Genomic DNA, 72,089 nt, shown 5'->3' with positions numbered 1-72,089 from the left:
GAGCCAATAGAAAATGGATCCGTCCTCCATTGACTTTCAATGGTGTTCAAGACGGATCCTTTTTGGCAATTTTAAAGATAATACAAACTGATCCGTTCTGAACGGATGCATGCAGTTATATTATCGGTGCGGATCCGCAACAAACGCGAGTGTGAAAGTAGCCTCAAGCCTTAACTTATTTTAATTTTTTTTCCCTAAAACCATAATGTTTTTATTTTTCCGTTCCCATAGCCATCTGAAGGCTTGATTTTTGTGAAACTTGTACTTTGCAATGGCACTATTTAATAAAAACACAATTCTGCCATTCCACGGCATTCCCTACGTGGTAAAATTTACCTGTTATGTTCATTCTCCAGGTCAGTAAGATTACAGCGATACCATGTATGAATAATTTTTATTGTGTTTAAATACGGGGAAAAAAATAACTACAAAAATGTTTCTTTTCAGCGCCATATTCTGACCCCCACAACTTTTTGATAGTTATATCTACAGAGATGTGGGAGGGCTTATTTTTTGCGGGTCGACCTGTAGTTTTTGTTATTACCATTTTGGGGTGTGTATGACTTTTTGATCACTTTTATACAATTTTTGAGGGTAGATAAAGTGATGAAAAGACGCCAAATCTGTCTTTTTTTCCCATTACGCCATTCACCGTATGGGATACGTTGTTTTAGGCTACTTTCACACTCGCGTTTTGTCTTTCCGTTTGTGAGTTCCGTCATGGGCTCTCACAAGCAGTCCAAAACGGATCAGTTTTGCCCTAATGCATTCGGAATGGAAAGGGATCCGTCAGAATGCCTCAGTTTGCCTCTGTTCAATCACCATTCTGCCCTGGAGGTGGACATTAAATCGCTGCCTCTTAAACCTTGCCGCCTTACAGAAAAAAAACTGCTTAAAATTTAAAATCTTCAAAAAAAGTGAAATTTTGCCTCCATTTACCTTTAATGCTTGTGAAATATATAAAGGGTTAACCACGTTTATAAAATAACTTTTGAATAACTTGAGGGGTGTAGTTTCAAAAATGGGGTAATTTATGGGTGTTTTTTACTATGTAAGCCCCACAAAGTCACTTCAAAACTCAATTGGTCCTGAAAGAAGAGGATTTTGGAAATTTCTTTCCAAATTCTCAAAATTTACTTTTAAAATTCTAAGCCTTCTACCGTCCTAAAAAAATAAAATGCCATTCACAAAATGCTACAAACATAAAGCAGACATATGGGGAATGTTAAGTAATAACTACTTTATGAGGTATCACTATCCGTCTTACAGCAGAGAAATACAAATTTAAAAATTAGTGAATTTTTTTGATAAATTTGGCATTTTTTGTTTATAAAAAGGTTAAAAAATTTGACTCAGATTTAACTTTCCTGAAAGGGTTAAAAAATGTGGACTTCCCCTTTAAGGAAACTTCTAAAGAAACTGTCAGTTATGTAACCCCTGCACACCTCCCTCAGAATGGACCAGTCCATCAGTAATCAGCCCATCATGAATCAGATACAGGTCATGTGACTGCTAAACAACCCATGTTGAATAGTTTTATTGACAAAAGAATGCTTGTAAGAAAAACAGGAACCCCCTGGTGAAGGAGAGGTGTGAGAAGAAAAACGCCAATGATGCATTTCCTCATTTGCATACCAGTTGTGTCAGCAGTTGCACGTTAGGTTTCCATCTCCTCGGTAAAAGAGCCGAATGCTTGGTCTTCGGTAAAATGGACGTGAGTTAGTGCTGGCCAGAGGAGGACGTGGGATGGACGGAAGACTAGAGCGGCCTGTGCAGTCATTAGTATAACGTCTCCCGTCCTCAGTGCCTGTCCTGCATGCCGTACAGTGTGTCGCCCTAAGCTGGCTGAGTAGTGTCCGGTGTGCGGGTGCAGCTGGGATGGTGAAGAGGTTAGCTTTGCGCAGTGGCAGTATCATAGCCAATGAGGTTTAACTGAGGCGTGATTATTGCTTTTTGAAAACTTTTTACCAATACCCCGCCATGATGACTTGAAATATAGTCAGCAATGGCAATTTTTGACAGTCTCTGAGGAGACTGAGATGTGTGGTTAAAATAGATGGATTATACCAAGTGAGTGTTTTTAAGAGGAGTGTCTGATATTGAGCAGTTCTGTTATTGTGTATTGTCTTTTGAAGGCTACTTTTAAACTAGTTGTTTGTGAGATCCGTTCAGGGCTCTCACAAGTGGTCCAAAACAGATCAGTTTTGCCCTGTTGCATTCTGATTGGATAAGGATCCGCTCAGAATGCTTCAGTTTGGCTCCATTCCGCTTTGGAGGCGGACACCGAAACGCTGCTTGCAGTGTTTTGCGTTCCGTCTGACGAAACTGAGCCAATAGAAAATGGATCCGTCCTCCATTGACTTTCAATGGTGTTCAAGACGGATTCTTTTTGGCAATTTTAAAGATAATACAAACTGATCCGTTCTGAACGGATGCATGCAGTTATATTATCGGTGCGGATCCGCAACAAACGCGAGTGTGAAAGTAGCCTAAAGCCTTAACTTATTTTAATTTTTTTTCCCTAAAACCATAATGTTTTTATTTTTCCGTTCCCATAGCCATCTGAAGGCTTGATTTTTGTGAAACTTGTACTTTGCAATGGCACTATTTAATAAAAACACAATTCTGCCATTCCACGGCATTCCCTACGTGGTAAAATTTACCTGTTATGTTCATTCTCCAGGTCAGTAAGATTACAGCGATACCATGTATGAATAATTTTTATTGTGTTTAAATACGGGGAAAAAAATAACTACAAAAATGTTTCTTTTCAGCGCCATATTCTGACCCCCACAACTTTTTGATAGTTATATCTACAGAGATGTGGGAGGGCTTATTTTTTGCGGGTCGACCTGTAGTTTTTGTTATTACCATTTTGGGGTGTGTATGACTTTTTGATCACTTTTATACAATTTTTGAGGGTAGATAAAGTGATGAAAAGACGCCAAATCTGTCTTTTTTTCCCATTACGCCATTTACCGTATGGGATACGTTGTTTTAGGCTACTTTCACACTCGCGTTTTGTCTTTCCGTTTGTGAGTTCCGTCATGGGCTCTCACAAGCAGTCCAAAACGGATCAGTTTTGCCCTAATGCATTCGGAATGGAAAGGGATCCGTCAGAATGCCTCAGTTTGCCTCTGTTCAATCACCATTCTGCCCTGGAGGTGGACACTAAATCGCTGCCTCTTAAACCTTGCCGCCTTACAGAAAAAAAACTGCTTAAAATTTAAAATCTTCAAAAAAAGTGAAATTTTGCCTCCATTTACCTTTAACCACTTAAGGACCACAGGTTTATACCCCCCTAAAGACCAGGCCCTTTTTTACAAATCGGCACTACACTACTTTCACCGTTTATTGCTCGGTCATGCAACTTACCACCCAAATGAATTTTACCTCCTTTTCTTCTCACTAATAGAGCTTTCATTTGGTGGTATTTCATTGCTGCTGACATTTTTACTTTTTTTGTTATTAATCGAAATTTAACGATTTTTTTTGCAAAAAAATGACATTTTTCACTTTCACTTGTAAAATTTTGCAAAAAAAACGACATCCATATATAAATTTTGCTCTAAATTTATTGTTCTACATGTCTTTGATAAAAAAAAATGTTTGGGTAAAAAAAAAATGGTTTGGGTAAAAGTTATAGCGTTTACAAACTATGGTACAAAAATGTGAATTTCCGCTTTTTGAAGCAGCTCTGACTTTCTGAGCACCTGTCATGTTTCCTGAGGTTCTACAATGGCCAGACAGTACAAACACCCCACAAATGACCCCATTTCGGAAAGTACACACCCTAAGGTATTCGCTGATGGGCATAGTGAGTTCATAGAACTTTTTATTTTTTGTCACAAGTTAGCGGAAAATGATGATTTTTTTTTTTTTTTTTTTCTTACAAAGTCTCATATTCCACTAACTTGTGACAAAAAATAAAAACTTCTATGAACTCACTATGCCCATCACGAAATACCTTGGGGTCTCTTCTTTCCAAAATGGGGTCACTTGTGGGGTAGTTATACTGCCCTGGCATTCTAGGGGCCCAAATGTGTGGTAACGAGTTTGAAATCAAATTCTGTAAAAAATGACCTGTGAAATCCGAAAGGTGCTCTTTGGAATATGGGCCCCTTTGCCCACCTAGGCTGCAAAAAAGTGTCACACATCTGGTATCTCTGTATTCAGGAGAAGTTGAGGAATGTGTTTTGGGGTGTCTTTTTACATATACCCATGCTGGGTGAGATAAATATCTTGGTCAAATGCCAACTTTGTATAAAAAAATGGGAAAAGTTGTCTTTTGCCAAGATATTTCTCTCACCCAGCATGGGTATATGTAAAATGACACCCCAAAACACATTCCCCACCTTCTCCTGAGTACGGCAATACCAGATGTGTGACACTTTTTTGCAGCCTAGGTGGGCAAAGGGGCCCATATTCCAAAGAGCACCTTTCGGATTTCACAGGTCATTTTTTACAGAATTTGATTTCAAACTCCTTACCACACATTCGGGCCCCTAGAATGCCAGGGCAGTATAACTACCCCACAAGTGACCCCATTTTGGAAAGAAGACACCCCAAGGTATTCCGTGAGGGGCATGGCAAGTTCCTAGAATTTTTTATTTTTTGTCACAAGTTAGTGGAAAATGATGATTTTTTTTTTTTTTTCATACAAAGTCTCATATTCCACTAACTTGTGACAAAAAATAAAAACTTTCATGAACTCACTATGCCCATCAGCGAATACCTTGGGGTCTCTTCTTTCCAAAATGGGGTCACTTGTGGGGTAGTTAGACTGCCCTGGCATTCTAGGGGCCCGAATGTGTGGTAAGGAGTTTGAAATCAAATTCTGTAAAAAATGACCTGTGAAATCCGAAAGGTGCTCTTTGGATTATGGGCCCCTTTGCCCACCTAGGCTGCAAAAAAGTGTCACACATCTGGTATCTCTGTATTCAGGAGAAGTTGAGGAATGTGTTTTGGGGTGTCTTTTCACATATACCCATGCTGGGTGAGATAAATATCTTGGTCAAATGCCAACTTTGTATAAAAAAATGGGAAAAGTTGTCTTTTGCCAAGATATTTCTCTCACTCAGCAGGGGTATATGTAAAATGACACCCCAAAACACATTCCCCACCTTCTCCTGAGTACGGAGATACCAGATGTGTGACACTTTTTTGCAGCCTAGGTGGGCAAAGGGGCCCATATTCCAAAGAGCACCTTTCGGATTTCACAGGTCATTTTTTACAGAATTTGATTTCAAACTCCTTACCACACATTTGGGCCCCTAGAATGCCAGGGCAGTATAACTACCCCACAAGTGACCCCATTTTGGAAAGAAGAGACCCCAAGGTATTCGCTGATGGGCATAGTGAGTTCATGGAAGTTTTTATTTTTTGTCACAAGTTAGTGGAATATGAGACTTTGTATGAAAAAAAAAAAAATATAATAAATCAGCATTTTCCACTAACTTGTGACAAAAAATAAAAAATTCTAGGAACTCGCCATGCCCCTCACGGAATACCTTGGGGTGTCTTCTTTCCAAAATGGGGTCACTTGTGGGGTAGTTATACTGCCCTGGCATTTTTCAGGGGCCCTAATGTGTGGTAAGTAGGTAAATGACCTGTCAAATCCTAAAGGTGCTCTTTGGAATATGGGCCCCTTTGCCCACCTAGGCTGCAAAAAAGTGTCACACATGTGGTATCGCCGTATTCAGGAGAAGTTGGGGAATGTGTTTTGGGGTGTCATTTTACATATACCCTTGCTGGGTGAGAGAAATATCTTGGCAAAAGACAACTTTTCCCATTTTTTTATACAAAGTTGGCATTTGACCAAGATATTTCTCTCACCCAGCATGGGTATATGTAAAATGACACCCCAAAACACATTCCCCAACTTCTCCTGAGTACGGCGATACCAGATGTGTGACACTTTTTTGCAGCCTAGATGCGCAAAGGTGCCCAAATTCCTTTTAGGAGGGCATTTTTAGACATTTGGATACCAGACTTCTTCTCACGCTTTGGGGCCCCTAGAATGCCAGGGCAGTATAAATACCCCACATGTGACCCCATTTTGGAAAGAAGACACCCCAAGGTATTCAATGAGGGGCATGGCGAGTTAATAGAAATTTTTTTTTTTTGGCACAAGTTAGCGGAAATTGATATTTTTAATTTTTTTCTCACAAAGTCTCCCGTTCCGCTAACTTGGGACAAAAATTTCAATCTTTCATGGACTCAATATGCCCCTCACGGAATACCTGGGGGTGTCTTCTTTCCGAAATGGGGTCACATGTGGGGTATTTATACTGCCCTGGCATTCTAGGGGCCCTAAAGCGTGAGAAGAAGTCTGGAATATAAATGTCTAAAAAATTTTACGCATTTGGTTTCCGTGAGGGGTATGGTGAGTTCATGTGAGACTTAATTTTTTGACACAAGTTAGTGGAATATGAGACTTTGTAAGAAAAAAAAAAAATAATAATTCCGCTAACTTGGGCCAAAAAAATGTCTGAATGGAGCCTTACAGAGGGGTGATCAATGACAGGGGGGTGATCAATGACAGGGGGGGTGATCAATGACAGGGGGGGGTGATCAATGACAGGGGGTTGATCAATGACAGGGGGGTGATCAGGGAGTCTATATGGGGTGATCACCACAGTCATTGATCACGCCCGTGTAAGGCTTCATTCAGACGTCCGTATGCGTTTTGCGGATCCGATCCATCTATCAGTGCATCCGTAAAAATCATGCGGACATCTGAATGGAGCTTTACAGGGGGTTGATCAATGACAGGGGGGTGATCAGGGAGTCTATATGGGGTGATCACCACAGTCATTGATCATGCCCCTGTAAGGCTCCATTCAGACGTCCGTATGCGTTTTGCGGATCCGATCCATCTATCAGTGGATCCGTAAAAATCATGCGGACGTCTGAATGGAGCTTTACAGGGGGGTAATCAATGACAGGGGGGTAATCAATGACAGGGGGGTGATCAGGGAGTCTATATGGGGTGATCACCACAGTCATTGATCACGCCCCTGTAAGGCTTCATTCAGACGTCCGGATGCGTTTTGCGGATCTGATCCATCTATCAGTGGATCCGTAAAAATCATGCGGACGTCTGAATGGAGCTTTACAGGGGGGTGATCAATGACAGGGGGGTAATCAATGACAGGGGGGTGATCAGGGAGTCTATATGGGGTGATCAGGGGCTAATAAGGGGTTAATAAGTGACGGGGGGGGTGTAGTGTAGTGGTGCTTGGTGCTACTTTACTGAGCTACCTGTGTCCTCTGGTGGTCGATCCAAACAAAGGGGACCACCAGAGGACCAGGTAGCAGGTATATTAGACGCTGTTATCAAAACAGCGTCTAATATACCTGTTAGGGGTTAAAAAAAACACATCTCCAGCCTGCCAGCGAACGATCGCCGCTGGCAGGCTGGAGATCAACTCTCTTACCTTCCGTTCCTGTGAGCACACAGGCGCGCGCGTTCACAGGAAATCTCGGCTCACGCGAGATGACGCCTATTGGCGTTAGTGTGACCTGGGAGAGCCGCCGCAATGACGCCTTTCGGCGTTAGCGTGGCGGCAAGCGGTTAATGCTTGTGAAATATATAAAGGGTTAACCACGTTTATAAAATAACTTTTGAATAACTTGAGGGGTGTAGTTTCAAAAATGGGGTAATTTATGGGTGTTTTTTTTACTATGTAAGCCCCACAAAGTTACTTCAAAACTCAATTGGTCCTGAAAGAAGAGGATTTTGGAAATTTCTTTCCAAATTCTGAAAATTTACTTTTAAAATTCTAAGCCTTCTACCGTCCTAAAAAAATAAAATGCCATTCACAAAATGCTACAAACATAAAGCAGACATATGGGGAATGTTAAGTAATAACTACTTTATGAGGTATCACTATCCGTCTTACAGCAGAGAAATTCATATTTAGAAATTAGTGAATTTTTTTCCAACTTTTTTGATAAATTTGGCATTTTTTGTTTATAAAAAGGTTAAAAAATTTGACTCAGATTTAACTTTCCTGAAAGGGTTAAAAAAATGTGGACTTCCCCTTTAAGGAAACTTCTAAAGAAACTGTCAGTTATGTAACCCCTGCACACCTCCCTCAGAATGGACCAGTCCATCAGTAACCAGCCCATCATGAATCAGATACAGGTCATGTGACTGCTAAACAACCCATGTTGAATAGTTTTATTGACAAAAGAATGCTTGTAAGAAAAACAGGAACCCCCTGGTGAAGGAGAGGTGTGAGAAGAAAAACGCCAATGATGCATTTCCTCATTTGCATACCAGTTGTGTCAGCAGTTGCACGTTAGGTTTCCATCTCCTCGGTAAAAGAGCCGAATGCTTGGTCTTCGGTAAAATGGACGTGAGTTAGTGCTGGCCAGAGGAGGACGTGGGATGGACGGAAGACTAGAGCGGCCTGTGCAGTCATTAGTATAACGTCTCCCGTCCTCAGTGCCTGTCCTGCATGCCGTACAGTGTGTCGCCCTAAGCTGGCTGAGTAGTGTCCGGTGTGCGGGTGCAGCTGGGATGGTGAAGAGGTTAGCTTTGCGCAGTGGCAGTATCATAGCCAATGAGGTTTAACTGAGGCGTGATTATTGCTTTTTGAAAACTTTTTACCAATACCCCGCTATGATGATTTGAAATATAGTCAGCAATGGCAATTTTTGACAGTCTCTGAGGAGACTGAGATGTGTGGTTAAAATAGATGGATTATACCAAGTGAGTGTTTTTAAGAGGAGTGTCTGATATTGAGCAGTTCTGTTATTGTGTATTGTCTTTTGAAGGCTACTTTTAAACTAGTTGTTTGTGAGATCCGTTCAGGGCTCTCACAAGTGGTCCAAAACAGATCAGTTTTGCCCTGTTGCATTCTGATTGGATAAGGATCCGCTCAGAATGCTTCAGTTTGGCTCCGTTCCGCTTTGGAGGCGGACACCAAAACGCTGCTTGCAGTGTTTTGCGTTCCTTCTGACGAAACTGAGCCAATAGAAAATGGATCCGTCCTCCATTGACTTTCAATGGTGTTCAAGACGGATCCTTTTTGGCAATTTTAAAGATAATACAAACTGATCCGTTCTGAACGGATGCATGCAGTTATATTATCGGTGCGGATCCGCAACAAACGCGAGTGTGAAAGTAGCCTCAAGCCTTAACTTATTTTAATTTTTTTTCCCTAAAACCATAATGTTTTTATTTTTCCGTTCCCATAGCCATCTGAAGGCTTGATTTTTGTGAAACTTGTACTTTGCAATGGCACTATTTAATAAAAACACAATTCTGCCATTCCACGGCATTCCCTACGTGGTAAAATTTACCTGTTATGTTCATTCTCCAGGTCAGTAAGATTACAGCGATACCATGTATGAATAATTTTTATTGTGTTTAAATATTGGGAAAAAAATAACTACAAAAATGTTTCTTTTCAGCGCCATATTCTGACCCCCACAACTTTTTGATAGTTATATCTACAGAGATGTGGGAGGGCTTATTTTTTGCGGGTCGACCTGTAGTTTTTGTTATTACCATTTTGGGGTGTGTATGACTTTTTGATCACTTTTATACAATTTTTGAGGGTAGATAAAGTGATGAAAAGACGCCAAAACGGTCTTTTTTTCCCATTACGCCATTCACTGTATGGGATACGTTGTTTTAGGCTACTTTCACACTCGCGTTTTGGCTTTCCGTTTGTGAGATCCGTCATGGGCTCTCACAAGCAGTCCAAAACGGATCAGTTTTGCCTTAATGCATTCTGAATGGAAAGGGATCCGTCAGAATGCCTCAGTTTGCCTCTGTTCAATCACCATTCTGCCCTGGAGGTGGACACTAAAACGCTGCCTGTAACGGTTTTCTGTCCATCTTGGGATGCGGAGCAAGATGGATTGTCCTGACACACAATGTAAGTCAATGGGGACGGATCCGTTTTCTATGGCACAATAGAAAATGGATTCGTCCTCTATTGATTTTCAATGGTGTTCAAGATGGATCCGTCTTGGCTATGTTAAAGATAATACAAATGGATCCGTTCTGAACGGATGCAGACAGTTGTATTGTCTGAACGGATCTGCACCAAACGCGACTGTGAAAGTAGCCTGTCATAATTTTTTTTATTTTGTAATGTGTAGGCTCATTGCTCAAAAAAGAAAAAAAGTAGCAGCACTTATGAATCTATAGCAAAAAGTCTCTATGGTGGTGTTGCCCGCAGTGTTGGATACAAGTCTGTAGCATCCCCAAATCATCCTGAATAAATTAAAAATAAAACTGCAGCACTCGCCAGTCTTCAATTTAGGCCTCATGCACACAAACGTATTTTGTTTCCGTGTCCATTCCGTTTTATTTGCGGATAGGATGCGGACCCAGTCATTTCAATGGCATCCATATGTCCATTCTGTAGCCCTGCAAAAAGAATAGAACATGTCCTATTCTTGTCCTAATGGATCCGCAAAAAAAAAAAACAGATGCCATCCGTTTTTTTTTAGGATCCGCAATTTGCGGCCCACTGAACACATAGGGTAACCTTATGCTGGTTTATTGACTACAAAACTTGAGAAAGACCGAGTGGTTGAAACGTTGCAATTTTTGGTGAAAAAACCAGCATGAATTGAAGACCGACGAGTGCTGCCATTTTATTTTTGATTTATTCTGGATAATGTGTAGGCTCAGTCATACTAAACATTTTTGTAATATACTTTAGTTACTGAAATGGTACACAGTCAGTGTTGAGCAAGTCTCCACAGTTATGTAAACAGAAGACAGAGGAGCGTTGCTGAGGCTGAAAATGGGCCACTTTAGAGCTATTTTTCTAATAGAAATGTACGATTTCAGTAATTCAAGTATATTACAAAAATGTTTAGTATAACTGAACCGCCTACACATTACGAAAATTAAAAAAATTATGACAGTTACACTTTAATGTATTTTTATTTTAATTTTGAGGAAAGGGGGGTGATTTGAATTTATATATTTATTTTATATATTTTTTAAGATGTTTAAACTTTTTTTAAGGTCCCCAAGTGGACCCCAACATGCAATCGTCAGATTTCAATTTGGGTAGAGTATTGGAATTTTCTCCATTATCCTATTCATAGATTAGTATTAGAGATGAGCGAATTTCAGTCTATGGGCTGCAAAACTGATCTGTCCCTTTTCCGTTATGCAGGAGAGGACTGCCCTGCATAACGGAAACGGAACGGATCCGTTTTGCAGCCCATAGACTTCTATTATGATGGAATGAATAACGGAATGCCTCTGTTGACACAACTGGTATGCAACTGAAAGTGTCTCCAGGGTGGGATCGGATGGAAGGCCGGAAGCGATACTGGCTCATAGGGGCAGGTGATTTCCGGCAGACTTCATCTGGGATGAGATGAAATATGAACGGCTGGGATGGTTGAGTTGTTCAGAGGTCACATGACTCGTATCATATTTCATGATGGTCTGCTTACTGGTGGACATTTTTACTTTCTAAATATCATTTTATATTTTTTAGGACATTAGAAGGCTTAGATTTTTAGAAGCAAATGTGCCTCAATATTTATTACCTTGATTCTGCAGTTTACATAAACACCCCATATGTGGTCGTAAACTGCTGTATGGGCACACCACAGGGCTCAGAGGAAAAGTAGCACCATATGGTTTTTGTAGGGCAAATTTTGCTGGAATAGTTTTTGGGCACCATGTTTCATTAGGTACCCCCACAGTAGAATCCCCCAAAAGTGACCCCATTTTGGAAACTATACCCCTCAAAGAATTGATTGAGGGGTGTACTGACCTCTTTAATCCAACAGGATTTTAATAGAATTTAGAAAAACATGGTTGTGAAAATGAAAATATAAATTTCTTCCAATAAAATGTTGCATAAGCTCTCCATTTTTTATTTTCACATGGGGTAACAGGAGAAAAAGCACCACAAATTTTTCATTTTCACATGGGGTAACAGGAGAAAAAGCACCACAAATTTTGTTAAGCATTATCTCCAGAATGCGTCAACTTCCTATATGTAGTCGTAAATTGCTGTTTGGGCACACAGCAGGGATCAGAAGAAGAAGGAGCGCCATATACAGGGCAGATTTCGGTGGAATGGTTTACAGGCGCCATGTTGCTATTGATCAGCCTCTGCACGCCAATATAGCCATTTTCTGACAACCATACATTTTATTTTTCTCTCAACAGAGCTTTATCATTTGTTCTATTATGGGGTACATACAACTTTTTGATCGCTTTTTATTTAGCTTTTTGGGAAGCAGGATATAGATAGGGCTGCAACTCTGCCATTGCTTTTTAGGATTTGTTATTGGGGCGAACACCGTGCGGGAAAAGTGAAACACTATATTTATTTTGCTGTCTACAATTACAGAGATTTTATATATATATATATATATATATATATATTTTTTTTACATTTTACCACTTTCGCACAAAGCATAATTTTTAAAAAAATTATGTTTTTGTGTCACCATTTTCTGAGGGCCATTTTTTTCTGCTGATTGACTTGTGTGGGAGCTCATTTTTTGCGGGATGAGGTTATGTTTTAATTGGTACAATTTCAGGGTAAATTGTACTTTTTGACCTCTCACTATTACACTTTTTGTAAGGCATGGTCACAAAAAATGACCGTTTCGACATCTTTTTTTATTTACTTATGTTTTTTACGACATTAATTTGATAGTTTTATAGAGCCGGTTGTGACGATACATAATATGTCTGTTTTTTCTTTTTTTTTTTTTTATTAACTTTTTTTGTAGTTATGTGTACAGAGCTGTATTACGGCTCATTTTTTGCAGGGTGATCTGTACTTTTCAGTACTAGATTTTTTTCTGTTACGCAATTTTCCGTATGGGATAGATATTGTTATATTTTAATAGTAAGGCTTTTTTTTTGCATGCGGCGAATTTTTTAAAAAATATTTTTAAAACCTTTTTTATTTTTTCCATTACATTGTGTGCTATCGTAGCCAGCTTGAGGCTCCAGACTATTACTGTAAGGCCTCTTGCACACAAACATTTTTTTTCCATTTACGTTCTGTTTTTTGCTTTCCGTATATGGACTGTATACGGAATCATTCATTTCAATAGGTCCGGAAAAAAAAAATTTATGTACTCCGTACGCCTTCCGTTTCCGTATTTCCATTTTTCCGTTCCGTTCAAAGATAGAACATGTCTTATTATTGTCCGCATAACGGACAAGGATAGTACTTTTCTATCAGGGGCCAGCTGTTCCGTTCCACAAAAAATGGAATGCACACGGACGTCATCCGTATTTTTTGCGGATCCTTTTTTTGCGGACCACAAAATACTGAAAAAGCCATACGGTCGTGTGCAAGAGGCCTAAGTAACAGCTTCCCTGGTCTCAGCCGGAGAATGCTGCTATGGGCGTGGGAGCAAGCTGCTCACACATCCGCACCGCTCAAATGACATTGTCACATTTGACCATGGCATCTGAGGGGTTAAATGTATGTGATCAGCCTTAAGGCCTCATGCACTCGACCGTATGTATTTGTGTGGCTGTCATGGCCCATAAACAGGTAGGAACTAGTGTTAGGGACCACTCCATAGAGGCGACCTTGACATGGTGAGTGGCTTATTACGCTTTGGCCAAAATGTACACCAATGCCTCATCCAGCATGGAGGCAGGGCAGAATGCTGGTTGCAGAGTGCTATCACATTTGTATTTTGCGTTTGTATATGTATTTCGCCATTGTGATGTGCACCTACATACAGGGTTGTGCTCACTCAATCACCCACATTTTTTCTTTGGCGTATGTATTTGCGGTCTGCAAAAAACGGATCCGCAAAAAATACAGATGACATCCGTGTGCATTCCGTATTTTGCACAATGGAACAGCTGCCCCCTGTACTATCCTTGTCCGTAATGCGGACAATAATAGGACATGTTCTATTTTTTGGCGGAACTATACGGACATACGGAAATACGGACATACGGAAATGGAATGCACACGGAGTAACATCCGTTTTTTTTGCGGACCCATTGAAATGAATGGTTCTGTATACGGTCCACAAAAAACGGAACAAACACGGAAAGAAAATACGTTTGTGTGCATGAGGCCTAAGACTGATTAGATATATCCACCCTGGGTCTCTATTTGAAACAGCAGAAACCCAGTGGTTATGGCGCCAGTTGCATGTGCCAGCGGGTACCATCTTTAACGTGGCGACTTCTGCCATACATGTACAACGGAGGTTGCCAAGGGGTTAATAACTAACCAATTTTTGGGCCATAAAAGGGGATGTGAACAAGGGTCAGAAAGAATCATGGAAAAAAAGTTGTGCTGTGAGGTTCTGGTGCAGCTGAGGTGTATATTCGGAAGTTCTGCAGCAGCTGAGTTGTGTATTATGAGGTTCTGCAGCAGCTGAGCTGTGCATTATGAGGTTCTGAAGCAGCTGAGGTGTGTATTATGAGGTTCTGCAGCAGCTGAGCTGTGCATTATGAGGTTCTGCAGCAGCTGAGGTGTGTATTATGAGGTTCTGCAACAGTTGAGGTCAGTATTATGAGGTTCTGCAGCAGCTGAGCTGTTCATTATGAGGTTCTGCAGCAGCTGAGGTGTGTATTATGAGGTTCTGCAGCAGCTGAGGTGTGTATTATGAGGTTCTGCAACAGTTGAAATGTGTATTAAGGGGCTATGCAGCAACTTAGGTGTGTATTATAACATTCTGGTGCAGCTGAGGTGTGTATTATGAGGTTCTGCAGCAGCTGAGGTGTGTATTAGGAGGTTCTGCAGCGGTTGAGGTGTGTATTAGAAGGTTCTGGTGCAGCTGAGGTGTATATTCTAAAGTTCTGCAACAGCTGAGGTGTGTATTATGAGGTTCTGCAGCAGCTGAGGTGTGTATTATGAGGTTCTGCAGCAGCTGAGGTGTGTATAATTTTCTTTTATTATTCTAATAGGTTGCTCAACTTTTTGTTTAAAAAAAAAACAACTCTTGGACAATCCCTTTAAATCCCTTTTATCCGCTATTCCACTGCTCTCGCCACTTAAAAAAAAAAAATGAAGAAGAATGGGTGGGGCTTAGTGGGAGGGGCTTTTACCAGCCCACCAGATTTGCTATGGCAGACTTATCTGGTGTAGTTTTGCATTTCTGGTGCATGGACCGCCAAAAGAAGCGCCATATTTCTTAAGAGGCCTGAGCCATTTTACTCCGGTGCACCTCTTATAATGCCAGTATTAACAAATTCCCACCATATTTACCCTTGGGATTCAGGAGAGTAGACCTAACGCTGTCACCGGAGCCCCCTATTGGTGTGGCGTACAGGTGTTATCATGTGAAACGGTGGAACTGCATAGTTTTTTGTAAAGGTAAGTAGAAAACTGCTGGCCACAGGAAGTCTCATATTTTGGGTCAGCACAAAGGTTGAGCTGAAACTCTCATGCCACATGGGAAGGTGGAGAAAATACAGGACACATACAGAAAATATAAAATATATACCGTGATTTCTGCCTATAAGACGCACCTATGTTTACAAAAAAAACAATATAAAGTTACTTTGTATCAATTACCTCAATTAACCCCATCATTCAATGCTTATACTTTTTCTAATACCATTGGTTAAGCTACAACAACCAATCAACCACCTCTTCACCGTAACACTTTCCATCTTAAAGGGATTCTGTCACCAGGTTTGACCCCTGTCAGGTAAACATATGCTGATGTTCAGGGCGTCTTCACGATTCCTAATGTGGGCTTATAAATGTCATCTGTGGGCTTATTTAGCTAAAAAACAGCTTTTACTAACCTGTCAGTGAAACAAATAAGGTGCCCAAGGGGATGTTAATGGGTGCAAGATGCCCGCTGCACCCACCGCCGTTCGTGCCCAGCGCCGCCTTTCCGGACTTCTGCGCCGCCTCCTAATCCTCTGTGCAGCCTCTCGCTCTCCCTCCCTCCCCCCTCCTTCTGCTGTAAGATCTCGCGCATACAGGGGTTGAGCGAAGTGCCGGCGCATGCGCACATCGCTGTAAGAAGCCAAATGGAGAAGTCTGCACGGGCGCATCAGGCAGAGGCCTGTGCGCAAGCGCGAGATCTTACAGCAGGAAGAGGGGGGAGGGAGGGAGAGCGAGAGGCGGCACAGAGGATTAGGAGGCGGCGCAGAAGTCCGGAAAGGCGGCGCTGGGCACGAACGGCGGCGGGCATCTTGCACCCATTAACATCCCCTTGGGCACCTTATTTGTTTGACTGACAGGTTAGTAATAGCTGTTTTTTAGCTAAATAAGCCCACAGATGACATTTATAAGCCCACATTAGGAATCGTGAAGACGCCCTGAACATCAGCATATGTTTAGCTGACAGGGGTCAAACCTGGTGACAGAATCCCTTTAAGTCCTAACCTGATTTTAAAACTTATATTTAATAACACCTATTCAATTTACCACAGTTCTTACATTTCTAACTTCTCTTTTACATCTGTTATCCCTTCCCACAACATAAAACTAACAGACAACGCACCAACTACACCAAATGCAAGAAATACAGGCTAACATCATAGTCATTAAACAGAGAGGATAACCCTTACGATGATAACATTGCCTAGAAGAAACCATAACAAACCAAGTTCGTATCTAGAAAACCTAAGAGACAGCAGGTCTCAAAATTGTCTTGGTTGGTTGACTGGCCCTGGGGGACCTGTTTGCCCTGCTATTTATTATTAGGGTGACAAAAATTGTAACCTCATTTTTGGATACCAGGTAACTCTTCTCTCACATCCTAGGAGGGCTGCAGAGAAACATGATGTTGAAACTTACGGTAATATCTGTTCTTATTGATTCCTGATGGACAGAGAACCACATGGCATCCCTAGGGTGTATTATCTGGGACCAATGCACCCAGTGCTAGGTGACCAAGGGGTGCCTGAATTCTCTGGGGGTGGGAGCTCACTGAGTGACAGCACATTTGCACACACCTCTACTCTTTGCCCGGCCGTCAGGCCTGGTGTAAGGAGGAGGAACTTTTAGAAGTCCGGCCGGATGTCCGGGCTGAGTCTCAGCACATATTCACTATTTATTTAGTTTTTTGTTTACTGTGTGTTTGCTTTCCACGTTTGTTTGTCACGAGGATTTCTTGGGTTGCGGCGCCCTTCCGGTTGTCCCCCTAGAGGTCTAGGGGGCTGTGTGGCCATCCTGGTTTCACCCTCCCCTTCAGGGAGAGCCCAGACCTAGTAGTCAAGCTCCGTGCCGACACCTTGGGTGGCAGCCTAGGTGAAGGCCGGAGCACAGACTTGGTGTTCCCTGAGCATACTCCCGGCTTCGGCTGGGGGTTGCCATTTTGTCTCGGTCCCTTGCAGGAGCCTTCTGGCCCGGAGGGACTGGGAAAGGTTTGTAGGGGGCCTTTCTCTTACGAAGAGGGCCTGCAATTGACCATAACCTTGTGCACGTTTTTGTGTGGCAGGTACTAGTGCACAGTATGGTAAAAGGTGGAGCTATAAAAAGAAGGGAAAGGCAGTCGGTCAGAAAGTCATGACTTAAATCATTCTGCAGAGAGCCTGGATAGCTCAGTCGGTAGAGCATCAGACTTTTAATCTGAGGGTCCAGGGTTCAAGTCCCTGTTTGGGCGTTAGCTTTTAGACGAGCGAAAAACACATAAAAAAGCCCAACACATTATTGTCCAGGGTTCAAGTCACTGGCTGGGAGTTAGCTTTTAGATGAGCGAAAAACACATAAAAAAGCCCAACACATTATTGTCACTACAGTAAAAAAAAAAGACATTAAAAATATATAAACTGTCTGTTTTATATGGCCATTTTGCATCAATATGTGCTGGACATCTATCCGTTTTTCATCTGTTTTGCATCAGTTTTAATTGGCCATTAAAAATGGATACATTTCATTATTTTTGGGTCTTTTTGTTTAAAACCCAACCACTGTAGTGCCCCATAGTGTAAATAATGTCCTCTATAGTGCCGCCACCCAGTGTAAATAATATCCTCCATAGTGCCTTCCAGTGTAAATAATGTTCCCCACAATTTCCCCATTGTAAAAAATATCCTCCATAATGTCCCCCAGTGTAAATCATGTCCTCTGTAGTGCCCCCCCCAGTGTAAATAATGTCCTCTATAATGCCCTCCAGTGTAAATGTCCTCTATAGTGCCCCCAGTCTAAATAATGTCCTCTATAATGCCCCCGTGTAAATAATGTCCTCTATAGTGCCCTCCAGTGTAAATAATGTCCTCTATAGTGCCACCCAGCCTAAATAATGTCCTCTATAGTGCCACCCCAGTCTAAATAATGTCCTCTATAGCCCCCCCAGTATAAATAATGTCAACTATAGTGCCCTCCCAGTGTAAATAATGTCCTCTATAGAGCCCCCCCAGTGTAAATAATGTCCTTTATAATGCCCTCCAGTGTAAATAATGTCCTCTATAGTGCCCTCCAGTGTAAATAATGTCCTCTATAGTGCCACTCCAGTCTAAATAATGTCCTCTATAGTGCCACCCCAGTCTAAATAATGTCCTCTATAGCCCCCCAGTGTAAATAATGTCAACTATAGTGCCCTCCCAGTGTAAATAATGTCCTCTATAGAGCCCCCCCAGTGTAAATAATGTCCTCTATAGTGCCCTCCAGTGTAAATAATGTCCTCTATAGTGCCCCCAGTCTAAATAATGTCCTCTTTAATGCCCTCCAGTCTAAATAATGTCCTCTATAGCCCCCCAGTGTAAATAATGTCCTTTATAATGCCCTCCAGTGTAAATAATGTTCTCTATAGTGCCCCCAGTGTAAATAATGTCCTCTATAGTGCCCCCCAGTGTAAATAATGTCCTCTATAGTGCCCCCCAGTGTAAATAATGTCCTCTATAGCCCCCAGTGTAAATAATGTCCTCTATAGTGCCCCCAGTGTAAATAATGTCCTCTATAGCCCCCAGTATAAATAATGTCCTCTATAGTACCCCCAGTGTAAATAATGTCCTCTATAGTGCCCACCAGTTTAAATAATGTCCTCTATAGTGCCCCCCAGTGTAAATAATGTCCTCTATAGTGCCCCCAGTGTAAATAATGTCCTCTATAGTGCCCCCAGTGTAAATAATGTCCTCTATAGCCCCCCAGTGTAAATAATGTCCTCTATAGTGCCCCCAGTGTAAATAATGTCCACTATACCAGTGTTCCCCAACTCCAGTCCTCAGGACCCACCTGCCGGTCATGATTTGAGTATATCCCATGAATGAATACCTCTTGTAAGTCCTGATGCAAGGGCACTAAATATATCACCTGCTGAATACTAAGGAAACCCTGAAAACATGGCCGGCAGGTGGGCTCTGAGGACTGGAGTTGGGGAACACTGCTATATAGTGCCCCCCAGTGTAAATAATGTCCCCTATAGTGTCCCCCAGTGTAAATAATGTCCTCTATAGTGCCCCTAGTGTAAATCATGTCCCCTATAGTGTCCCCCAGTGTAAATAATGTCCCCTATAGTGTCCCCCAGTGTAAATAATGTCCCCTATAGTCCCCTATAGTGTCCCCCAGTGTAAATAATGTCCTCTATAGTGCCCCCAGTGTAAATAATGTCCTCTATAGTGCCCCCAGTGCAAATAATTTCCACTATAGTGCCCCCAGTGTAAATAATGTCCTCTATAGTGCCCCCAGTGTAAATAATGTCCTCTATAGTGCCCCCAGTGTAAATAATATCCTCTATAGTGCCCCCAGTGTAAATAATGTCCACTATAGTGCTTCCCAGTGTAAATAATGTCCTCTATACCAGTGTTCCCCAACTCCAGTCCTCAGGACCCACCTGCCGGTCATGATTTGAGTATATCCCATGAATGAATACCTCTTGTAAGTCCTGATGCAAGGGCACTAATTATATCACCTGCTGAATACTAAGGAAACCCTGAAAACATGGCCGGCAGGTGGGCCCTGAGGACTGGAGTTGGGGAACACTGCTCTATAGTGCCCCCCAGTGTAAATAATGTCCTCTATAGTGCCCCCCCAGTGTAAAGAATGTCCTCTATAGTGTCCCAAGTGTAAATAATGTCCTCTATAGTGCCCACCAGTGTAAATAATGTCCTCTATAGTGCCCACCAGTGTAAATAATGTCCTCTATAGTTCCCCCAGTGTAAATAATGTCCTCTATAGCCCCCCAGTATAAATAATTTCCTCTATAGAGGCCCCCAGTGTAAATAGTGTCCTCTATAGTGCTGCCCCAGTATAAATAATGTCCTCTATAGTGCCCCCCAGTGTAAATAGTGTCCTCTATAGTGCCGCCCCAGTTAATAATAATGTCTTCTATAGTGCCCCCCAGTGTAAATAGTGTCCTCTATAGTGCCGCCCCAGTTAAAATAATGTCTTCTATAGTGCCCCTCAGTTTAAATAATGTACTTTATAGTGCCCCCCAGTGTAAATATTGTCCTTTATAGTGCCTTCCAGTGGAAATAATATTCCTCATACTGTACCCCATTGTAAATAATGTTCTCCATAGTGTCCCCCATTTATAATGTATTCCCATACATAATGTACTGGGATCTACAGATAAATCTCTCTCTATATACCAGATCAGGCCTGGTATTCTCATTGGAATTTGGGCCCCTTTGCGCACCTAGGCTGCAAAAAAGTGTCACACATGTGGTATTGCCGTACTCAGGAGAAGTAGGGCAATGTGTTTTGGGGTGTCTTTTTACATATACCCATGCTGGGTGAGAGAAATATCTCTGTAAAATGACAACTTTGTATAAAAAAATGGGAAAAGTTGTCTTTTACAGAGATATTTATCTCACCCAGCATGGGTATATGTAAAAAGACACCCCAAAACACATTGCCCTACTTCTCCTGAGTACGGCGATACCACATGTGTGACACTTTTTGTGCAGCCTAGGCAAAGGGGCCCAAATTCCAAAGAGTATCTTTACGATTTCACAGGGCATTTTTTACGCATTTGGATTCCAAACTACTTCTCACGCTTTAGGTCCCCTAAAATGCCAGGGCAGTATAAATACCCCACAAGTGACCCCATTTTGGAAAGAAGACATCCCAAGGTATTCCGTGAGGGGTATGGTGAGTTCATGTAAAATTTTATTTTTTGTCACAAGTTAGTGGAATATGAGACTTTGTAAGAAAAAAAAAATAAGAAGAAAAAAAAAATCATTTTCCGCTAACTTGTGACAAAAAATAAAAACTTCCATAAACTCACTATGCCCATCAGCGAATACCATAGGGTGTCTACTTTCCGAAATGGGGTCATTTGTGGGGTGTTTCTACTGTCTGGGTATTGTAGAACCACGACAGGTGCTCAGAAAGTCAGAGCTGCTTCAAAATGCGGAAATTCACATTTTTGTACCATAGTTTGTAAACGCTATAACTTTTGCGCAAACCAATAAATATACACTTATTGCATTTTTTTATCAAAGACATGTAGAACAATAAATTTAGAGCAAAATTTCTATAGAAATGTACAAACCGGATTCCAAAAAAGTTGGGACACTAAACAAATTGTGAATAAAAACTGAATGCAATGATGTGGAGATGGAAAATGTCAATATTTTATTTGTAATAGAACGTAGATGACAGATCAAAAGTTTAAACCGAGTAAATGTATCATTTTAAAGGAAAAATACGTTGATTCCAATTTTCACGGTGTCAACAAATCCCAAAAAAGTTGGGACAAGTAGCAATAAGAGGCTGGAAAAAGTAAATTTGAGCATAACGAAGAGCTGGAACACCAATTAACACTAATTAGGTCAATTGGCAAAATGGGTATAAAAAGAGCTGCTCAGAGTGGCAGTGTCTCTCAGAAGCCAGAATGGGTAGAGGATCACCAATTCCCACAATGTTGCGCAGAAAGATAGTGGAGCAATATCAGAAAGGTGTTACCCAGCGAAAAATTGCAAAGACTTTGCATCTATCATCATCAACTGTGCATAACATCATCCGAAGATTCAGAGAATCTGGAACAATCTCTGTGCGTAAGGGTCAAGGCCGTAAAACCCTACTGGATGCCCGTGATCTCCGGGCCCTTAAACGACACTGCACCACAAACAGGAATGCTACTGTAAAGGAAATCACAGAATGGGCTCAGGAATACTTCCAGAAACCATTGTCAGTGAACACAATCCACTGTGCCATCCGCCGTTGCCATCTGAAACTCTACAGTGCAAAGAAGAAGCCATTTCTAAGCAAGATCCACAAGCTCAGGCCAGGGATCATTTAAAATGGAGTGTGGCAAAATGGAAGACTGTTCTGTGGTCAGACGAGTCACGATTCGAAGTTCTTTTTGGAAATCTGGGACGCCATGTCATCCAGACCAAAGAGGACAAGGACAACCCAAGTTGTTATCCACGCTCAGTTCAGAAGCCTGCATCTCTGATGGTATGGGGTTGCATGAGTGCGTGTGGCATGGGCAGCTTGCATGTCTGGAAAGGCACCATCAATGCAGAAAAATATATTCAGGTTCTAGAACAACATATGCTCCCATCCAGACGTCATCTCTTTCAGGGAAGACCCTGCATTTTTCAACAAGATAATGCCAGACCACATTCTGCATCAATAACAACATCATGGCTGCGTAGGAGAAGGATCCGGGTACTGAAATGGCCAGTCTGCAGTCCAGATCTTTTACCTATAGAGAACATTTGGCGCATCATAAAGAGGAAGGTGCAACAAAGAAGGCCCAAGACGATTGAACAGTTAGAGGCCTGTATTAGACAAGAATGGGAGAGCATTCCTATTTCTAAACTTGAGAAACTGGTCTCCTCGGTCCCCAGACGTCTGTTGAGTGTTGTAAGAAGAAGGGGAGATGCCACACAGTGGTGAAAATGGCCTTGTCCCAACTTTTTGGGGATTTGTTGACACCATGAAATTCTGATTTAACATATTTCTCCCTTAAAATGGTACATTTTCTCAGTTTAAACTTTTGTTCCGTGATTTATGTTCTATTCTGAATAAAATATTAGAAGTTGGCACTTCCACATAATTGCATTCAGTTTTTATTCACGATTTGTATAGTGTCCCAACTTTTCTGGAATCCGGTTTGTAGTTTTATTTGAAAATTTTACAACTGAAAGTGAAAAATGTCATTTTTTTGCAAAAAATTTCGGTCAATTTTGATTAATAAAAATGTCAGCAGCAATGAAATACAACCAAATGAAAGCTCTATTAGTGAGAAGAAAAGGAGGTAAAATTCATTTGGGTGGTAAGTTGTAGGACCGAGCAATAAACCGTGAAAGTAGTGTAGTGCAGAATTTTAAAAAGTGGTCTGGTCATTAAGCGGGTTTAAGCTAGGGGGGCTGAGGTGGTTAATCACCAAAATCCAATATAAAAAATAAATAAAGTGACAGTTATCCTTTAAACATCATCTGCCACTTCTCTGCCCAAACCTCAAATCTATCCAGATTCATCTGTACCGGTATTTTTCTAATGCAAACCAGATCCCATTATTGTAGCAGATCTTCATGAGGTGTTCATTTTATAGTCAGTGTGGTCCACTAGGAGGCGCTAATTTTAGTTAGTGTGGTCCACTAGGAGGCGCTAATTTTGTAGTCACTGTGGTCTGCCAGGAGGCATTCATTTCTGTCGTTTGATGGAAATGCCTCTTCCATTATTTTACTTGTTCTTCTTCTATAAGGGACAATTTTGTGTATTGTAATTTATTTTGTTATTTTTGCGATTACTAAAAAAAACTATCAAATTTTACTTCTGCCTTTATCCTCTTACAAAAAAACTGCTATACAATGCACTGTCTGTACAGAGATGTATCTGTAGATACCAGAACGTTGTGCTTGGGAAGAAATAATACATGGCGAAAAATATGATTAAAGGGGTTCTGCACTTTGTTTTAACTGATGATCGATCCTCTGGATAGATCATCAGCTTCTGATCGGCGGGGGTCCGACACCCGGGACCCCCGCCGATCAGCTGTTTGAGAAGGCAACGGCGCTCCAGTAGCGCCACGGCCTTCTCACTGTTTACCGCCAGCACACTGACGTCACGACTAGTATCAACTAGCGTGGGCGGGGCTAAACTCTGTTCACTTGAATGGAGCTTAGCCCCGCCCATGCTAGTTAATACAAGTTGTGACGTCAGTGGGACGGCGCTAAACAGTGAGAAGGCCGCGGCGCTGCTGGAGCGCCGCTGCCTTCTCAAACAGCTGATCGGCGGGGGTCCCGGGTGTCAGACCCCCGCCGATCAGAAGCTGATGATCTATCCAGAGGATCGATCATCAGTTAAAACAAAGTGCAGAACCCCTTTAGGTTTTTAGTCAAAGGAAATCTTTTTGTTAGGCCGAATGCACAAGGCCGTGTTCCGCGGCCGAGAGCGGTCCGTGGTATGCCGGGCTGGATTCCTGTTCAGAGCAGGAGCGCACGGCGTCATTGGTTGCTATGACGCCGTGCGCTCCTGCTCTGAACAGGAATCCAGCCCGGCATACCACGGACCGCTCTCGGCCGCGGAACACGGCCGTGTGCATTCGGCCTTAGTAGCATTGTCCTCTGTGGCTTAACGCTTGGCTGAAATATAGTCCCAGGTTCAGGACCCGCTGCTAATTGTTGCTTATTTTGTGTCACTATAAAAAAAAATTGAAATTAATAAAAAAAAATACATACTTCCACTTTTATCCTCTTAAAAACACGCATACAATCCACTGGTATGTAGAGAAAAATTTATCTGTAGATCCCAGTACATTATGTATAGGAATACATTATAAATGGGAGACACTATGGAGAACATTATTTACAATGGGGGACAGTATGGGGAATATTATTTACACTGGGGGAAAAAGTCCCAAAAACAATGAAATGTATCCATTTTTAACGACCAATTGAAACTGATGCAAAACAGATGAAAACAGCCATTAAAAACGGATAGATGTCCAGCACATACTGATGCAAAATGGCCATACAAAACAGACAGTTTATATATTTTTTTACTGTAGTGAGTATAGCCTTACCTCCATGACAATAATGTGTTGGTTTTTTTTAATGTGTTTTTCCCTTGACCAAAAGTGTATCGCCCGAACAGGGACTTGAACCCTGGACCCTCAGATTAAAAGTCTGATGCTCTACCGACTGAGCTATCCGGGCTCTACACAGAGATATTGTAGTCATGACTTTCTGACCGACTACATTTCCTTTTTTCCCCATAGCTTCACCTTTTACCATACCGTGCACTAGTACCTGCTTCATGGAAAAATATTGAGGTTCTTAGTCAGAAAAAAAATCCACTTTTTTTTTAATAGTAATCGTTAATTTCTAACGATAATTTGTTTTCCCTTAGTCCTAACAGCAGCACAGATGGGGTTAACCACCCGCCATGGACTGGTAGGACCGGCGAAATTTTAATGAGCCCAAGTAATAATTAAACACTTAAACCTCCCCTATAAAGGAGGGAATCACCTCCAGCCCATTGTGTTATAGCAAGAAAAAACTAGTCTTACTAGGGTGGGAAATTTGTGTGCTGCTGTTAGGACTAAGGGAAAACAAATTATCGTTAGAAATTAACGATTCCCTTACGTCCTACCAGCAGCACAGATGGGGAGATAGCAAGAAGAACCCCTAGGGAGGGTCATCATGCCTGGCAGAACTAAGAATAGTCTGCCCAAAGGCCGAGTACTCAGCTAATCTGGCATCTAGTCTATAATGGGAGATGAATGTTGATTCAGAGCTCCAGGAGGCAGATTTACAAATCATGTAGAGTGGAAGAAGACTCCTCTCGGCAAAAGAAGTAGCTACAGCCCTCGTAGAATGGGCTTTTACAAACCCCGGAGGGTCTAGAGATTGGGAAACAAAGGATTCCCCATTAGCATCCTTAATCCATCGACTGATGGATGGTTTAGATGCCTTATGGCCTTTAAACTTACCGGCAAACAGGATTAGGAGATTTTCATCTTTCCTGAACTCCTTGATCTATCCACATAGATCCGGAGGCATCTCAAGACATCCAAAGGATGTATAGCAGGTTCCTCGGAGGAGGTAGAAGGTCTAGAAAGAACCGGGAGGGATATCACCTGGTTGATATTCTGGAAAGAAGGAACCTTAGGCCTAAAGTACGGGAGAAATCTTAAAAGGACCCGGTCTTGCAAAATAATGGTATAGGGCTCGTGCGCTGATAGAGCTTGAAGCTCAGAGACCCTATTGGCCGAAGTCACAGCAAGAAGAAAAAACAAGTTTTCATGTGACAAACTTGAAATCTACCTCCTCCAAAGGCTCAAAGGGGGGAGATGCTAACCCCCTGAGAACTACTGATAAATCCCATTAAGGGGTGGGTTTCAGTACTGTAGGCTTTAATCTTTTAGCTCCTTTAAGGAACCGTTTAATGAGCGGGTCCTGCGAAAAAGACTTGTTGAAACAAGCTGAAATGGCTGAAAATTGACCCCTCAAGGTAGATGGTGCAAGGCCTTTGTCACGGCCATCTTGCAGAAACTGAAGGATGATGGGGAGGGGCGGATCTGCAGTCGCCACCTCCTTTGAGGAACACCAAGAAGAGAATATCCTCATAATCTGTGAGTAGGCTCTCTTAGTAGAGTCTGCTCTTGAATGAGACTGCGTTCTCAGGACCGACTCTGAAAGCCCTTCTATTCTGGGAAGGGACTGATCAACCTCCAGGCTGTCAGGTTGAACCTGTGCAGATCTGGGCAGAGGTGAGTGTCCCATGACACCAGGGTCTGCCGTGGGGGAGCCTCCAATAATGTCCCCGACTCATCTGAATGAGCTGGGTAAACCAGGATCTCTTGGGCCAAAACGGTATGATGGCTATTACCGAGGCCTGATCCTGACAAATTTTCATCAATACCCTCGGTATCATGGAAAAGGGAGGAAAGATGTAAGCCAGCCTGAACCTCCAGGATATTGGCAGAACATCTATCGCCAGGGGGTTGTCCTCCCTGTAAAGGGAGCAAAACCTCTCCACCTTGGCGTTGAACCTTGTTGCCATAAGATCCACCTCTGGCATTCCACACTTGAGGACTATCTGCTTGAATATCTCCGGATTTAAAGACCACTCCACTGTTGGAAGACCGCGACTCAACCGATCCGCTATCATATTGAGGGAGCCTCGAATGTGGATCGCAGATAAGTGTGAAAGGTTCAATTCTGCCCAATCCAGAATCACCCCGATCTCTGATAAGAGGGTAAGTGATCTTGTGCCTCCCTGCTTGTTGATATAAAGTACCGCAGTCATATTGTCTGACTGGACTTTCACCGCTTTGCCCCGGATCTGAGGGGCGAAGTGAAGGAGGGCTAGCCGGATAGCTTGAATCTCGCGGAGATTGGATGAGAGGAGCCACTCCTGAGGAGACCAGGATCTGTGCACTGGAGAATCGTCTAGATGAGCACCCCAGCCTACTTGGGACGCAACTGTTGTCAATATGAACCAGGTTAGCTGGGTCATAGACTTCCCGTCTAAAAGATGGCTCCACCATCTGAGGGAATGCTGAGTTTGCCAAGACAGGGAGCACAGGGAGTTCAGCCCGGCGGGGCTGCCATTCCATTTGGAGAGAACCTCCGACTGCAGCGGCCGGAGGTGCCATAAAGCCCAAGGGACTGCTTACGCAGAAGCTGACATGAGCCCCAACATCTTCATGAGAGTCCAAATTGGAACTCGCCAAGGCACGGATAGGAATTCTGCCATGTTCTGTATTCGGGATCTTCTTTCTGGAGTCAACCGGAGAGATCTCCCAACGGAGTCGATTATGAAGCCTAAATATCTTACTGAAGTCGACGGGCTCACGTTCGACTTCTGCCAGTTGATGATCCACCTTAGGCGGAACAGAAAGGAAATCGCTACATGAAGATGGTGGGTCAGGACCACAAAGGAAGAGGCTTTTAAAAGCCAATTGTCCAGATAAGGAATGATGGCCAGTCCTTGGAGTGCTAGCCGCCACCACAGAAACTACCACCTTGGTGAAAGTGTGAGGGGCAGAAGAAATGCCGAAGGGAAGGGCAACGAACTGAAGGTGTCTGGTGACACCTGACACCTGGACCGCGATCCTGAGATATTTCCTGGAAGCAGGATGAATCGGGATGTGCAAATATGCATCCTTGAGGTCCAGGATTGAGAACGTGAACCACTGACCTGATGGTTTCCATACGGAACCTTACTTTCCTCACGTATCGATTGAAGAATCTCAAATCGATAATCATCCGGAGATCCCCTGACGCCTTGGGAACCAGAAACACTAGTGAGTAAATCCCTAAGCCCCGTTCCCCTGCCGGAACCTCCTCCAGAGCCCCCTTTTGGATGTAATCCTGAATGTAAGCCTCCAGAACCGACTGCCTTGCGGCCTGTAGAAGTTTGGTTCTGGAGACAGAGAAAGAAGATTGATTGAATACCCCTCTGATATGACATTCAGGACCCAGGGATCCGAAATCTCTCGGATCCAAATGTCCTTGAAGTGGGAGAGTTGACCTCCGATGGGAAGATGAGGCAGGGGAGTGGGGAAGTCTTCTGGCAGGATGGCAGGAGTCACGGGAGTCATCCAAGAGCCTTGAGGAGGCCCGTAGTCAGGAGGTGGATTTTTTATCCTTGGCTCCTTCACGAGAGCGCCTCGAACCTCTTCGCTGCGCTCCCCAGTCCCTCTGGGCTCTTGACTGCTGGTCAGATCTACCACCACGGTTTTGTCTGCCCCGCCCCCGAAAGGACTCCCGACCGCCTAACGCAGGAATGCGTCCTGCGGGCGGCCGGGTTATTCCTCCTGGACGCATCGGCGCGTCATCTCGCGAGACACGAGATTTCCTGTGAACGCGCGCACACAGGAGCGCGCGTTCACAGTATTGGGAGGTAAACGATTAAATCTACAGCCTGCCAGCGGCGATCATTCACTGGCAGGCTGTAGATGCGATTTTTTTAACCACAAAAAGGTATATTAGACGCTGTTTTGTTAACAGCGTCTAATATACCTGCTACCTGGTCCTCTGGTGGTCCCTTTTGCTTGGATCAACCACCAGAGGACACAGGCAGCTCTGTAAGTAGCACCAAACACCACTACACTACACCCCCCCTGTCACTTATTAACCCCTTATTAACCCCTGATCATCCCATATTAGACTCCCTGATCACCTCCCTGTCATTGATTATTCCCCTGTAAGGCTCCATTCAGACGTCCGTATGTGTTTTGCGGATCCGCGGATCCGCAAAACACATACGGACGTCTGAATGGAGCCTTACAAAGGGGTGATCACCCCATATAGACTCCCTGATCACCCCCCCCCTGTCATTGATCACCCCCCTGTAAGGCTCCATTCAGATGTCCGTATGTGTTTTGCGGATCCGCGGAACCACGGATCCGCAAAACACGGACACCGCGAAATATCTCTGTAAAATGACAACTTTGTATAATAAAATGGGAAAAGTTGTCATTTACAGAGATATTTATCTCACCCAGCATGGGTATATGTAAAAAGACACCCCAAAACACATTGCCCTACTTCTCCTGAGTATAGCGATACCACATGTGTGACACTTTTTGTGCAGCCTAGGTGCGCAAAGGGGCCCAAATTCCAAAGAGTATCTTTACGATTTCACAGGGCATTTTTTACGCATTTGGATTCCAAACTACTTCTCACGCTTTAGGTCCCCTAAAATGCCAGGGCAGTATAAATACCCCACAAGTGACCCCATTTTGGAAAGAAGACACCCCAAGGTATTCCGTGAGGGGTATCGTGAGTTCAGGTAAAATTTTATTTTTTGTCACAAGTTAGTGGAATATGAGACTTTGTAAGAAAAAAATAAAATAAAAAATAAAAATAAAAAATCATTTTCCGCTAACTTGTGACAAAAAATAAAAACTTCCATGTACTCACTATGCCCATCAGCGAATACCTTAGGGTGTCTACTTTCCGAAATGGGGTCATTTGTGGGGTGTTTCTACTGTCTGGGCATTGTAGAACCTCAGGAAACATGACAGGTGCTCAGAAAGTCAGAGCTGCTTCAAAATGCGGAAATTCACATTTTTGTACCATAGTTTGTAAATGGCAAAGAAAAGGGGGTCAGTCAGCACATCCCAATGCGCAGGGGCACGTTGCTATGGCTGAGAACAAGACTGTTAAACAAAATAAGCAATGCAACAGCTCACTGCAAATCAAATAAAGTACAAAATGGCATCCTAATAGCAAATGCTGAACTAATAAGTTAGAGATACTTAGCAAATCATTTTGTACAAAATTATTTGAGCCCGCCTGCCGAACGTCAAGGCAATCTCTAGTTAGACGGGTTCCTAACACTAAATATACCTATTATGTGCCATAGCGGCTATCATAAAATTCAGAAAGTGTAGGTTCCACTTACATGCTGGATCCGCCTGAATTTACGTCATTTTCGGTGCAAAAATGGCCTCCATTACATCCAGGGAAAGCAGTTACCAGCATGCACGCCGGGCCCACTCCACCCCACCCCTGGCGCCACATGGTCATCAAGGACTGCAATGAGAGTCCACACACTATCTCTCTCCTGGTGCCAGATGGCCTCAGTGAGTGGGGGGGAGCAGGCCAAGCTAAATACTAACACTGATTAAAATCAACCTGTGGGACAGTCCTTGGTGACCATGTGGCGCCAGGGGTGGGGTGGAGTGGGCCCGGCGTGCATGCTGGTAACTGCTTTCCCTGGATGTAATGGAGGCCATTTTGGCACCGAAAATGACGAAAATTCAGGCGGATCCAGCATGTAAGTGGAACCTACACTTTCTGAATTTTATGATAGCCGCTATGGCACATAACAGGTATATTTAGTGTTAGGAACCCGTCTAACTAGAGATTGCCTTGACGTTCGGCAGGCGGGCTCAAATAATTTTGTACAAAATTATTTGCTAAGTATCTCTAACTTACTAGTTCAGCATTTGCTATTAGGATGCAATTTTGTACTTTATTTGATTTGCAGTGAGCTGTTGCATTGCTTATTTTGTTTAATAGTTTGTAAATGCTATAACTTTTGCGCAAACCAATAGATATACACTTATTGAATTTTTTTATCAAAGACATGTAGAACAATAAATTTAGAGAAAAATTTCTATATAAATGTAGTTTTATTTGAAAAATTTTACAACTGAAAGTAAAAAAATGTATTTTTTTGCTAAAATTTCGGTTAATTTTGATTAATAACAAAAAAAGTAAAAATGGCAGCAGCAATGATATACCACCAAATGAAAGCTCTATTAGTGAGAAGAAAAGGAGGTAAAATTCATTTGGGTGGTAAGTTGTATGACCGAGCAATAAACCGTGAAAGTAGTGCCACTGCCACTTCTCTGCCCAAACCTCAAATCTATCCAGATTCATCTGTACCAGTATTTTTCAAATGCAAACCAGATCCCATTATTGTAGCAGATCTTCATGAGGTGTTCATTTTATAGTCAGTGTGGTCCACTAGGAGGCGCTAATTTTAGTCAGTGTGGTCCACTAGGAGGCGCTAATTTTGTAGTCACTGTGGTCTGCCAGGAGGCATTCATTTCTGTCGTTTGATGGAAATGCCTCATAGAAACATAGAAACATAGAATGTGTCGGCAGATAAGAACCATTTGGCCCATCTAGTCTGCCCAATATATCTGAATACTATGGATAGCCCCTGGCCCTATCTTATATGAAGGATAGCCATATGCCTATCCCATGCACGCTTAAACCCCTTCACTGTATTTGCAGCTACCACTTCTGCAGGAAGGCTATTCCATGCATCCACTACTCTCTCAGTAAAGTAATACTTCCTTATATTTCTTTTAAACCTTTGCCCCTCTAATTTAAAACTGTGTCCTCTTGTGGTAGTTTTTCTTCTTTTAAATATGCTCTCCTCCTTTACCGAGTTGATTCCCTTTATGTATTTAAAAGTTTCTATCATATCCCCTCTGTCTCTTCTTTCTTCCAAGCTATACATGTTAAGGTCCTTTAACCTTTCCTGGTAAGTTTTATCCTGCAATCCATGTACTAGTTTAGTAGCTCTTCTCTGAACTCTCTCTAGAGTATCTATATCCTTCTGGAGATATGGCCTCCAGTACTGCGCACAATACTCCAAGTGAGGTCTCACCAGTGTTCTGTACAGCGGCATAAGCACTTCACTCTTTCTACTGCTTATACCTCTCCCTATACATCCAAGCATTCTGCTGGCATTTTGTGCTGCCCTATTACATTGTCTTCCCACCTTTAAGTCTTCTGAAATAATTACTCCTAAATCCCTTTCCTCAGATACTGAGGTCAGGACTGTGTCAAATATTCTATATTCTGCCCTTGGGTTTTTACGCCCCAGGTGCATTATCTTGCACTTATCCACATTAAATTTCAGTTGCCAGAGTTCTGACCATTCTTCTAGTTTTCCTAAATCCTTTTCCATTTGGCGTTTCCCTCCAGGAACATCAACCCTGTTACATATCTTTGTGTCATCAGCAAAAAGACACACCTTCCCATCGAGGCCTTTTGCAATATCACTTATGAAGATATTAAACAAAATTGGTCCCAGTACAGATCTCTGTGGAACCCCACTGGTAACATGACCTTGTTTTGAATGTTCTCCATTGACTACAACCCTCTGTTGTCTGTCACTCAGCCACTGCCTAATCCACTCAACAATATGGGAGTCCATGCTCAATGGCTGCAGTTTATTGATAAGTCTTCTGTGTGGGACAGTGTCAAAAGCCTTACTAAAATCTAGATATGAGATGTCTACTGCACCTCCACCGTCTATTATTTTAGTCACCCAGTCAAAAAAATCTATAAGATTTGTTTGACATGATCTCCCTGAAGTAAACCCATGTTGTTTTTCATCTTGCAATCCATGGGATTTTAGATGTTCCACAATCCTATCCTTTAATAGGGTTTCCATTAATTTGCCTACTATTGATGTCAGACTCACTGGTCTATAGTTGCTCGATTCCTCCCTACTACCTTTCTTGTGAATGGGCACGACATTTGCCAATTTCCAATCTTCCGGGACGACTCCTGTTACTAATGATTGGTTAAATAAATCTGTTAGCGGTTTTGCCAGCTCACCACTAAGCTCTTTTAATAATTTCGGGTGTATCTCATCAGGCCCCTGTGACTTATTTGTCTTCACCTTAGACAGCAAACTTAGAACATCTTCCTCTGTAAAGATACATGCATCAAATGATTTATTAGTCATCCTTTCTAGTGGAGGTCCTTCTCCTTTTTCTTTTGTAAAAACTGAACAGAAGTATTCATTAAGGCAGTCGGCTAGCCCTTTATTCTCTTCTACATACCTTCCGTCCTTTGTTTTTAATTTAGTTATTCCTTGTTTTAATTTCCTTTTTTCATTTATATATCTGAAGAATGTCTTATCCCCTTTTTTCATAGACTGAGCTAGTTTTTCTTCTGCCTGCGCTTTAGAAGTTCTTATAACTTGCTTGGCCTCTCTCTGCCTAATCTTGTAGATTTCCTTATCTTCATTGCTCTGGGTTTTTTTATAATTACAAAATGCTAGCTTTTTATTTTCAATGATTTGGGCCACTTCTGCTGAGTACCACAGTGGTCTCTTCCTTTTTTTGCTTTTACTGACAAGTCTAATGCAATTTTCTGTTGCCTTCAATAATGCACCTTTTAAGTAGTCCCATTTCTCCTGGACTCCATGTAATCCGTTCCAGTCTGATAAGGACTCATTTATGACTAATTTCATTTTTGAAAAGTCTGTTTTTCTAAAATCTAAAACTTTTGTTTTTGTGTGGTGGGCCTCTTCCATTATTTTACTTGTTCTTCTTCTATAAGGGACAATTTTGTGCATTGTAATTTATTTTGTTATTTTTGCCATTACTAAAAAAAACTATCAAATTTTACTTCTGCTTTTATCCTCTTACAAAAAAACTGCTATACAATGCACTGTCTGTACAGAGATGTATCTGAATTTTAAAAAGTGGTCTGGTCATTAAGCGGGTTTAAGCTAGGGGGGCTGAGGTGGTTAATCACCAAAATCCAATATAAAAAATAAATAAAGTGACAGTTATCCTTTAAACATCATCTGCCACTTCTCTGCCCAAACCTCAAATCTATCCAGATTCATCTGTACCGGTATTTTTCTAATGCAAACCAGATCCCATTATTGTAGCAGATCTTCATGAGGTGTTCATTTTATAGTCAGTGTGGTCCACTAGGAGGCGCTAATTTTAGTTAGTGTGGTCCACTAGGAGGCGCTAATTTTGTAGTCACTGTGGTCTGCCAGGAGGCATTCATTTCTGTCGTTTGATGGAAATGCCTCTTCCATTATTTTACTTGTTCTTCTTCTATAAGGGACAATTTTGTGTATTGTAATTTATTTTGTTATTTTTGCGATTACTAAAAAAAACTATCAAATTTTACTTCTGCCTTTATCCTCTTACAAAAAAACTGCTATACAATGCACTGTCTGTACAGAGATGTATCTGTAGATACCAGAACGTTGTGCTTGGGAAGAAATAATACATGGCGAAAAATATGATTAAAGGGGTTCTGCACTTTGTTTTAACTGATGATCGGCGGGGGTCCGACACCCGGGACCCCCGCCAATCAGCTGTTTGAGAAGGCAGCGGAGCTCCAGTAGCGCCACGGCCTTCTCACTGTTTACCGCCAGCACACTGACGTCACAACTAGTATCAACTAGCGTGGGCGGGGCTAAACTCTGTTCACTTGAATGGAGCTTAGCCCCGCCCATGCTAGTTCATGCTAGTTCATACAAGTTGTGACGTCACTGGGCCGGCGCTAAAACAGTGAGAAGGCCGCGGCGCTGCTGGAGCGCCGCTGCCTCCTCAAACAGCTGATCGGTGGGGGTCCCGGGTGTCGGACCCCCGCCGATCAGAAGCTGATGATCTATCCAGAGGATAGATCTTTAGTTAAAACAAAGTGCAGAACCCCTTTAAGGTTTTTAGTCAAAGGAAATCTTTTTGTTAGGCCGAATGCACACGGCCGTGTTCTGCGGCCGAGAGCGGTCCGTGGTATGCCGGGCTGGATTCCTGTTCAGAGCAGGAGCGCACGGCGTCATTGATGGCTATGACGCCGTGCGCTCCTGCTCTGAACAGGAATCCAGCCCGGCATACCACGGACCGCTCTCGGCCGTAAAGCATGGCCGTGTGCATTCGGCCTTAGTAGCATTGTCCTCTGTGGCTTAACGCTTGGCTGAAATATAGAAAGTCCCAGGTTCAGGACCCGCTGCTAATTGTTGCTTATTTTGTGTCATTATAAAAATTAAAAAAAATAATTAAAAAAAATACATACTTCCACTTTTATCCTCTTAAAAACACGCATACAATCCACTGGTATATAAAGAAAGATTTATCTGTAGATCCCAGTAAATTATGTATAGGAATACATTATAAATGGGGGACACTATGGAGAACATTATTTACAATGGGGGACAGTATGGGGAATATTATTTACACTGGGGGGAAAAGTCCCAAAAACTATGAAATGTATCCATTTTTAACGACCAATTGAAACTGATGCAAAACAGATGAAAAACAGCCATTAAAAACGGATAGATGTCCAGCACATACTGATGCAAAATGGCCATACAAAACAGACAGTTTATATATTTTTTTACTGTAGTGAGTATAGCCTTACCTTCATGACAATAATGTGTTGGGTTCTTTTAATGTGTTTTTCCCTTGACCAAAAGTGTTTCGCCCGAACAGGGACTTGAACCCTGGACCCTCAGATTAAAAGTCTGATGCTCTACCGACTGAGCTATCCGGGCTCTACACAGAGATATTGTAGTCATGACTTTCTGACCGACTACATTTCCTTTTTTCCCCATAGCTTCACCTTTTACCATACCGTGCACTAGTACCTGCTTCATGGAAAAATATTGAGGTTCTTAGTCAGAAAAAAAATCCACTTTTTTTTTTTAAAATAGTAATGGAGTCTGTGGCTTACTGCCTACAGCATTTGTCTCCAATACATAAGGTTCTGAGTTCAAGACCCAGCAGTGACAATTTATAAATTAACAGAACAGAAGTTAAATATACAGTGGTATTCCCAAACACTGGAGATATATATGGAGTCAACAATTGAGCTGGGACTTTTAAATTATAGATGGAGTAAGAGCAGGGACTCCTGTATTTTGGTGTGCTGGCCCTGCTTATCTCCTGTGCAGAGTGTCTCTATCATGCAGCTGACCATTCTGTAGCTGGAGAGGAGTGGGGACAGAGAAACTGCTTATAGGAGCACCTTGTAGACATAGATGTAGGTGCACTGTGGATTGAATGTGTTATTTATGGTTTTTTAGGGTTTAGTGTCCCTTTAACAAGCAGGTTCTCTAGTTTTCACAGCATAACCCATAACCCACATCAAAAATTGCCAATGCTGACTGTATTTCAAGTCATCATGGCGGGGTATTGGGTAAAGTTTTCAACTAGCAATAATCACGCCTCGGATAAACCTCATGGGCTATGCTACTACCACTGCGCAAAGCTGAGATTCTACTAGTGAGACATAGAAGAGCTAAAGCAGTGTAGTGATTAAACCTGTGGAGACACCCAGCAGTCAGTAAATGCAGAGCTGGGAATTGTGGGAATGGATATGCTAATATTTTATGCATACATTGTGGGTGGGCTGTTGCCCCGGGCTATAGGGAGCTGAAGATTGACATAAAATACTGACTCTTTTGTCCACTTTAGCTCTGTGTCAGTAGTTTCCCTAGATAGCCTTCCTGAAATTACTAGAACCACACGGTGGGTAGTGCCACATATCGTGTGCCCAAAACTAATTATGACAAGGAAATAGTGCCCCTGACAGAAATAGCGCCACATACATAACGGCCCCTAAAAAGTGTAGATATGGATACAGTTAAATGTCGCCGTTCCCTGGGGAGCCAGTGGTACCTACGTCTAGCGACACCACTGCCTAAGTCAGGTTGGGCCCACCACCCTCTATCTAAAACATTAATCTCCATTATTATCATTGTACACATAGGACATATCATCTGTAAGTTGTAATCGGTTCTTTGTAAATCTTCCCATAAGAAAAATGGTCAAAGGGGCAAGTATTTAGCTCCTAAATGAGCTTTTGTGGTGTTCTCCGAGTGGGTCGATGCAACTTAGTTTCCTAGTCACTTTTGCAGTCTTCATTTTTCTCATCACTTTTGATCCTTTGCCTCATATACCTAACTTTCATGGCAATAACGTGTTCGAGTTTTTTTTTTTCGTAAATGTTTGATTTCTTATCCTAAAAGCTAACGCCCGAACAGGGACTTGAACCCTGGACCCTCAGATTAAAAGTCTGATGCTCTACCGACTGAGCTATCCGGGCTCTCTGTGGAGTTATTGAAGTTATGACTTTATGACCGACTGTGTTTCTTTTAATAGCTCCACCTTTAACCATACTGTGCACTAGTATCTGCTTTCTAGAATTTTCGCATACATTTAGTATGTACAGGTGACTTGCATTATTCCTTCCCATGTGCATAACCTTACATTTGTCAGTGTTAAAGGATAACTGTCACATTTAGACCCTAATTAAAATTTTCATATATGTAGTTACTATTACCATGATATTTCAGAATCACTAACTATTCGACTTACTTACCCCATATTTCAGAAGATTCAGCTCTTAGCAACCAGTGTGCATAAAACTGCAATTTCACTATTCTGTTAAGATGGCTGCCACTGCCCACAGCCCTGAGGCTAATCCCGCCTGCCCTCACTACCCACAATGCATTGAGCTCCTCGTGCACTAGCTTCTGCACCTCAACCAATGGTTGCTCTCCACACTTAAACACGCCCTCCTCCTCCTTCTATCACATACACTTTAGGAAGTGGTTGGATTGTGGAGCGTTAATTCATGTGTCTTATTTATGTGTACTGTTATCTTTTGCCTTTCATTGCCTTTTGCCTTTGCAGCCCCCAGTGCCTCTCCATCAGCCTCCAGTGCCTCTCCATCAGCCCCCAGTGCCTCTCACCAGCCCCCAGTGCCTCTCACCAGCCCCCAGTACCCTCTCCATCAGCCTCCAGTACTCTTTCCATCAGCCCCCAGTGCCTCTCACCAGCCCCCAGTACCCTCTCCATCAGCCCCCAGTGCCTCTCACCAGCCCTAGCCCCAGCCCCATCCCCATCTCCATCAGTCCCCAGTGCGCCCTCCCCGGTATTAAAATCATTGGTGGGCAGTGCACCCTTCCCCCCCTTCCCCGGTATTAAAATCATTGGTGGCAGCCGCAGTTCCGATCGGAGTCCCAGCAGTGTAATGCTGGGGCTCCGATCGGTTACCATGGCAGCCAGGACGCTACTGAAGTCCTGTCTGCCATGGTCAGTTACTCTGCAGCAATATACTTACATGCGCTGTGGCCGCCGGGCGCTCCTTCTTCTTGTAACTCACAGGTCTGTGCGGCGCATTGCTTATGCTTATAGCACAGACCTGTGACAATTTTTTGGTTTTTAGGAGTTATTTACTAAAGAGCCAAAAGTTAAAACATGGCAAACAAGGTGATATTAACCACCTCCCGACCGCCTAACGCAGGGATGCGTCCTGCAGGCGGCCGGGTTATTCCTCCTGGACGCATCGGCGCGTCATCTCGCGAGACGCGAGATTTCCTGTGAACGCGCGCACACAGGAGCGCGCGTTCACAGGATCGGGAGGTAAACGAGTGAATCTACAGCCTGCCAGCGGCGATCATTCACTGGCAGGCTGTAGATGCGATTTTTTTAACCACAAAAAGGTATATTAGACGCTGTTTTGTTAACAGCGTCTAATATACCTGCTACCTGGTCCTCTGGTGGTCCCTTTTGCTTGGCTCGACCACCAGAGGACACAGGCAGCTCTGTAAGTAGCACCAAACACCACTACACTACACCCCCCTGTCACTTATTAACCCCTTAGTAACCCCTGATCACCCCATATTAGACTCCCTGATCACCCCCCTGTCATTGATCACTCCTTTGTAAGGCTCCATTCAGACGTCCGTAGGCTGCAAAAAAGTGTCACACATGTGGTATCGCCGTACTCAGGAGAAGTAGGGCAATGTGTTTTGGGGTGTTTTTTTACATATACATATTTACATATTTATCTCACCCAGCATGGGTATATGTAAAAATACACCCCAAAACACATTGCCCTACTTCTCCTGAGTACGGCGATACCACATGTGTGACACTTTTTTGCAGCCTAGGTGTGCAAAGGGGCCCAAATTCCAAAGAGTATCTTTACGATTTCACAGGGTATTTTTTACGCATTTGAATTCCAGACTTCTTCTCACGCTTTAGGGCCCCTAAAATGCCAGGGCAGTATAAATACCCAACAAGTGACCCCATTTTGGAAAGAAGACACCCCAAGGTATTCCGTGAGGGGTATGGTGAGTTCATGTAAAATTTTATTTTTTTCACAAGTTAGTGGAATATGAGACTTTGTAAGAAAAAAATAAAAATAAAGTAATCATTTTCCGCTAACTTATGCCAAAAAACTAAATATTCTAGGAACTCTCCATGCCCCTCACGGAATACCTTGGGGTGTCTTCTTTCCAAAATGGGGTCATTTGTGGGGTATTTATACTGCCCTGGCATTTTAGGGGCCCTAAAGCGTGAGAAGAAGTTTGGAATCCAAATGCGTAAAAAATGCCCTGTGAAATCGTAAAGATTCTCATTGGAATTTGGGCCCCTTTGCGCACCTAGGCTGCAAAAAAGTGTCACACATGTGGTATCGCCGTACTCAGGAGAAGTAGGGCAATGTGTTTTGGGGTGTCTTTTTACATATACCCATGGGTGAGAGAAATATCTCTGTAAATTGACAACTTTGTATAAAAAAATGGGAAAAGTTGTCTTTTACAGAGATATTTATCTCACCCAGCATGGGTATATGTAAAAATACACCCCAAAACACATTGCCCTACTTCTCCTGAGTACGGCAATACCACATGTGTGACACTTTTTTGCAGCCTAGGTGCGCAAAGGGGCCCAAATTCCAAAGAGTATCTTTACGATTTCACAGGGCATTTTTTACGCATTTGGATTCCAAACTACTTCTCACGCTTTAGGTCCCCTAAAATGCCAGGGCAGTATAAATACCCCACAAGTGACCCCATTTTGGAAAGAAGACACCCCAAGGTATTCCGTGAGGGGTATGGTGAGTTCATGTAAAATGTTATTTTTTGTCACAAGTTAGTGGAATATGAGACTTTGTAAGAAAAAAAATTAAAAATCATTTTCCGCTAACTTGTGACAAAAAATAAAAACTTCCATGAACTCACTATGCCCATCAGCGGATACCTTAGAGTGTCTACTTTCCGAAATGGGGTCATTTGTGGGGTGTTTCTACTGTCTGGGCATTGTAGAACCTCAGGAAACATGACAGGTGCTCAGAAAGTCAGAACTGCTTCAAAATGCGGAAATTCACATTTTTGTACCATAGTTTGTAAACGCTATAACTTTTGCGCAAACCAATAAATATACACTTATTGAATTTTAGATAGTTTTTATTTACACTGGGGGAAAAAGTCCCAAAAACTATGAAATGTATCCATTTTTAACGACCAATTGAAACTGATGCAAAACAGATGAAAAACAGCCATTAAAAACGGATAGATGTCCAGCACATACTGATGCAAAATGGCCAAACAAAACAGACAGTTCATATATATTTTTTAGGTCCTTTTTTTTACTGTAGTGAGTATAGCCTTACCTTCATGACAATAATGTGTTGGGTTCTTTTAATGTGTTTTTCCCTTGACCAAAAGTGTTTCGCCCAAACAGGGACTTGAACCCTGGACCCTCAGATTAAAAGTCTGATGCTCTACCGACTGAGCTATCCGGGCTCTACACAGAGATATTGTAGTCATGACTTTCTGACCGACTACATTTCCATTTTTTTCCATAGCTTCACCTTTTACCATACCGTGCACTAGTACCTGCTTCATGGAAAAATATTGAGGTTCTTAGTCAGAAAAAAAATCCACTTTTTATTAATAGTAATGGAGTCTGTGGCTTACTGCCTACAGCATTTGTCTCCAATACATAAGGTTCTGAGTTCAAGACCCAGCAGTGACAATTTATAAATTAACAGAATAGAAGTTAAATATACAGTGGTATTCCCAAACACTGGAGATATATATGGAGTCAACAATTGAGCTGGGACTTTTAAATTATAGATGGAGTAAGAGCAGGGACTCCTGTATTTTGGTGTGCTGGCCCTGCTTATCTCCTGTGCAGAGTGTCTCTATCATGCAGCTGACCATTCTGTAGCTGGAGAGGAGTGGGGACAGAGAAACTGCTTATAGGAGCACCTTGTAGACATAGATGTAGGTGCACTGTGGATTGAATGTGTTATTTATGTTTTTTTAGGGTTTAGTGTCCCTTTAACAAGCAGGTTCTCTAGTTTTCACAGCATAACCCATAACCCACATCAAAAATTGCCAATGCTGACTGTATTTCAAGTCATCATGGCGGGGTATTGGGTAAAGTTTTCAACTAGCAATAATCACGCCTCGGATAAACCTCATGGGCTATGCTACTACCACTGCGCAAAGCTGAGATTCTACTAGTGAGACATAGAAGAGCTAAAGCAGTGTAGTGATTAAACCTGTGGAGACACCCAGCAGTCAGTAAATGCAGAGCTGGGAATTGTGGGAATGGATATGCTAATATTTTATGCATACATTGTGGGTGGGTTGTTGCCCCGGGCTATAGGGAGCTGAAGATTGACATAAAATACTGACTCTTTTGTCCACTTTAGCTCTGTGTCAGTAGTTTCCCTAGATAGTCTTCCTGAAATTACTAGAACCACACGGTGGGTAGTGCCACATATCGTGTGCCCAAAACTAATTATGACAAGGAAATAGTGCCCCTGACAGTAATAGCGCCACATACATAACGGCCCCTAAAAAGTGTAGATATGGATACAGTTAAATGTCGCCGTTCCCTGGGGAGCCAGTGGTACCTACTTCTAGCGACACCACTGCCTAAGTCAGGTTGGGCCCACCACCCTCTATCTATCTAAAACATTAATCTCCATTTTTATCATTGTACACATAGGACATATCATCTGTAAGATGTAATCGGTTCTTTGTAAATCTTCCAATAAGAAAAATGGTCAAGTATTTAGCTCCTAAATGAGCTTTTGTGGTGTTCTCCGAGTGGGTCGATGCAACTTTGTTTCCTAGTCACTTTTGCAGTCTTCATTTTTCTCATCACTTTTGATCCTTTGCCTCATATACCTAACTTTCATGGGAATAACGTGTTGGAGTGTTTTTTTTTTTTACATGTTTGATTTCTTATCCTAAAAGCTAACGCCCGAACAGGGACTTGAACCCTGGACCCTCAGATTAAAAGTCTGATGCTCTACCGACTGAGCTATCCGGGCTCTCTGTGGAGTTATTGAAGTTATGACTTTCTGACCGACTGTGTTTCTTTTAATAGCTCCACCTTTAACCATACTGTGCACTAGTATCTGCTTTCTAGAATTTTCACATACATTTAGTATGTACAGGTGACTTGCATTATTCCTTCCCATGTGCATAAACTTACATTTGTCAGTGTTAAAGGATAACTGTCACATTTGGACCCTAATTTCAATTTTTATATATGTAGTTACTATTACCATGATATTCCAGAATCACTAACTATTCGACTTACTTACCCCATATTTCCGAAGATTCAGCTCTTAGCAACCAGTGTGCATAAAACTGCAATTTCACTATTCTGTTAAGATGGCTGCCACTGCCCACAGCCCTGAGGCTAATCCAGCCTGCCCTCACTACCCACAATGCATTGAGCTCCTCTATCAGCCCCCAGTGCCTCTCACCAGCCCCCAGTACCATCTCCATCAGCCCCCAGTGCCTCTCACCAGCCCCAGCCCCAGTACCATCTCCATCAGTCCCCAGTGCGCCCTCCCCGGTATTAAAATCATTGGTGGGCAGTGCACCCTTCCCCCCCTTCCCCCCCATTAAAATCATTGGTGGGCTGTGCGGACCCCCCCCCATCATTGGTGGCAGCCGCAGTTACGATCGGAGTCCCAGCAGTGTAATGCTGGGGCTCCTATCGGTTACCATGGCAGCCAGGACGCTACTGAAGTCCTGTCTGCCATGGTCAGTTACTCTGCAGCAATATACTTACATGCGCTGTGGCCGCCGGGCGCTCCTTCTTCTTGTAACTCACAGGTCTGTGCGGCGCATTGCTTATGCTTATAGCACAGACCTGTGACGATTTTTTGGTTTTTAGGAGTTATTTACTAAAGAGCCAAAAGTTAAAACATGGCAAACAAGGTGATATTAACCACCTCCCGACCGCCTAACGCAGGGATGCGTCCTGCAGGCGGCCGGGTTATTCCTCCTGGACGCATCGGCGCGTCATCTCGCGAGACGCGAGATTTCCTGTGAACGCGCGCACACAGGAGCGCGCGTTCACAGGATTGGGAGGTAAACGAGTGAATCTACAGCCTGCCAGCGGCGATCATTCACTGGCAGGCTGTAGATGCGATTTTTTTAACCCCAAAAAGGTATATTAGACGCTGTTTTGTTAACAGCGTCTAATATACCTGCTACCTGGTCCTCTGGTGGTCCCTTTTGCTTGGCTCAAACCACCAGAGTACACAGGCAGCTCTGTAAGTAGCACCAAACACCACTACACTACACCCCCCCTGTCACTTATTAACCCCTTAGTAACCCCTGATCACCCCATATTAGACTCCCTGATCACCCCCCTTTCATTGATCACTCCTTTGTAAGGCTCCATTCAGACGTCCGTAGGCTGCAAAAAAGTGTCACACATGTGGTATCGCCGTACTCAGGAGAAGTAGGGCAATGTGTTTTGGGGTGTTTTTTTACATATACATATTTACATATTTATCCCACCCAGCATGGGTATATGTAAAAATACACCCCAAAACACATTGCCCTACTTCTCCTGAGTATGGCGATACCACATGTGTGACACTTTTTTGCAGCCTAGGTGCGCAAAGGGGCCCAAATTCCAAAGAGTATCTTTACGATTTCACAGGGTATTTTTTACGCATTTGAATTCCAGACTTCTTCTCACGCTTTAGGGCCCCTAAAATGCCAGGGCAGTATAAATACCCAACAAGTGACCCCATTTTGGAAAGAAGACACCCCAAGGTATTCCGTGAGGGGTGTGGTGAGTTCATGTAAAAAAAAAAATTTTTCACAAGTTAGTGGAATATGAGACTTTGTAAGAAAAAAATAAAAATAAAATAATCATTTTCCGCTAACTTATGCCAAAAAAATAAATATTCTAGGAACTCTCCATGCCCCTCACGGAATACCTTGGGGTGTCTTCTTTCCAAAATGGAGTCATTTGTGGGGTATTTATACTGCCCTGGCATTTTAGGGGCCCTAAAGCGTGAGAAGAAGTTTGGAATCCAAATGCGTAAAAAATGCCCTGTGAAATCGTAAAGATTCTCATTGGAATTTGGGCCCCTTTGTGCACCTAGGCTGCAAAAAAGTGTCACACATGTGGTATCGCCGTACTCAGGAGAAGTAGGGCAATGTGTTTTGGGGTGTCTTTTTACATATGCCCATGCTGGGTGAGAGAAATATCTCTGTAAATTGACAACTTTGTATAAAAAAATGGGAAAAGTTGTCTTTTACAGAGATATTTATCTCACCCAGCATGGGTATATGTAAAAATACACCCCAAAACACATTGCCCTACTTCTCCTGAGTACGGCGATACCACATGTGTGACACTTTTTTGCAGCCTAGGTGCGCAAAGGGGCCCAAATTCCAAAGAGTATCTTTACGATTTCACAGGGCATTTTTTACGCATTTGGATTCCAAACTACTTCTCACGCTTTAGGTCCCCTAAAATGCCAGGGCAGTATAAATACCCCACAAGTGACCCCATTTTAGAAAGAAGACACCCCAAGGTATTCCGTGAGGGGTATGGTGAGTTCATGTAAAATGTTATTTTTTGTCACAAGTTAGTGGAATATGAGACTTTGTAAGAAAAAAAATTAAAAATCATTTTCCGCTAACTTGTGACAAAAAATAAAAACTTCCATGAACTCACTATGCCCATCAGCGAATACCTTAGAGTGTCTACTTTCCGAAATGGGGTCATTTGTGGGGTGTTTCTACTGTCTGGGCATTGTAGAACCTCAGGAAACATGACAGGTGCTCAGAAAGTCAGAGCTGCTTCAAAATGCAGAAATTCACATTTTTGTACCATAGTTTGTAAACGCTATAACTTTTGCGCAAACCAATAAATATACACTTATTGAATTTTTGATAGTTTTTATTTACACTGGGGGAAAAAGTCCCAAAAACAATGAAATGTATCCATTTTTAACGACCAATTGAAACTGATGCAAAACAGATGAAAAACAGCCATTAAAAACGGATAGATGTCCAGCACATACTGATGCAAAATGGCCAAACAAAACAGACAGTTCATATATTTTTTTTATGTCCTTTTTTTACTGTAGTGAGTATAGCCTTACCTTCATGACAATAATGTGTTGGGTTCTTTTAATGTGTTTTTCCCTTGACCAAAAGTGTTTCGCCCGAACAGGGACTTGAACCCTGGACCCTCAGATTAAAAGTCTGATGCTCTACCGACTGAGCTATCCGGGCTCTACACAGAGATATTGTAGTCATGACTTTCTGACCGACTACATTTCCTTTTTTTTTTCCATAGCTTCACCTTTTACCATACCGTGCACTAGTACCTGCTTCATGGAAAAATATTGAGGTTCTTAGTCAGAAAAAAAATCCACTTTTTTTTTTATAGTAATGGAGTCTGTGGCTTACTGCCTACAGCATTTGTCTCCAATACATAAGGTTCTGAGTTCAAGACCCAGCAGTGACAATTTATAAATTAACAGAATAGAAGTTAAATTATACAGTGGTATTCCCAAACACTGGAGATATATATGGAGTCAACCATTGAGCTGGGACTTTTAAATTATAGATGGAGTAAGAGCAGGGACTTCTTCTGCCCGGGAGGAGACTGGAGAAGCCAGTTTGGTGTCTTTCCTGTATTGTTTAGCATTTGAGTTCCTCTAGTAAAGAAACAAACTGGTTAACTACAGATTGTAGATTGTACATATTTTTTGATTTATAAGATACACTTTTTTTCCCCACCAAAAGTGTGTGTGTGTGGGGGGGGGGGGGGGGGGAATGGTAGTGTGTCTTATAACGCGATTAATAGTGAGCCCTTCCATTATTGAAGCTCTCACTGGTATGCAGTAGGCACAGGGAGTGGTGAATACAAAGTTCATGGTGCTGGCTGTGCTTACCGCTCCTCTCTGGGACAGCGTTGAACAGTCCTGACTGTGTACAGCATTAGGTTGTAGTGCGCACACCATGACCTGGAGCTGTGAGACATCAGGTCTCAGTGTAACACAGGCCCACAGAAGAGCAGGAAGCACAAAGAGTGATGGGATGTGTGGTAATTTAATTTAGGGCACTTTCACACTTGCGTTTTTCTTTTCCGGCATTGAGTTCTGTCCTAGGGGCTCAATACCGGAAAAGAACTGATCCGTTTCATCCCAATGCATTTTGAATGGAGAGCAATCCGTTCAGGATGCATCAGGATGTCTTCAGTTCAGTATTTTAGACTTTTCAGGACGGAGATAATACTGCAGCATGCTGCGGTTTTATCTCCGTCCAAAATTCCGGAACACTTGCCGGAATGCCGAATCCGGCATTTTTTGCCATTGAAATGCATTAATGCCGGATCCAGCCCAGAGTGTTTCGGCAAAACGGATCCGGCATTACGGTCTGTGCATGCTCAGACCGCAAAAATTTTTAAAAATAATAAATGCTGGATCCGTTTTTTTCGGATGACACCGGAGAGACGGATCCGGCATTTCAATGCATTTGTCATACGGATCAGGATTCTGATCCGTCTGACAAATGCCATCAGTTTGCACACGTTTTGATGGATCCAGCAGGCAGTTCCGGCGACGGAACTGCCTGCCAGAATCCTCTGCCGTAAGTGTGAAAGTACCCGCCTTAGTTGTTTTTCGTCTGATCTGAGATCTGATATTGGGGACTGACATGGGGTTCTGATGATCTGAGGTCTGATGGGGGTCTGATATGAAGTATGATATAGGGATCTTATCTAAGGTCTGATATAGGGGCCTGATCTGAGTTCTGATATGGGGTTCTAATCTGAGGTCTGATAAAGATTGGGAGTCTAATTTGGGGGTCTGATGAAAATATTTATTTTTTTAAAATGTTATTTCTGATTTACCTCCTCTAAAACCTTGGTGTGTCTTATAAACCACAAAATACGGTATTTACCATTGTGGTGCACCATGCCTTACCATCCCTTCTAGAGAACAGAAACATATTTTTGGTGTCCGGGGGACCCAGTGTAGCAATGGGGCCACCCCAAACTCAGCCACTGCACAGTAAGTTCATATCTGATCTCTTGTACTGAACGGTGTCATCATTATGCAGTCTGTTACTACTGTGTAAATATACTATCCCTTTCAAAACTCTCCCTTTCATTCTCTACTTCTCCAAGATGATCCACCTCTGCTGTAAACCAAAGGTCAATGTGTCATTGGAATGTGGACTTTTGTCACTATGTAAATACTTTCATTGGTTTTCCTATGAGCCCGGATAGCTCAGTCGGTAGAGCATCAGACTTTTAATCTGAGGGTCCAGGGTTCAAGTCCCTGTTCGGGCGTCAGATGTTTTTTTTCCATTGTTTGTTAATTAAATAGAATAGAACCAGATAGACAAGATGTCAGGAGGGTCCGACCTGGTGTAAGCATATTTTTGGCCCGTAAGTGATATACTTGGCTTCTCACTCTAGCATGGTGGAAGGCAGGCCTCGACGGCCCATCTGGCAATTCTGGCAAAGGCCAGATCGGCTGATGCTGGCGTAGGCTGCTCATTCCAGGAGCATAGCTAGGCCAAAGCATCTGGGGCTGGATCTACAGATGTTTGACCCAGGGCCCTGAAAGGGGGGCATTATAACTACTGGGGATACTAAAGGGCTACATTATAACAACTGTGGCACTCAGGGGCATAGCTAAAGGCTTATAGGCCCTGGAGCAAGAGTTCACCTTGGGCTCCCCTTCCCTCAGTGCTTTGTGCTGCCCCCCCATGCCAAATTCTTGACCTAACCCCTTCCCTCCAGCCAGAGGTGTAACTTGACCAGCATGCACTTTCTCTAATACCGGTGTCTTCTTATGCGGCAAAACGGTCTTTGGGCCCCCTCAGGCTCCTGGGCCCGACTGCTACCTCTGTACCCCCTATAGCTACGCCCCTGGTGGCACTATAGAAAGCATTATAACTACTGGGAGCACTATAGAAGTGACTTATTACTACTGGGGCTTTATGGGGGCCTTATTGAGGTGTCTCTTTACTACTGGGGGACTTTAGTGGCCTTATTACTACTTGGGGCACTTTAGGGAGCATTATTTCTACTGGGGGTACTGTGGGGGCATTATTATTATTAGGCACAATATGGACGGCACTCTCAGGCCGCAGGCTGATACTTTGCAATTTCTCCAATAATCACAGAGAATTCCACATAGTAAACAGTGCAGTTTACAGGGTATATGACTCCCAGGGCACCAACCCCAAAATGTAGCTTAGTTGGGACATCATCAGAGGAGCCCCTTAATGCAGAGAGAATTTCACAGTAAAGCTATGCCTTGAGTGCCCTTGTAGAATCCGGCAGAATAAAACCTCATATTCACACTACTCCTGATGATAAATTCTCCAGAAAAGTATGTTTGTTCTAATCTCCATAGCTCCTACCTAGTGCTGTCAACAGTTTAGCATTGTCAAAACTGCTGACAGACTCCCTATAAATAGGCGCCGGGCTGCAGCAACCATGCACGTCCACTGTACAGTAAATGGAGTTCCGTTGCCTGTTCTGGAGCAGCATCTCCTAAAAATAGCTGATTAGTGGAAATGTAGGGAGTCGGAGCCCCGCCAATCTGATATTGATGACCTATCCTCAAAATTTCTTGTACAAGTCATTCTAATTGAGAAAGCCAGTCAGATGACTAGCGAAAAGTCTTCAAGAGATAATTCAACAAGTCCAATTGTTCTGACTTATTACTAAGGACACCTCTATACAGTATCCAAATAATACTGCCATATAGTGCCCAAATATTACTTCTTCAGAGTGTCCACATAATACTGCATATTCACCCAAAATAATATTTCCATATAGATGAAATGTAAAGCAGGAGACCGAAAGAACTATGTTATAATATAATAGTATAGCTATACAGTTCTCTCTATCGGTAGGTCGTCACATTTTATACTGCAAATTTCCAGCTGCAGTTCACAGGAGTGCACTGTGCTGTACGCAACTCCAAATATTCCTGTGCAATACAGCTGTGTCCTCAGGGAAACAAGTGGAAACAGTGGTCTTGGGCAATTGGGAAGTTTGCTACCCCTTAAAAGACCCTGTGTCCACCCCACGCTCCCTCCATGTTCTGTCGTGCAAAAGCAGAAGCTTGAGGAACACAGACAATATATGGGCATTGACTTGAATGGGTCCGTAATCCGCAAGATATGGAGCGGAGACACGGATTGGAAGCCCATGTTCTGTATCTCCGCACCACAACAAAATAGAACATGTCCAACTTTTTTCCGGTGCGGAACGTATCTTGCGGATGGTGGACCCATTCAAGGGAATGGGTTCGCATCTGCAAACTGTCCGCAGCACGGGCACGGGGAACACATGCTCACGTCCATGAACCCTTAGTTGGTTCGGATGAGGAAATTCTATATTAGTCCATACATTACCAGATGTCGCCAGCAGGGGTCACTGTTAGTGAGGGAATTCTGAAGTGTCGGGCAGTGGTCTGGCTGAAAGACTTGTGCTGTGCAGCCTTGAAGTGTAAATCTATCCCTGTGGTCCTGACGCGCAAACCACAAATAATTTCATCTGTGATGTGGATCATATGGACTTTACATGATTTCATTGTCCTACTGCACAATTCAGGAAACAGCGGCAGAAATCCAAGGCTGACCCTCAAGTTTCTGTCGTGGTTTGCATTTTTTGCTGTGGGTCTGCCCACGCCTTTAGCCCCATTCGATGGGGCTAATCCATGTGCAGCTACGCTTAAAGAGGGTATCCTGGTTGTAGCAAGTTATACCCTATCTATATAGGTGTGCAGTACGCCAGGGCAGGGGGTATCTGCAAATGGTTTGTTCTTTATGTAATGTTATGCATGTTTGTGCTATATATTGTACCCAGCATAGCTATGCATGGTGCAGGCATGGCTAGGGTTAATAATCCTGGCACAGTTCTCTTAGGACCCTAGGATGTGGGCTGGCTCCACCGCAGCTGTAAAGTGTTCTAGTCAGTTTAAGGAGAGGGGGGCAGACATAATGGGGTAGATTTATCAAGACCCACACTTTCTGCGCCAGTCTTGATATCCACTGCCCTGCTGGAGGATGCACCTCATTTATTGACGAGGCACACGTCTCTTCATAAATTAGGCACATGCTCCGGCAGTCCGTGCGTCTAAACATAAATCTACAGCAGGGCTGAGCTGGCATAAATGAAGATAAATTTGTTGTGGTGGCTGTCCCTTAACATGCCCCCTTTAAATAGTTACATTTAAAAAGTCACAAATACGTAGTTTGCAACTTTTTAATGCCACTTTTATGGGACAGAGAGCTAATAGGTTTCCCCCCATGTGCTCCTCTCTCCAGGCCCCAGCGTCAGCTTCAGAGACTTACAGATCTCTGTGACTTGCTACAAGATCTACAAGAGAGAGAGAAGGGGAAAAAGTGGAGAGATTAGAGAAGCTAGCAGGGTGAGCAGTCAGTCAGCAAGGTAACATGCTACTTCAGCTATTCCGACTTTGCTGTTGTGGAGGGATTACTACTAAGACACCCTACACACCTGAGGAATGACTCGTATCATCAAACCTGTAGACCGAATGCGCTTTGCAGGCATTATTCCAAGAATTTAGTAACCAGCCAGAGATTCTACTGAGAGAGACTTTAGCAAGATATTGTATAAAGAGGAACTTAACGTCCATTCTTGCCAAAAGCCATACATTGCAATCTAGGAAAGGAGATGCACTATGTACAGATTAGACTGTGTTTCCTTGTTGGATGTACCACAACTCCCATTTTGCACTACAGTAAAGAGAGATGGCCTGGTTTACTGATTACTACATCACCATATGCCGACCGTTTCATGCTCTACACTCCCTGCTTTGCACCCATACGAACACTACATATCAAGGGCACCCCAAACTACCATCAGGCAGGATCCCTGGGGATAGAGAGTGCCCGAGGGAAGAAAAAGTGCACCCTTTATCTACTGCACCAGCCCTAGAGAGAAATGGCCTGAGGGAAACCACTGTGACACATCCTATAGTCAGGACACCCACCGATCATCAGAATGGTGACCCTGTAGTCTACGGGCCCTCTGAAAATTGCAGAGCACTCTACTGGGCTATCTCCAGTACTCCCATAGAGATGAATGGAGTGGCAGTGCAAATGCTTGACCTGCTGTTCTGGTCATTTCTGGGGGCTCCATTCTTGTGATGATGTTATGCGTAGTTCACACTCATCTACATCCACTGGATTCACTGGTCAGGCATCATCTTCCAGACTGGCTGTATTAGCGCTAATATCTTATTTCTTGACCTCATAGTCTGTAGCAGAACTCTCTCTTCTGACAGACACGTTCATTTGGCTGACCCCAATATCTTCTTAATTACACTCGGGGCCATGAGACCTCCCCGCAGGAAGCACATGAGGAAAGGCACACCTACCTTGGCTGCTAGTCGGTGATTAGCAGCCTATTATTTTGCTCATGGGAACCGTATGATCCAGGTCAGTCGGGTCTGTAGGACCCCCTGCTCATACCCATTAATGAAAGGGTTAAGTGCCTGCATATTACAGTATCTCATACTCCGGCCGGATTGTCATTAAAGTTTCGTCAGCTCTTTTCGACGGAAAGAAATACCCTGAAAAATGAATAATTTAAAGAGGCTGAGGTCATGTGCTAAATTATGGGGTATCCATCGCAGAAATTCTTCCCTTTAGCCACGGGCCAGACTTAAGTATAAGTTGTGGAAGTATGAGATACATATCGTAGAACATCCTGTATGAATTACGCACTAGGGAAGGGGATTTACGGATTTGAAGTGAGAGGATTTGCAGTTTCAGTTTTAGAGCCAATTAACAAGGCAGTTTTAACACATTGTTGGCCCCAATGATCCCCCAGAAAATGTTTAAACCCTCCAGGAATGGTAGTAATAACACATTATGTGGCGCACAGCAACACATTGGGCAGCGCCTTTGGTGTTCCTGCTGCTTCATTATTGACCCCACCCTGCTTAACCCCAGTCTCTGGTTGTGTTCAGCTATTCAAGGGGGTTGTCCACTGGGGAAAAATTGGTAATAAAATACACAGAATGGTATGAAAATATAAATGAAACAATGCGGTCAGAGATCCCCGATCCTGCAGTTTCAATGCCTTCCGGGTCACTGCTGGTTTCTACTTCCTGGTCTGGACTCAGCACACAGGAAAACCCAGGAAATGACTGACAGAGGTGGGGCCAGTGATTGGCTGAGTAGTCATTCCTGCCATATTCTGTGTGTTGAGCATGGACTAGGAAGTGGAGACCAGCAGAGACCTGGAACAGAAGTGGTTGGAGATCGGTGAGGTTGAGTCAATCCCTTGAGTCAATACTTTTGTAATTGCATGTAATTAAAAATTTAGTATAGCCAATGAGTTATTCAATAAAATGTATCTGTATAGCGCCACCCTCTGTTTGTTACTTTTCTTATTTCTTTGACCTGCTCACTGAGATGGCCGCACATGCTCATGTTCATCCTTCAACTGCCTCCTGAGCTGTGATAGGGAGAGCATGGACACGCCTCCTGAGCTGTGATAGGGAGAGCTGAGACACGCCTCCTGAGCTGTAATAGGGGGAGCATGGACACGCCTCCTGAGCTGTGATAGGGAGAGCTGAGACATGCCTCCTGAGCTGTAATAGGGGGAGCATGGACACGCCTCCTGAGCTGTGATAGGGAGAGCTGAGACACGCCTCCTGAGCTGTAATAGGGAGAGCATGGACACGCCTCCTGAGCTACAGCAGAAAAGACATTCCCCGTGAGCTGCCAGTTTGATATGAATCTATCAGAGAAATGAATGTGGAGATCTCTGGATCCATGTGAGGTACAGGGCCGGTTCTAGCTTTGTTAGAACCGGCCCTGTATTTATTATATGATGTCTGATCTTCATTTTTCACATTAGCTCCCTACATTGACTTCAAACACTTGCTTGTTTAATCCATACAATGCAGAAATTGTGCTTTGAGACTGTACCCCAGGAGTAGGTTGTGTATGTATTCTTATCTTAAATATCTGGGACAGGATTTTTTTTTTCCTACACTGACCATTATAATTAGAGATGAACGAATCGAATCCCACGAAGTGAAATTCTATCCGAAGTTCAGGATAAATTCGATTGGCCTAGATGCCGAATTTCCTCGTGCTTCGTTGTCAGTGAATCAATTTAACCTTTAAATAGTATAAAAACAAACAAACTAACTCACCGCCTCCATTTGCTCGCGACGGGCCACCATCCTCCATCTTGCTTGAAGATCTCAGCCGAAATTCCGTGCGGCGCGAGATTACATCATACGTCACCACGCCAGCCGGCGTGATGACGTAATCTCACGCCGCACAGGATTTCGGCTGAGATTTTTAAGCAAGATGCTGGCGGCCGGCCCGTCGCGAGCAAATGGAGGCGGTAAGTTGGATTACATTTTTTTTTTATTGTTAATTTTACACTCAGATGCCGCAATCATGTATGAACGTGGCATCTGAGGGGTACAATGACCAGGGCGGCGCTATCGCAGCTCCCTGTCATTGCACCCGCTACTTACAAAGAAATACGCTTCGTGACAAAGTAATTATTTACAAAGCGAATTTTGGGGTGAAATTCTGCGAATCAGCTGAATCAAACTTTTAAGAAATTCGCTCATCTCTAATTATCATTCATGTCAAACCTCTGTAACCCAGAGGCTTCTCTTGCCCCTCTCAGCTTTCCGGGGAAGCCTACCCTCCCTATCCTTCCCACTCTGCCTGAATCTATAGCACATTAATGGAGAGCTCGCACGGATTTCAGACGAAAATGGCTCAAACGGATGCTAACAGGATTTGTTTCTTTACAGGATGCAGGTTTTTTTTCTGTTCTTCTGAAAGGTACTGTCGATAAATCCTCAGATAGGTCATTAACATCTGATTGTGTAACACCCCAGAGTGGTGTTACCACTTCTGCACCTTGCTACTGTCTTTATTGGTTTAACCTCATGTCATTTTATGCATTTATTCCAGGTCCTCCACACTGTGCATTTCTAATGTTATGTAACTGTTCATGTAGTGTGCTTGGTTCACCAGCAGGTGGCAGCAAACACGGCAGAGCTGTACTTAGATAGAATGGAACCTTCCATTCCATTCTGACCACCCCCTCTGGAGAGAGGTGGGCGAGTCCTACTTCCTGCAGGAAATGTGGGGCAGAAGTTCTAGCTACTGTGGCTTACCCCCAGCTAGGGGAAGGTGTGCAGGGGCCACGCCAGCGGGAGCACCTTAAGCTCTGCTGGCCATGGAGGCCAAAGCTTGAAGCCTCAGGAGCCAGGAGGAAAGTTCCCTGGCATAAACTAGAATCAGACTACAAAGTGAAGTGCAGCATACAGAAGAAGCTGAGGTATACAGCCAGCCTGTCAGTACAGCAGAGTCAGAAAGAAACAGATATATGGCAGAGTGAAGTTTGCCTGCCAGTTTCATGCTAAAGCATGCTGGAACCAAGACAAAGCCTGTAAACCGCTCTGGAGAACGTTTATGCGAAGTAAAGCTGCCATTGAACTTCATCTCAATGTCTGGACCAGGGTCGTAGCTATAGGGGGTGCAGAGGTAGCAGTCGCTACCAGGCCCAGGAGCCTGAGGGGGCCCAAAGACCATTGTGCCGCATAAGAGGACACTAGTATTATAGAAAGTACATGCTGGTCAAGTTACAGCTCTGGCTGAAAAGAAGGGGTTAGGTCAAGAATTTGGATTGAGGGGGGATGCTGTTTCAATTTTTGCCTCAGGTGGCACGAAGGCTATGTGTTTCCCTGTCCCTTGCCACAAAGTAGGGGGCCCAAGCTGAACTCTTGCACCAGGGCCCATGAGCCTTTAGCTACGCCCCTGGTCTGGACTCAAGTTATTCTTTAATCCCTTAATTATTCCCCCTATTTATTGCTTCGGAGCCAAAGCCTTGCGTCCAGCGGTATTCAGGAAGGAGCACCGTGACACACAATAAGAGACATTTTAGGCCGCAACATACCACTCGGCATTTCCTATACCTGGGACGTTTTATATATAGAGGGCCCTAGGGGGAGGCGCCTGTTACAATCGGAACTTTGAATGAAACAGGAAGCATAGCTCCGTTCAAAGTGTAGTGGTCATGTCAGGTTACTGCAGCTCATCCTTCATTGAAGTGAATGGGAACTGAGCTGTAGTAACCTGGTGTGGCCACTATACTTTGAATGGCGCTGTGCTTCCTGTTCTACTCAAAGTGGTAGTTCCAGCACCAGAGTATACAGGGAACAGCTGATCGGTGGGAATTCGGAGTGTCAGTCCCCCACTGATCGAATAGCAATGACCAATCCTGAGGGTAGGTCATCAATATCAGGAGTCTGGAAAACCTCTTTAAACATAATCTGATATCAGCGATTGAACGTGTACTTACAGCCTATAAATTTACCATTGTTTTTTTTTAAATAGCCAAAAGGGGAATTCCCATCTCAGATATTTAATGCATATCCACAGGATATATACGAAAAGCATCCAATAGATGCAAGTCCCACCTCTGCAATCATGCTTGGCTACTTCCAGAACTCTCATAGAAATGCTCATACATGGTCACCTCCCCAGTCACATGGGCTCAGGATCCATGCTCGAAATAGGTGCGGGTCGCAGAGGTGGAACCTACATCTATTGAACATTTACGGTATATCCTGTAGATATGCAATAAATGTAAAGGCAGGAAATAGCTAACTTCAATATAAACCAATAGCCAGCAGCCTGGGACATAACTGCATGAAATGTAAGATGTACAGGAAGTATAGAGAGAGCAGAACAGGCATATGCTCAAGGGCCACCACCATGTTCAAGAGCTAGGTGCCCTCATTAGTCATCCTTCTCACTCCATTCTCTTCTTTCAATCCAACCCATCCAACATTTTCTATTTACACCCCTGGCAGTCACTGGGTAGAGTGTACACTGCTCATCTGTGAGACCTCCACCTTTCTTGAAAATGGGGAACCCCCGACAGATTTTCAACAATTCTATCAAAAAGTGTCCATACATGCATGTGCCTTCCTTTTTTTTTTATTCTAATGGAGTTGCTGGCCCAGTTGTCACCATAATTCCCTCAGACTTCAGTGGAGAGAGTCATGCACATGCGTGGACACCACTTCTATATGTGGTTGAGGAGGTGGTCAGTTGGGTTCAGGTTCCAGGGGTGGAATAGGAACCTCATCAACCTTATTCCAACCCTGCAGATAAGGGATTTTACACATGAAATAGGTGATGCTCTAGATAAAGGCCCTGTGAACTCATTCGATTGAGGTGTCTATCGAACAGAATTACCATGCAAACCTCTGTATGTACTATTGCGCTTCTAGTCACCATTGATGGTAGAAGCCTTGTAGTTCATTTTAGGCTGCATAGTTCTTGCCACTGAAAAATGGAGATTTGAGATCTGCACATCTGAGAAGGACATTTACTGTCTCATGTAACAGGATTTGATGTTTTCTGAGAGGCGAGCTGTGAGAACATGGAAACAAGGGGTATAAGGCTAGCCGCAGGATGAAAACCACATTTACATCACAAAATCTGTAACTCTGCCATCTTTGTGGTTTTCATTCTTGGAAATACTTTTTGGTTTCATTTTTTTTCCTCCAAAAATCCTAATAAACCCTTTAGTTGTCTTCTATAAAGGCCTCACTTGGGATGGAATGACACAATAGGGATGATTATGGCTACAGACCCTCTAAGCTCCTTCCACAGCTTAGCACAGCACCTTGTGTGTAGGTGCAGATTTTGGATTCAGGGTCGGATGAAGGTTGTTGGAAGCTCCTGGGCAAAAAATTTGGTTGTAGCCCAAATCTCTCAGAATACAGCAACAGAACCAAGAACAGTACATAAATACAGTACCAGAACCAAACTCAGTACATAAATACAGCACCAGAACCAAACTCATTACATAAATACAGCACCAGAACCAAACTCAGTACATAAATACAGCACCAGAACCAAACTCATTACATAAATACAGCACCAGAACCAAACTCAGTCCATAAATACAGCACCAGAACCAAACTCAGTCCATAAATACAGCACCAGAACCAAACTCATTACATAAATACAGCACCAGAACCAAACTCAGTACATAAATACAGCACCAGATCCGAGCTCACACCATAAATACAGCACCAGAACCAGACTCAGTCCATAAATACAGCACCAGAACCAAACTCAGTCCATAAATACAGCACCAGAACCAAACTCAGTCCATAAATACAGCACCAGAACCAAACTCAGTCCATAAATACAGCACCAGAACCAAACTCATTACATAAATACAGCAACAGAACCAAACTCAGTTCATAAATACAGCACCAGAACCAAGCTCATACCATAAATACAGCACCAGAACCAGACTCAGTACATAAGTACAGCACCAGAACCAAACTCAGTCCATAAATACAGAACCAGAACCAAGCTCATACCATAAATACAGCACCAGAACCAGACTCAGTCCATAAATACAGCACCAGAACCAAACTCAGTCCATAAATACAGAACCAGAACCAAGCTCATACCATAAATACAGCACCAGAACCAGACTCAGTCCATAAATACAGCACCAGAACCAAACTCAGTACATAAATACAGCACCAGAACCAAACTGAGCACCAGAACCAAGATCAGTAGACAAATACTGCCTGGTGGCCATTTTAAATTATTTCCACAGAACCCGTTTAAGGGCAGAGTTCTTGTCCCAGGACAATGACTGTAATCTATCTAATCTCATATCTATCTCATATCTATCTCATATCTATCTATTATCTATCTATCTATTATCTATCTATCTATCTATCTATCTATCTATTATCTATCTCATATCTATCTATCTATCTAATCTCATATCTATCTATTATCTCTCTCATATCTATCTATCTATCTATCTATCTATCTCATATCTATTATCTATCTATCTATCTATCTATCTATCTATCTATCTATCTATCTATCTATCTATTATCTATCTCATATCTATCTATCTATCTATCTATTATCTATCTATCTATCTATCTATCTATCTATCTGTTATCTATCTATCTATATCCATACTCACTAAAATTACAGGTGAATGCAGCAGCAGACAGGATCTGACAAACGTGGACCCCACCCTACTTGGTTCCATCCACATCCCGCTATACATTCCTTTGACGTGGGTTTTGACTGTCAGTGTGGCAGGGGCCACTCTCCGTTACACTGGTGAGTGGGTGGAGCGGCATCATTCTTTCTCAACCCCTCCCCCAGGTTGGGGAGTACGGACCACAGTGTCCTCTACAGTATAAACAATTAGGTGTCAAGTCCCCCTCTATGGGCCCACATATATAAATGCCTTAGCATGTCATGTGGTCATCCACCCACATGGTGGCAGTGTTTTGGTTATAAACCGACACAGGACACGTTAAGGCATGTATATGTAATAGATTCCTCCTGTAAATTACATGACTAGTAAAATAGTAACCACATAGAGAATTAAGTCATGTCTGAGGTTGGATCCACCCCGGGTGATCATGCTGACACAATGAAATGCGCTATTAGACTGAATCTTTGCTGATTATGACTTGTAGGCTCTGATCCCGCTGACTGAAGGAGGCACACCCATAACCAGACAGCTGGGCAGAGGGTACATTTCTTTTTGGAAGGGTATGTAAACTTTTACAAACATTTTTTTTATTTATTGGCAAGTGCATTTAAAAAAAAAAATGTAATAACATGAAGCAAGTTAAATACATTGTCCCGTTTTGTGTATACAGCTCCTATGCATCTCTATGGTTATGGACTACACGTCTCATCCTGCAGTCACACTCTCTTACTGACTTACAGGGTATGAAGAAAATCTGTCAGAGTTTTCAGGGCCTTCATAGTGCCCCCCATAGCAGAGGCAGCCACCTTGGCCCAAAACTGCCTGCCAAATTGTTTCTGTAAAAGGCTATTCACCACAGGTCCTGGTACCTTACAGCCATATAAATGGTAGCCTCAAACCCTGTAGCAGTGCGTACCTTCCATGGATGAAGACTACTCAACTACTATGGGGCTCAGGAGGAGGGGGGCGCAGTGCTGAACTCATTATTTTCCCGATATGAAGACAATGCATTTTCATGAGGTCACCGCTAGGGGGAGCTCAGTGCAAAGGGATTCGAAACAGCTTCCATTACAGTCAATGGTAACTGTATGAAATTCCTATGCACTGAGCATCGCCTAGTTTTATAATACACTGTATGAGTTAAGGGCCATCTGTCGGTAGATTTGTACATTTGAAACTGACTGACCTGTGGTCCGTGTCCATGTGCCCGCATTGCTGAGAATAATTATGTTTTAATATATGCAAATGAGCTTCTAGGAGCAACGGGGGCGTTGCCATTACACCTAGAGGCTCAGCTCTATCTGAAACTGCCGCGCCCTCTGTGCTTTGATTGACAGGGCCAGGCAGTGAAAATGTCATTACACCTGGCCCTGTTTATCAAAGTGCAGAGGAGAGCTGAACCTCTAGGTGTAATGGCAACGCCCCCGTTGCTCCTAGAAGATCATTTGCATATATTAAAACCTCATTTTTCTCAGCAATGCGGGCACATATGAACATGGGACCAACACAGATGTCTTCAGTTGCCAAGTGCAGATGCAACAGGTCAGCCAGTGTCATAGGGACAAAACTGCTGACAGATGCCCTTTAAGGGCTATGGACACCTTCGGGGCAACTTTTTTATTATTGCATTTTACTCATTTTGAGCTAAATATTTTTTTCTTTTGGTCAGCCATTTCTGAGATACAAGGATTACAAATCAGTCTGTTTGCAAGCTGTCACAGTATGTTTTCTTTGAATCCCGTCATCTGATGGCTCATGTGTAGCTTTTAATTCTGATCTCCTGACCTCATAAACATTCGTTACAGCTCAATTCTGGATTCAAAGAAAACAGACTGCGACAGCCGGCAGACAGACAGATTTTTAACCCTTGTATCTCACAAGCGGCTGAAAATATTTAATAACATCCCATTTAAAAAAAGATTTTTAGCCCAAAATGAGTAAAATGCAATCATTAAACAATGCCGCTGAAGGTGTCCATAGCCTTTAAGCTACTGAATATTATCAATGTATTCATGGCAGTTGTCTGGTATAAATACATGGCCAGCCAATCTGTTGTCAGCCCCAAGCTGTATTGCCTCTGCAATTGCCAACCACTTTTTTGCCTTATGTGCCAGCCATGCTGCCCACACAGTTGCCGGTCATATTATCCCTCAGTCCCTTCATAGAACTTCTGGAGCTCGGATTATAACTCGCCTCGAATCTAAGTCTACATGAATCCATGGGCTGAACCAATACGATGACTCATATAAAAATGTATATATCTGCCATTCATGGCACATGAGTTTATATGGCGTCTCATCTTGTGCCAACTATGTAAATACATTTTTCGGAGGAAAGTGAAGCCGTTCTCCAGCTGCTGCCATGAAGGGGTTGGGTAGATTCATTTGCATCGATTGCTACTATCTAAGAATGATGGGTGCATGGAGCAGCTGACGGGCACAGCTGGGAATTCATGGCGAACATGTACAGCACATATATCACATATACTGTCCTCTAGGCCAATGCAGACAGATGCTCTACATATTAGACAGTGCAATGATGAGATCTGATGAGAAGCAGGAGCAGCTGATCCAGAAGGGGGCGCCACATATAGCCTTGCACCCAATACTTGTGATCAGAATAGCCATAGTTAGTTGGTCCATGTATGCTATTATTATTTGAACACTATATGGCGAATGTTACACATCTCATGGTCTCCATCTTCCCAGCTGGCCTGGGCGCTGACCTGACTTGTGCCTGACCTCCGTATCGACCCTTCTCTGCCTGATCCGACTTCGGACTGTTTATCGGATTGCTTGCACTCTGCCTGTGCTTCGTGTGTGTCTCTCAATACAATTTTGCCTGATACCTATGCATCGTGTCTCTTGACCCCTGTGGTCCAGCAGTCAATCACACAGAGACTACTCCAGGAGGTTGCCGCCTGGTGTTTCCCCTGCAGCAAAGTCCAGATCCCTGTATAGGGGTTAAAGGGTGAAAACCAGTGGACTGTCAGGATAACCCCCTTAGGTATAGCCCAAAGCCAAATCTGTTGGTTGACACAGGGGTTCCACATCCACTACCATAACAGCAGTATTTACTTGTGTACCATTCCTACCTACTGGGTATTGTTTTTGCAGTTTATGGTGGTGGGTACATTGTAAATCATTCTTATCTAGGTATGGTAAGTGTGGTATGGCCAATTTATTTAGCCAACATACAGTTTTAGCCGGATGTAGAACCAAAATAAGGACTAAAAAAGTCAGAACCAGAAGACCAACTGAAGGCACACAACTAACGGGACTAATCCACAATGAGGACCAGAAATGGAGTTGGTAGCTCAAGGATCAAGAACAGAAACTAAAGACTAGAGTCAGGGCTAGACGCATATTCTCATAAAATAGGAGCATCCCCTTTAATGGGAACAGACTAGGGTTGTCCCGATACCACTTTTTTAGGACCGAGTACAAGTACCGATACTTTTTTTCAAGTAGTCACCGATACCGAATACCGATACTTTTTTTAAATGTCATGTGACCGTTTTGGGGGATCTGTGGATCTGTGGATGACGCACTGTCATGTGGGGGATCTGTGGATGGCACTGTTATGGGGGACCTGTGGATGGCACTGTTATGGGGGATCTGTGGATGGCACTGTTATGGGGGATCTGTGGATGGCGCTGTTATGGGGGATCTGTGGATGGCACTGTTATGGGGGATCTGTGGATGGCACTGTTATGGGGATCTGTGGATGGTGCTGTTATGGGGGATCTGTGGATGGCACTGTTATGGGGATCTGTGGATGGCACTGTTATGGGGATCTGTGGATGGCACTGTTATGGGGGATCTGTGGATGGCACTGTTATGGGGGATCTGTGGATGGCACTGTTATGGGGGATCTGTGGATGGCACTGTTATGGGGATCTGTGGATGGTACTGCTATGGGGTGGGATATCTGTGGATGGCATTGTTATGGGGTGGGGGGATCTGAGGATGGCATTGTTATTTGGTGGGGGATCTGTGGATGGTGCTGTTATAGGGGATCTGTGGATGGAACTGTTATGGGGAGGATCTGTGGATGACACTGCTATATGTCATCCACAGATCCCCCTCATAACAGTGTCCCCCAATACACCGGGCCCCGCCGCTCACCGAAGTATTTATAAACGTGAATCCTTATCCTGTTATTAAGTTGAACTAACGCTGCCCTCTCCCATGTTCCCCTGTATCCCCACAGCACTTACTTAAGCTTCCATAACAGGCAGAGCGGACGGCACCAGTAACGTCACTCACTGACGTCGCGCGTCTGCTCCGCCTGCTTCATTCATAAAGTGGGCGGAGCAGGCGCTCTACGTCAGTGAGTGACGTTACTGCTGCCGTCTGCTCTGCCTGCTATTGAAGCTTACAGGGGGATACAGGGGAACATGGGAACATGGGAGAGGGCAGCGTTAGTTCAACTTAATAACAGGATAAGGATTCACGTTTATAAATACTTTGGTGAGCGGCGGGGCCCGGTGTAAGAGTACAGTGACTGCACCGGGCCCCGCCGCTAGTTACGGACTCCAGCCCCTCCTCTCTCCCGATGGAAAAAAAAAAAGTATTCTATTTATGTATCGGGGCGGGGTATCGGCGGCTGAGTACCGCCGAGAAAACTCGGAATCGGTCCCGATACCGATACTAGTATCGGTATCGGGACAACCCTAGAACAGACCTTAGCCTAATACGCCCATTCAGGAAAGGAGATAAATGATTTAGCTTTTCAGAACAGGAACATGGTTCTAGAAGATTGGATCCAAGTCCAGGGACTTGTTTTCTAACTGTCCCTATGCCAAATCCAATCCTACTCTGAAATAGTGTTGATCGCGAATATTCTAATCGCAAATTTTTGTCGCAAATATTGGCACTATGAGAATTCGCGAATATCTAGAATATAGTGCTATATCTTCGTAATCGCGAATATTCTTGATTTTTTTTTCATCAGTACCCATGATCCCTCACTGCTTCTTACTTGTGGGCCAATGAGGAGGCTGCAATATCTTTGACTTTAGGAGTAGTGTTGAATTTTTATTGCAAATTTTCCGATTGCCGATTTTCGCAATCAAGAAAATAATGACTGGAGATCACGAACTCTCAAATTCGCGAATATATGACAAATATTTGTCCAAATATTTGCAAAATATCGCAAATTCGAATATTGCCCCTGCCGCTCATCACTGCTCTAAAAGGGTAACCATAAAATGGGTTAGCCAATTTATAAGAAATCGAAAGAAAAAAGGACAAACTCCAGATGACGCGTTTTGATCCTTTCTCATGGCTAATGTTCATAGATTTCATAGATCTGAAATGCGTTGTCTAAGGTTTGGTGATGTTTGTATGGATGCCGAATGAGTATAAAGTTTCATGCTGAAAGTAAAACAGTTTCTATAACCTTCCGATAAAACCTATCACATTAGGAATCGAGAAATGCATTTGCATGTTAATTATGGCGGGGGCGAAGTTATAAGGATTGGTTGCATCTAGGTCCAAGAGCCTGATGTTGCGCCAATAGTCCCATTTCCAATATGAGTAGACCAATATTATAAATGATGCGTGATAGTTAGGGTCCCCGTTTGCACCTCCACTAATTACCTGGACTTATCAAGTTCATACATTACATGGGCAGCCCATTTATTTCAGTGAGAACCTTGTAATGCTTAATTTCTCCAGTGGGGGCACTGTAGGGGATCTGAACACCTCCTGATGCTGGATCTCTCTGCTCATTACAGATGATCGCCGGGGTCTCAGGATCAGGAAAGCCAGGTATCAGCAAATTTATGGGACAAATATGAGTTGCAAACCTCTTTTAGTAAAATCTTGTAGGCCCAGCCTAAGCAACCTAAGATGACACACTGTGCTGAAGATATGAGGAGCATGTGGTATAAAGAATCCATTTAGAGGGTGATTAAGTGTCTGCTCGTCCTCAGGATTTCACCCATAAAGCCTCAGATATATATTTATTTACAACCTCTTTATCCATCACTTTGTTCCCTTGATTCCATCGCTGCCCCTCCCTTGTCCAGACGCCCCTCATGTTCACAGGCAGCTGCCCCGGATCATCAGGTTCTGCATTCCTCCTCTTGAAGATCATTTTACACTTGTAGCATAAAGAACAGATGAAAGGGTCGCGGTCACCGGAAAGACAAGCTTCCCTAAATAATAATCCACCCACTAAGAGAGAGGACGTTTCTGTGACACGGGGTCAGCATCCTGATGAAAAAGTCTGATAATCTGGCATACTTGAGACCACCACTTTGCCAGAGTGTCAGAAGTTCTACATAACCTAGGAGGACTAGAAAAATCACATGGCTGCTTTTGTTCAAAAACAGCGCCACACCTGTCCACAGGCTTTGTGTGGTATGGCAGCTAAGCCCCATTCAAGCCAATGGAGCTGAAATGCAATACCAGACTTTACCTATGGACAGATGAGGCGCTATAGAAAAAAGTAGCCATGTTTTTCTAATGCTGTACAACCCCCTTAAATAGACTGTCCCAGGCTGTAATAATAATGAAGGAGGGCACTCTGGACCATTTTTTTCGTACCACAGACAAAAGATTATTGATCATAAAGTAGACCACAACAGTTACCCTTTAAAGGGGTTATCCCCACATGGGTCCAGAGATGTCCCCATTCCTTGCTCCATTGCTCTGCTAGATTTATTTCAATCAAGGGTCGTCTCTTTTCTGCTGCTGCTCAGGGGGCATGTTCTTTGTAAGGGGGTGTGACCTTTCTGCTGCAGCTGGTGGCGGTTGAATATGGAACTGAGTCTAAGTAATACGTCCATCCAGGATAGGAGGTAAATGATTTAGGAGCTTTTCAAAACTGAAACATGGTTCTAGAAGATTGGATCCAAGTCCAAAGACTTGTTTTCTAATGGTCCCAAAGCCTACTCTGAAAGAGTAACCATAGAATGAGTTATCAAATTCATCAGAAATCTAAAGAAACAGGACAAATACCTTTGTAAAGGGGGCGTGACCTTTCTGCTGTAGCTGGTGGCAGTTGAAGTATAGAACTGAGAATGTGTGTCCACAGTGTGGTGGACAGAGAAATTAGAAAAATAACAAACAGCAGGTGGCGCTATACAGATGGATTTGATAAAATAAATTTTTAATTACATGCAATTACAAAAGTATTCAGATCCAGGCGCTGGTTTAAAAAATGTAGAATATTTTTCAAGGGACAACCTCTTTACTTTACTTACACGCCGGCAGCGGTCATTTTTCCATTTTTCTGATGACATTGCTGTACGAGGTTATGTAAAATTTGGGGATTTTACAGTTGCAAGAAAAAGTATGTGAACCCTTTGGAACGATATGGATTTTTGCACAAATTGGTCATAAAATGTGATCTGATCTTCATCTAAGTCACAACAATAGACAATCACAGTCTGCTTAAACTAATAACACACAAAGAATTAAATGTTACCATGTTTTTAATGAACACACCATGTAAACATTCACAGTGCAGGTGGAAAAAGTATGTGAACCCTTGGATTTAATAACTGGTTAACCCCCTTTGGCAGCAATATCTTCAACTAAACGTTTCCTGTAGTTGCAGGTCAGACGTGCACAACGGTCAGGAGTAATTCTTGACCATTCCTCTTTACAGAACTGTTTCAGTTCAGCAATATTCTTGGGATGTCTGGTGTGAATTGCTTTCTTGAGGTCATGCCACAGCATCTCAATCGGGTTGAGGTCAGGACTCTGACTGGGCCACTCCAGAAGGCATATTTTCTTCTGTTTAAGCCATTCTGTTGTTGATTTACTTCTATGCTTTGGCTCATTGTCCTGTTGAGCTTCAGCTGGTGGACAGATGGCCTTAAGTTCTCCTGCAAAATGTCTTGATAAACTTGGGAATTCATTTTTCCTTCGATGATATCAATCCGTCCAGGCCCTGACGCAGCAAAGAAGCCCCAAATCATGATGCCCCCACCACCATACTTCACAGTTGGGATGAGGTTTTGATGTTGGTGTGCTTGCCTCTTTTTCTCCACACATAGTGTTGTGTGTTTCTTCCAAACAACTCAACTTTGGTTTCATCTGTCCACAGAATATTTTGCCAGTACTGCTGTGGAACATCCAGGTGCTCTTGTGCAAACTGTAAACGTGCAGCAATGTTTTTTTGGACAGCAGTGGCTTCCTCTGTGGTATCCTCCCATGAAATCCATTCTTCTTTAGTGTTTTACGTATCGTAGATTCGCTAACAGGGATGTTAGCATATGCCAGAGACTTTTGTAAGTCTTTAGCTGACACTCTAGGAATCTTCTTCACCTCATTGAGCAGTCTGCGCTGTGCTCTTGCAGTCATCTTTACAGGACGGCCACTCCTGGGGAGAGTATCAGCAGTGCGGAACTTTCTCCATTTATAGACAATGTGTCTTACAGTGGACTGATGAACATCAAAGCTTTTGGAGATACTTTTATAACCCTTTCCAGCTTTATGCAAGTCAACAATTCTTAACCCCTTAAGGACACAGCCTTTTTACACCTTAGGACCAGGCCATTTTTTGCAAATCTGACCAGAGTCCCTTTAAGTGCTGATAACTTTAAAACGCTTTGACTTATCCAGGCCGTTCTGAGATTGTTTTTTCGTCACATATTGTACTTCATGACACTGGTAAAATGAAGTCAAAAAATTATTTTTTTTTGCACCAAAAAATACCTAATTTAACAAAAATTTGGAAAAATTTAGCAAATTTCAAAGTTTCAGTTTCTCTACTTCTGTAATACATAGTAATACCCCCAAAAATTGTGATGACTTTACATTCCCCATATGTCTTCTTCATGTTAGAATTGTTTTGGGAATGATATTTTATTTTTTGGGGATGTTATAAGGCTTAGAAGTTTAGAAGCAAATCTTGAAATTTTTCAGAAATTTACAAAAACTAAATTTTTAGGGACCAGTTCAGGTCTGAAGTCACTTTGCGAGGCTTACATAATAGAAACCACCCAAAAATGACCCCATCTAAGAAACTACACCCCTCAAGGTATTCAAAACTGATTTTACATACGTCGTTAACCCTTTAGGTGTTGCACAAGAGTTATTGGCAAATGGCGATGAAATTTGAGAATTTCATTTTTTTGCCTAATTTTCCATTTTAACCCATTTTTTCCACTAACAAAGCAAGGGTTAACAGCCAAACAAGACTGTATCTTTATTGCCCTGACTCTGCCGTTTACAGAAACACCCCATATGTGGCCGTAAACTACTGTACGGGCACACAGCGGGGCGTAGAGTGAAAGGTGCGCCGTATGGTTTTTGGAAGGCAGATTTTTATGGACTGGTTTATTTACACCATGTCCCATTTGAAGCCCCCCTGATGCACCCCTAGAGGAGAAACTCCCTAAAAGTGACCCCATCTAAGAAACTACACCCCTCAAGGTATTCAAAACTGATTTTACATACGTCGTTAACCCTTTAGGTGTTGCACAAGAGTTATTGGCAAATGGCGATGAAATTTGAGAATTTCATTTTTTTGCCTAATTTTCCATTTTAACCCATTTTTTCCACTAACAAAGCAAGGGTTAACAGCCAAACAAGACTGTATCTTTATTGCCCTGACTCTGCCGTTTACAGAAACACCCCATATGTGGCCGTAAACTACTGTACGGGCACACAGCGGGGCGTAGAGTGAAAGGTGCGCCGTTTGGTTTTTGGAGGGCTGATTTTGCTGGACTGTTTTTTTGGCACCATGTCCCATTTGAAGCCCCCCTGATGCACCCCTAGAGGAGAAACTCCCTAAAAGTGACCCCATCTAAGAAACTACACCCCTCAAGGTATTCAAAACTGATTTTACAAACTTTGTTAACCCTTTAGGTGTTGCACAAGATTTAATGGAAAATAGAGATACAATTTCAAAATTTCACTTTTTTGGCAGATTTTCCATTTTAATATTTTTTTTCCAGTTACAAAGCAAGGGTCAACAGCCAAACCAAACTCAATATTTATGGCCCTAATTCTGTAGTTTACAGAAACACCCCATATGTGGTCGTAAACCGCTGTACGGGCACACGGCAGGGCGCAGAAGGAAAGGAACACCATACGGTTTTTGGAAGGCAGGTTTTGCTGGACTGGTTTTTTGACACCATGTCCCATTTGAAGCCCCCCTGATGCAACCCTAGAGTAGAAACTCCAAAAAAGTGACCCCATTTTAGAAACTACGGGATAGGGTGGCAGTTTTGTTGGTACTAGTTTAGGGTACATATGATTTTTGGTTGCTCTATATTACACTTTTTGTGCGGCAAGGTAACAAGAAATAGCTTTTTTGGCACCGTTTTTTTTTTTGTTATTTACAACATTCATCTGACAGGTTAGATCATGTGGTAATTTTATAGAGCAGGTTGTCACGGACGCGGCGATACCTAATATGTATACAATTTTTTTTATTTATGTAAGTTTTACACAATGATTTCATTTTTAAAACCAAAAAAATGTTTTAGTGTCTCCATAGTCTAAGAGCCATAGTTTTTTCAGTTTTTGGGCGATTATCTTAAGTAGGGTCTCATTTTTTGCGGGATGAGATGACGGTTTGATTGGCATCTATTTTGGGGTGCATATGACTTTTTGATTGCTTGCTATTACACTTTTTGTGACGTAAGATGACAAAAAATGGCTTTTTTTACACCGTTTTTATTTTTATTTTTTTACGGTGGTCATCTGAGGGGTTAGATCATGAGATATTTTTATAGAGCCGGGCGATACGGACGCGGCGATACCTAATATGTATACTTTTTTTTTATTTATGTAAGTTTTACACAATGATTTCATTTTTGAAACAAAAAAAATCATGTTTTAGTGTTTCCATAGTCTAAGAGCCATAGCTTTTTCAGTTTTTGGGCGATTATCTTGGGTAGGGTATGATTTTTGCGGGATGAGATGACGGTTTGATTGTTACAATTTTGGCGTACATGCGACTTTTTTGATCACTTTTATTACCTTTTTTGGGAAGTAAGGTGGGCAAAATTTCAATTTCATCATAGTTTTTTATTTTTTATTTTTATGGTGTTCACCGTTCGGGTAAAGTAACATGACCGTTTTATAGATCAGGTCGTTACGGACGCGGCGATACCAAACATGTGTAGGGAATTTTATTTTTTTCATTTTTTATCAGTGATAAATGTGTTTTTTGATTTTTACTTTTTTTTCACTTTTATTCACTTTTTTTTGACCCAGACCCACTTGGTTCTTGAAGATCCAGTGGGTCTGATGTCTGTATAATACAGTACAGAACAATATATATTGTTCTGTACTGTATTTTACTTACACTGAACAGATCTATGCTTTCAGCACAGATCTGTTCAGCACCATGGACAGCAGGACGCCTGAGAGGCGTCCTGTTGCCATGGGAACCTTCCCCGTCTGCTCAGAACTGCGCAGACGGGGAAGGGTAAGGAGGGGATCTGTCGGGGGGCTCTCTGGGAGCTCTCTCCCTCTCCCATCGGGGGGCTACAAAGGCACAGCAGCCCCCCGATGGGAGAGGGAGGGAGCTCCCTGCGCTGTTAACCTTTTCCATACAGCGGTCCGTACGGACCGCTGTATGGAAAGGGTTAAACGGCTGACATCGCATCGCAGATGTCAGCCGTTTATACCAGGGTGCCAGCAATGTGCTGGCACCCTGGTATCCCCACTAGACACCAACGATTATACAAGGGGAGGCGGGCGGGGGATCGCGATCCCGCCTGCCGCACCGCCCGCCTCCCGCACCGCCCACACCGCCCGCAACCCTCCCCCTGCACCTCCCGCCACCATAAAAATCATTCGGGGGTGCAGGGGGGGGTGAATAAAACTTTTTTTAGACCTATAAAGTTTCTGATCCCCGCGGTCAGGGACCGCGCGGACCAGAAACGGCAGAAATCGCAGCAAACCGCAGGTCTGAATTGACCTGCGGTTTGCCGCAATCGCCGACATGGGGGGGTCACGGGACCCCCCCGCGCATTTAGCCTAGGTGCCTGCTCAATGATTTGAGCAGGCACCGGGTTCCGATCACTGCCAGCCGCACGGCAGTGATCGGAAATACATAGGACGTACCTGTACGCCCTGTGTCCTTAAGTACCAGGGCACAAGGGCGTACCTGTACGCCCTATGTCCTTAAGAGGTTAATCATAGGTCTTCTGAGAGCTCTTTTGTGCCAGGCAGCATTCACATCAGGCAATGCTTCTTGCAAAAAGCAAACCCAGAACTGGTGTGTGTTTTTTATAGGGAAGGGCAGCTGTAGCCAACACCTCCAATCTCATCTCATTGATTGGACTCCAGTTGGCTGACACCTCACTCCAATTAGCTCTTGGAGATGTCATTTGTCTAGGGGTTCACATACTTTTTCCACCTGCACTGTGAATGTTTACATGGTGTGTTCAATAAAAACATGGTAACATTTAATTCTTTGGGTGTTATTAGTTTAAGCAGACTGTGATTGTCTATTGTTGTAACTTAGATGAAGATCAGATCACATTGTATGACCAATTTGTGCAGAAATCCATATCATTCCAAAGGATTCACATACTTTTTCTTGCAACTGTATACGCTGCTCATCGTGACAATTTTATACCATGGGATTATGGAGATCAATATCTCAATAGGTCATCAATATCTGATCGGTGGAGGTCCAACTCCCGGAACTGCAGTCAAGCAGCTGTTACAATTGGCCACCTCGTGATCCTGTTGCGGGGGAGAAGATGGAGCTCAATATGCAGTACGCCGCCCTGCAGGGTATTGCGATGTGAGGTCACGGTTACTTAGGCAAACGAGGGTTGCTATGGGTTACTCACAGTTTGTAGGATGACCCTGGGCAGCATACAGCAGTGATGGAGAGGCTGGCACAGTAGTGCTCTGGGGCACTCTCTGTATAGGAACCTGGCCTGATAGTGGGTGAGGTGCCCTGGGTGTTGCAGATGTTTAATGTGCCTAGGGCAAGGTCCCTTTAAGGTTCGTGACGCCAGTGCCTGTAACGGTGGCATACCGGTTGGTAGTTGTAATAAGTGAGGAACACAGTGTTGTGGTGAACCAAACTTTTCTTTACTAGCAACAGTTCAACTTTGTACAGTTGGTGGTCAATACAGTTCCATATAGCAGGTTCTCATCACAAGCAGGCTTTAACATCAATGGCAGGTATACTGTTCCTTGCAAGATACTCAGAGGGTAACAACAACACACACAGATCAGGCTGTACCTTCTCCTCAGAAATACTGTACACTGTTCCTCAGAACTCCTGTCTGGTCTTATCCCAAGGCCCGGATGCCCTAATACTGGCCTTTATCCTTGGTAAACAATCCTCCTCAGGTATTTATCCTTGCTTCACATTAATAATCCTTCTGCCCTTCAGCTTACTTGACTAGCTGGAACACTGTCTCTGCTTGGCTTGTGGGAACTGCAGGTTTCTCCCAGGAGGTAAACTCTTCTCTTGGGGTGAATCTTCTGAGCTAACATAGGCTCAGGAAACTTCAGGCAGGCTATGCTACTTCACTAGCCTCCTGGTGGCAACTAGAAGCCTGGACTGTCTAGCTGCATGTCAGGAGGAGGCCCTCAGCTTGTCTCTGGCTGGTGCCCTCTCACTTCTGTCTCCACAGACTCCTGACTACAGACTAACTCCTCCCTGTCTGGGTCTGAATATATATACTAAGTGTTCTCTAGCTCCCTCTAATGTCTAGGATGTTAAATTACACCACAATTGGCCTGCTGCACATATCACAGGGAAAATACACATAAAATACATATTAAAATGCATTAAAATGTACTGTGAAATACACTGCCACTGTTCCACAGGAGGTGGAGAACAACGTGGCCCAATTAACCCTTGTGTAGTGCCCACATTTACCTAGTGGGACACTACATACCCCGTTGCTGTAACGTTGCCCGTCCTCGGCGCAACACAAGGGGCCCTGCCCAGCTGGGAAACTG

At 43.2% G+C, this 72,089-nt stretch overlaps 10 non-coding genes and 2 pseudogenes across 10 annotated transcripts; 4 read left to right on the top strand and 8 right to left on the bottom strand.

The window, feature by feature from the left end:
• The first annotated feature begins 1,892 nt into the window (after window positions 1–1,892).
• LOC120987395 lies at window positions 1,893–2,034 on the top strand. The gene has a single exon (XR_005776010.1). It is a non-coding gene; the product is annotated as a U4 spliceosomal RNA (small nuclear RNA).
• A 6,507-nt stretch (window positions 2,035–8,541) lies between these two features.
• LOC120987406 lies at window positions 8,542–8,683 on the top strand. Its single transcript, XR_005776020.1, has one exon. It is a non-coding gene; the product is annotated as a U4 spliceosomal RNA (small nuclear RNA).
• An 8,797-nt stretch (window positions 8,684–17,480) lies between these two features.
• On the top strand, window positions 17,481–17,553 carry TRNAK-UUU. The gene has a single exon. It is a non-coding gene; the product is annotated as a tRNA-Lys (tRNA).
• A 7,374-nt stretch (window positions 17,554–24,927) lies between these two features.
• TRNAK-UUU lies at window positions 24,928–25,000 on the bottom strand. The gene has a single exon. It is a non-coding gene; the product is annotated as a tRNA-Lys (tRNA).
• Window positions 25,001–35,494: 10,494 nt separating this feature from the next.
• On the bottom strand, window positions 35,495–35,567 carry TRNAK-UUU. The gene has a single exon. It is a non-coding gene; the product is annotated as a tRNA-Lys (tRNA).
• Window positions 35,568–36,121: 554 nt separating this feature from the next.
• Window positions 36,122–36,285, bottom strand: LOC120987408 (annotated as a pseudogene).
• Window positions 36,286–37,047: 762 nt separating this feature from the next.
• Window positions 37,048–37,120, bottom strand: TRNAK-UUU. Its single transcript has one exon. It is a non-coding gene; the product is annotated as a tRNA-Lys (tRNA).
• A 3,417-nt stretch (window positions 37,121–40,537) lies between these two features.
• TRNAK-UUU lies at window positions 40,538–40,610 on the bottom strand. Its single transcript has one exon. It is a non-coding gene; the product is annotated as a tRNA-Lys (tRNA).
• Window positions 40,611–41,159: 549 nt separating this feature from the next.
• On the bottom strand, window positions 41,160–41,323 carry LOC120987407 (annotated as a pseudogene).
• Window positions 41,324–42,081: 758 nt separating this feature from the next.
• Window positions 42,082–42,154, bottom strand: TRNAK-UUU. Its single transcript has one exon. It is a non-coding gene; the product is annotated as a tRNA-Lys (tRNA).
• A 3,153-nt stretch (window positions 42,155–45,307) lies between these two features.
• TRNAK-UUU lies at window positions 45,308–45,380 on the bottom strand. Its single transcript has one exon. It is a non-coding gene; the product is annotated as a tRNA-Lys (tRNA).
• Window positions 45,381–47,372: 1,992 nt separating this feature from the next.
• On the top strand, window positions 47,373–47,445 carry TRNAK-UUU. Its single transcript has one exon. It is a non-coding gene; the product is annotated as a tRNA-Lys (tRNA).
• Window positions 47,446–72,089: the final 24,644 nt, after the last annotated feature.

The sequence above is a fragment of the Bufo bufo genome, chromosome 1 (assembly GCF_905171765.1).
Source record: "Bufo bufo chromosome 1, aBufBuf1.1, whole genome shotgun sequence".
NCBI classification, from domain to species: Eukaryota; Metazoa; Chordata; class Amphibia; order Anura; family Bufonidae; genus Bufo; species Bufo bufo.
Note: the sequence above shows the minus strand (reverse complement) of the source record. Positions and strands in the feature narration are given on the sequence as shown.